Below are 71877 nucleotides of genomic sequence, written 5' to 3'. Positions count from 1 at the left end.
GGAGCCTGATGTGAGGTTCCCATCCCAGGACCCTGAGATCATGACCTGAGCTGAAATCAGGGGTCAGATGCTTAACCGGCTGAGCCATCCAGGTGTGCCTCGACCTCCTCATTTATAAGAAAGAAAATAGAGGCTAAAAGAAGTGAGGGACTTGCCTGAGGCCGCAAAGCCAGCCAGTGGTCAAGTTGGGAGGAGACGCTGGTGCCCCTCCCCTGCTACACACTGTCTCTGATGGGCCGCGAAGGGAGCCAGGCCTTGCAGGCAGAAGAGGCAGAAATCCCAGGGGATGGGGACCTGCTTCGGCCTCCCTTTCCCTTCCCCGGGAGGGGACTTTCTCCACTAAGCACCTATATTAACCTCAAGAATGAAATCGAACTATTAAGGTCTCAAAACAAGCCCCAGAATTACCTCAGCCCAAAAATTAAACAAACGTCTTTAAAAGTCTTGCTGCTTTGGCAAATACGTGGAAATTTCCTTGCAGAGCAAGAGACTGAGCAGGACCAGGTCTCGCTGTTTGAAGGCGGTCGCTGCTTGGATGGCCTCTCGGCAGCCCCGCAGCTCGGCAGCACTGCAGATGCTTTTGGGAGCAGTCTGGTTTTAAAATAGCTTAAAGATGAATGGACAGTGTTTCTTCAGAACCTGGACTCTCGGTGCCCTTTACCTCGGCAAGTGAGAGTTAGCAGAGCCCAAGGAGCACACGGCCTTCTCGGGTTTTCTTTGTGCCCCCGAGGGAGTCCTGTGTGCGCCCTGTGCCGGAGCAGCTGAATTCTGACTTGTTCTCTCCCTGTTCTCACTTCCTGAGCCCTTTGCTGGCTCCCTGCCCGGCCCTGTGTGAAGGGCCAAGGCCTCCAATTCTCTCTGGCACTGGTGTCGGGCCAGACACGTAGGTGGCTTTTCCATGGCGCTGCTCAAAAACTTGCTCTCCTGGTTCGTGTGTGTGTGTGTGTGTGTGTGTGTGTGTGTGTGTGTGTTTTCATGCCTACACCCTAGAAACATTCCAAACAGAGGTGCCAAAAATCACAAGGCCCATTCTGGAACTGGTGAGTCCAGTGTATTCCTAACCGTCTGAAAGGACTCAGATCCAGCTGCGTTTCCCACACGGGTTGTGCGGACGGCTCTGTGTCGGTGGTGGGGTGGGCGCCCTATTTAACAGCGCTTACCAAGTGTGTGAACACTCTCTACTTTCCCCACTCTGTCCTCGCCTCTCAAATGACAGTGCTCTTCCTGCAGGTCATAAAGAAGGAGACTGGATTCTGGAGAGACTTTGGATTTGGGATGACCTGTCAGTACCGGTCAGACTTCATCAACATAGGTGAGTCGCCCGGCTGGCGGCAAGTCCGCGCCTCTGCTGCCACCCAGAGGCCGTCAGCGGCCCAGGAGGGAGCGGGGCAGGTTCCCGGAGTCGCGTGGCAAAGGTGGTGCCGTTTCCTAAGAATAGGCCGATCCTCTTGTCATGGACTCGGAGGCTGGACCGGGCCGAGGCTTGGGAGTGTGGACGCACGAGCCCCTCTGATCTCCAGCAGACCCTCTCGGTCACCCCAGTGCGGCACACAATCTGAGGGCAAGGCAGGGGCAGGAAGGCAGCTGTGAAGCAAGTCCTCCCCCACCCTGCCGGTGCCCCCTTCCAACCTAGCTCTGGCTCTGGTCCCCCTCATGCAGAACATTCTGGGCCTCCACAGTAGCGGGAGCCACTGAAGAAAAAGAAGGACAACATGGGGAATTTGGGAAAATCACATACCGGAAAAGATTCAAATTTCTCTCTGCAGAACCTTTGAAAATTCCACTTACTACTTCAAGCTCTGACGGAGTGTGTAGTCAACACACACACACACGGGTTCTCAGAGCACCGAGAGGAAAGGTCCACAGGTTGCAGCTGAAGAGACCAAAGGGCAAAGGGACCGCACAGCGAGTGAGGGATGCGGGATGAGAACAGGGCATTTCCTGTCCCCCTTGGAAATACCACCCCACTTCCCACAGTGGCACCTGCTGATGGGCCTCAAAACAGAACAGAATTATGGATCATACATGACCAGGGCAGGGATGAACGAGCCAAAAACTGATCGTGGGCTCGGGCTCAGAGTGGACCCTGGCTTTGGGTCAGGGCAGCGCTGCCCTCACAGAGCACGGAGACTTCCGTCTCCCTGCCCCCATCTTTCTCTCTAAAGCAGGTTTCCATTTCAGGAAACTCTGTGTTTCCTTGCTCTATGTATGAGAAAAGATTATTTTGTGGTGTATGTTTATCAAATTTGAATTTATAATAAATTGGATTTTCCTAAAGATGGGGCATGGCTGCAGTTGAAACATGTGGGAATGGTAGGCTGGCGAGGGTGCCCTTCCTCCGTGAGCCAGTGATGTGACCTCAGAACCGCTCATTCTTTGCTATCTTGTATTTATTTGTAGGCATCTTTTGCACTTTCTACTTAATAATTTATAACAATAGCAATGATAACAAATCAGTTACAGCTAAGCAAACACCGCCCCTTACAGGACTCTCATTTGGTTAGGACATCTAGTTCATTTCGGGATAAAGAAACAACAACTCAAGAGAGGTGAAGTGGCTGAAACAAGACTCAGATTCCAGACCCCTGACTCAATATCATACACCTGCCCAACTTGGGGGGCAGGTCCCACAGATCACTTGCATCCTGAGCCCAGCCATGGGCAGGCTGCAGTTTTCCCCATGCATGAGCTCCCCTTCTGGGCTCAGGGACGGCCTTGCTCAGAGCAGCGCAGCTTGCGGGCTACACGGTGGCTTTGATGACAGGTGTTGAGGACGACATCACTGTCTCTCGTAGGAGTTAAATCAATCTCCTAGGTGAGAAAGGAACATGACAAAAAGGGGCAAGTCTTCTCTGCTTCTGTTTGGCTCATGGTGGGCTTTAGGTTAAGAAAAAACGTGGGCATCTCAGTTTACAAAGGTGAGCCTTCAGGGGACCATTACTCACTCTGAAGGAGTCCACTATGAAGTGAAGCCAGATTTTCTGAGCAGAACCTCAACACGGCGAGGCCAGTCTCTTAAACATGACTCAAGTCACCAGCCTGGGGTGGACACACAGCTTTCGGGACCATTTCAGTCCATGAAAGGCAGACTGTTTTGTGGGATGTAATTTTTTTCATGCTGAGAGCCTGTTACTCTCTCAGGCGGCAAGCCTCTGCTTCACTCTGTTTGAATGACAGGAGGCCACATTCAAACAGAAACAAGAGTTTACATCCAAAGGTTTCCAGTAGGAAAGTCGGGCGGCTGCAGTTTTCCTTGCGGGTCTCAGGCCATTCCTTGGCATTGCTGCTAGCTCCTGAAAGCAGGCAGGTGCTGGGAACGAACGCTCTTTGCAGTCCTGTGATCTCGGGGGCTGGTGCTGGCTGTCACTGCCGTGAAGTCCTCCGTTCAGGATGTCTGAATCCTCTTTCCCGGAGGGACACTCTCCTCATTCGCAGGGGCAGTGAAACGTCTCCCCTAAGTGCTTCTTTTCTCCATGCAAAGTGCTGTGCTGGTGCAGACTGGGAAAGCAAATCTAGATCGGGTGGGGGCCGCGTGGCTTGGTTCAGCGGTGTGTTCTGTCCCGACAGGTGGCTTTGACTTGGACATCAAAGGCTGGGGCGGAGAGGACGTGCACCTCTATCGCAAGTATCTGCACAGCAACCTCATCGTGGTGCGGACACCTGTGCGGGGGCTCTTCCACCTCTGGCACGAGAAGCACTGCGTGGACGAGCTGGCCCCCGAGCAGTACAAGATGTGCATGCAGTCCAAGGCCATGAACGAGGCTTCCCACGGGCAGCTGGGGATGCTGGTCTTCAGGCACGAGATAGAGGCTCACCTTCGCAAACAGAAACAGAAGACGAGCAGCAAAAAAACATGAACTCCCAGGGATAGATCTGGCGAGCCGTTTTAGTTTTTTCCCTTTTGTGATTACTGAACACGTGACGGTGACAAGGAAAAGATTTCCCTAAAGGGCAAAAGAAAAAAAAAAAGAATTTGACTGATTAGTAAAAGAGAGGAGGGGAGAGAGCCTCTGATTTCTCTCTGCCTATTTGGCTGGACGCAACAGGAATTAAAACCCCCCACTTTGCCTGCAAAATTAGCCCGAATGCATCCCGCGCAGCGTCTGACAAAGGCAGACTGATTGTGAGGTTATAAGCCCAATGGCGTGGACGTTTTGATTGTGTTTACAGCAAAGTGAGAGCTTTTGTGCTCACTGAAATAGTCACAAATGAAGATCAGTTTTATAAAAAAGTTCTTTGGAGTGAGAGGCAGGCACATGTCTCCCCATATGAATGATTACGTGGGGAGGGCGCTAGTGCCCGGGAATGCTCGTGAGAGTCCGAGACACACTCGTGGCGATTCTTGTGAGTATATTAAGCAAAACCAAATGGACTCAAAAGGAAAAAAAAGAAACTGTTGTGTCATTTCCATCTAAGATTAACCAAAAATAATCTGCTCATCTTTTTTATTATAGTTTTAACCATCCCCACTTCTTAATTTTATTTAAAAATGCACTTTTTTTGCTTATGAGTTATATTCTGCTTATTTAATTACCAATTTGCAAGCCTTACTAAGAGAGCACAAGTTAGCATACATTTTTATATCTTTTAAGAAAATACTTGTAGATGTATTATGAGAACTTTTAGTTCAGATTGAGCCCCATATCCAAGGACATGCCAATTGCTGATCCCGTCAGACACTGAATGTCAGACCTTTGGTCACCTGGAAGTCATGGTGTGGGGCTACTGATATATCAGACTTTATCCGAAGAGTATTTCCCACGAGGAGCAACTGAACACTGGAGGGAAAGAAAGATACACTTTTTACCTTAACAGAAAAGGAAACTCATTCAGACTGGTAATATCTTGATTTATTCAAAAGTCAGAGAAAACATTTTCTCCTCAGGAGAACCGGGGACCACTTTCTTACCTGTTTAAATAAACCAAAGTATACTGTGTGAACCAAACTATCTTTTTTCAAAGCAGGGTGCTCTTCCTGGCTGCTGGCTTTTATGAAAAGAAACGCAGAAAACGTATCTTGTGAAAGATCACTCCATCTGCCAGGGTCAAGTGGGATGGAAGATTTTGCTACACGTCCCCCCACCCCAGTCTAGGGGAAAGTAACTTAACTATTTTTTAAATGAAACAGTTCTACTTAGTCGCCAAGATGCTTCTGAAAATTGCATTTTATTACAGTTTCCAACTATGTAAAAAAAATACAATTAACATTGAGCAGTTTCTACATTCGTGTGAAAATTATTTATTAGCCAGCACCAGATGCATGAGCTAATTATCTGTGAGTCCTTGCCTTCTGTGTGCCCAGTCAACTCATTGTTTAAAGGCTTCAAGAACATTCGAGCTGTTGGTGTGTAAAAAAAAAAAAAGCATTGTATTGATTTGTACTAGTAGTTCATAAAATTTAATTAAAACACAGGACATGAATGGAAAGGTGGCATTGGACAGCTAATAAAATGTGATTTGTGGATATGATTTCTTCTTGGAGCAAGAATGCCATGTCTTTAGTTTAGGGAAAACTTTGCTTTATGTGCAGAGAGCAGGGTTCCTGCTACAGAAATTTTGGGCTAGACCGTTCTTTGTTGTGTGTGGGGGGAGGGGCTGTCCTGTGCGCTAGGCTATTTAGCAGCACCTCTGGCCTTCACCCACTGGGTCCCTGAGTATCTCTCACCCAGGTGGACAACCAAACGTCTCCAGTCATTGCCAAATGTCCCCTGGAGGGAGGGCACAAAACCACCCCCCTGCTTGAGGACCACTGGTCTAGAAGGAGAGAACCACAAGGAGCAACCTGGCTGCTAATACATTTTACTTGTCCTATTTAGTTAGAAGAAATTGAGAAATGATTTCTAAGGTCCCTTTCTAACTGGGTTTCATCTTTTCATACCCAAGGGTTGATACTAGAGATTCAGGGCACGTCTGGCCTCTCTTGCCAGTGGTTCTGATGGGACTGACCCACACCCTCCTGCCCGTATTTCCCCTGGGTCAGAGGACGCACTTCCAGGGAGACTGGCGGCAGGGAGCGAGTGTTGTGACCGTGGAGTTAGGCAGCTCTAAGCATCCTGCAGACCGTAGGCTCCGGCTGGCTGCGTTCTGTGTTTCTAACCAGCCCTTCGTGCTTCCTTCAGCAGCATATCCCAGACGCCTGAGGCAGTGAGGAAGACTTGAGTTTCAGCAGTTGGTTAAGAATTGCTGAGGGTTGGGGCGCCTGGGTGGCACAGTCGTTAAGCGTCTGCCTTTGGCTCAGGGCGTGATCCCAGTGTTCTGGGATCGAGCCCCACATCAGGCTCCTCTGCTGGAAGCCTGCTTCTTCCTCTCCCTCTCCGACTCCCCCTGCTTGTGTTCCCTCTCTCGCTGGCTGTCTCTCTCTGTCAAATAAATAAATAAAATCTTAAAAAAAAAAAAAAAAGAATTGCTGAGGGTTGCGGAAGAGGAAAGGAAACAGCGTAAGATGAAACTATTTCTCTCTTTTTAGAACTTAGGTAAAGCAGTTTTATCAAGAAGGAGCACTCTTCAAGCATATGTAAGAGGGGATCTGTCTTCATTTGGGCTGCTGGCCCCCAAATCTCTAGACTGGGTGGCTTAACAGCAAGGGGATGGTTCAGGTCAGGGAGGCTGAGGATGCCAGGATCAAGGTGTGGGCGGATCCAGTGTCTGGTGAGGACCCATCTCACCGTGTCCTCACAGGGCTGAGACCAGAGGGCTAGCTCTCTTCCTGTCTCAAAAGGACACTAATCCCATCATGGAGGCTCCCACCTTATGACCTAATTACCTCCCAAAGGCCTCACTTCCAAATACCATCACATGAGGGCTTCCACATCTGAATTTTGTGGGGGCACATTCAGTCCGTAGCAGGACCTGTCCTACCGTATATACAGAAGAAGGGTTGGTGCAGACCCCACTGAAACATTAAAATGAGGGGCTTGGAATTTAACCTCAGACAGCAAAGGAAAGCAGCAATGAACTCTGGCTTGAAGGACCCAGTCACACGATGTCTTCTAAAGGAAGGATACTGCCAAGGAAGCACTGAGTCTTGGGCTTGTCTGAGGTCCCTTCCCACTCTCTGCATCCCCCCTCTGTTCTTACGGTATAGAAGTCACCTAGTACGGAGCCCAGCCATCTCCCTGGAGCTGTGGTCTCTGATACAGACCTGGGTCTTCTCTGAGCTGTGGGGAGCTGACGCAGCCTGGGAGAGCTGCTCTTTTGCTCTTCTTCCCCCCCCCCCACTCGGTAATGGCAGGAGAGTAGCTTGAAGTCGACCAAGATGGGACCATGGAAATGGGCAATTGGCTGAGGCTACCTACCAGGAGTCCCCCTCCCCTCCCCTCCCCCATGCCCCATGCCAGCTGGTTGTTAACTATGGACCAGCGCACCAGTGCCTCCAAGTGACACACCTGTTCTCCCTTTCATCTACTTTATAGCACCTCTTTTGTAGTCCTCAGTGTGGCCAACTGGCTTCTCTCCACACAACAATCATGAGAGAATGGGGCCTAGGAATTTGCAACAGGTAAACAGAACTCCACACAGCCCTACTTTGAAGATTTTGTCTGACTCAAGTAGGCATCGTACACAATTCTGAAAAGTAAGAAAATGGCTTCCCAGAACCTAATCCTAATACATTTTGCTGCAGGCTAAATCTTCTAATGTCATCTAATCATCTCTAATCTTACCAGTGGTCAGTGTGGTAGGGTAGTTCATAGCAAGGCTTCCCCAGCCTGAGTGCCTGGGCTCAAATTCTAGCTCTTTCACTGGCAACCTATGTGATCTTAAGCCAGGCACTCGGCATCTCTGTATCCCCATTTCCTCATTCAGGGCGATGAATGCAATCGCATCTACCATGTCCTAGGGATGGAGTTTTGGACTGTTGGTGAGGTCTGGAGCCTACAGCCAAGCCATCTTTGGTGCAAAAAAGGCGGTTTTATTAAAGCACGGGAACAGGACCCATGGGCAGAAAGAGCTGCTGCCCCGGGATTGTGAGGGGCAAATGATTATATACTTTGGGGTTGGGGAAAGTAAAGATTAGAGAAATTCCAATAAAACCCAATGACGTACTGTATGTTGGCTAATTGAATTTAAATCAAATAAAATTTAAAAAAAAAGAAGGCTCACAGGATACCAAAGGACTTGCTGTTGTCAAGCTAAGGTGGTCCGTCCCTCTAGCAAGCCATTCACGTTAAGACAGCTGGGAGTTTCCTGGAGGAATGTTATACTCCACCTGCCCTGTTTGTCATGGGCTGCAGGTCATAAGGACATTTAATTTAGTTGTTTCCCCGCAACATCAGGAGCTTGCAGTAGGTATTCACACCCAGCTGTTACTATTCAACACCAGGTCCGCATTCACAGCTGTCTGTGATGTTTCCCAGCACACCCAGCACCTCTTGGGCCAATATGGCTTGCACATTAGAGATCATGAACCCATCACATGGGCATGGCTGTCCTTCATTTCTGTCATTCTGAAAACGAGTTGTCTACCTGAAGAAGGGTAACTAGGAATGTAAAAAGAATGGATAATTTCTTCCTTAAATTCCACGCTCAGTAATTTGGTGTCGATGACCGCCCAGGCAGCTGAGGAGCATTAGAGATTTCTGAGGTAGGTGCAGAGCCAGGCACCTTCTGTATAGAACGCCACCCCGCTAGAGCAGATACCCTTTTCCAGGTGCAGAAACTGTGAGGAGCTCACTCAGAGGCCCGGGACAGAAAGTGGCTGGCTTCAGGCTCACCCATTATCACCCCATCCTACTGCCAGCTCCAGAAGGCTTGAAGGTCAGGGGGCGGGGGTAGGGAAGGGGGCTCTGGCCTCTGGCAAGTTCGGAGTCTGTTCTCCTGTGCCTCAGTTTCCCACCGTTGCTCTGTTCTTCAGCCCACCCGAGAATCCCCTGACGGTGAATGAGAACAACACAGTGATCCAGGAACACGGAATGCACAGAGCTGCCCTCCTCCAGCTGCTCTGTGTTTCCCTGAGGGCTGAGGCTCTGAAGCCTGGGAAGCAGCCCTCCAGCGCTCTGTATGCCCCCTGTATGCCCAAGGCCTTGGACTTAAAGGCTGCGCTGAATGGGAAGGGGGAGCAGGTGGGAATACTCACCTTTTGAAAAAGATTTGACATTGTTTCTGACACTTGCTGATCAGAGAGAATGCCCTTGGGCGGTCCCTTAAAGAGTGGGTGTGTTTTACTCCCAACACCCATCAAATCACTGGCCGCTTTGTGTGACCCATATTCTGATTAGCTTTATATTTGAATTCAAAGCTGCTTCTTCTGCAGGACCGCTCTTTCAGAGGAGGGCACAGGTCACAGCCTGGGGAGAGAAGCAGCCACTGCCTCTAGGCTGTCTCTGCCTGTCACCCATCCAGTCTCAGGGAGGACCAGGCCATCCTCAGCCGACCTCTGCCCAAGACACCAAATGTCTTTTGGTGGCTGGATGTGCAGACAGCCCGCCCGCTACTGGCGGTGCCAGGCGGGCCACTTGGTGAATGGGGCTTACTGCTCATCAACCTGAGAGGATTTCAGCTCGCTACTCCGTCCTCCTCAGCTGTTGATCCCCCAGTTTCTAACCCCACTCCTGCTCCCAGCACCGCCCCTAACCCCAGTGTTGAAAGAACTGCCACGGTCATCATCACCTGGCCTGCTAGGATGTGCAAGCCCATTTGAAATGGATAAGAAAAATAAATACATAAAAATGGAAAACAAACAGCAAAACCCTCAAATTACATTCAAAGAAAGGCTGAAGGGAGAATGTATTTAACTACTTGTTCTTTCTTCCAGTCATTAGCCTCAAAGAGAGCCATGTAACAGGCACACTTCCAGTGTGTGGGGCTGTGGGCAGCAGCAGAGAGTCGTGTGTTCGGGAAGCACTGTCTGGAGCTCCATCACACCACCGAGAGCACCTGCAAGAGGTCAGGTAAAGCCAGCCCCATGTGGTTTGGTTGTTGAGGCAGGTGTGGTGGAGGGTTACCGGGATCCTGACTCAGCTGGAAGGACGACTTTATGAAGGTACATCCTTTCAGCTGAAGGGAAATAAAATCTGATTTAGACCGACCGGGGTGGCAGGGGCTTGCCTCCCCGCCCCTGGCAGTCTGGGTTAGCACTGGCACTGCCCGACCTATTTGGGAGACAAAGCAGAGTTAATCCCAGAGGTCTCTGGGTTTGTAGTAAATCTTCTGGCCAAAAAGGCAGGTGAATACTTGAGGGTTTGTAATCAGGAATTCCTGAACAACTGAATCAATTTGTCAATGACCAATCTGGGGTAAAGACTGGTCACTGCTAACTTCGGGGTTGTCAAAATTCGACATTAAGAGAATGCCCTCTGCCATTTCTAATCCAGACTAAGGTGGCCATGTCTCTGCAAGCCATTTCAACCGGCTAATATATTCTGTGATTCCCTATTGTATCCCTTACTCTAAAAGATTCCCTTTCCCCCTGAAAATTCATCCCAGAAACTCTAGCAAACGGGCCACTGGTATACACGGCCCATGGGTTATATAAACTGAGTTCATAGCAGAGGAGCATGTGTGCATGAATCCTGGCTTTGTTGGACCCAAGAGGCTTTACATATTTCTTTTCTAAGCTCAGAATCCAATGGGTGACTTGAGTCACTCCTGTTTGAGAGCTGAAGCTCAGACAGGCTTAGTATTGTTTTTCTTTTAAGATTCCACACAGCTAGGGGGCGCCTGAGTGGCTCAGTCAGTTAAACTTCTGCCTTTGGCTCAGGTCATAATCCCAGGGTCCTGGGATTGAGCCCTTTGTCGGGAACCTTGCTCAGCAGGGAGTCTGCTTCTCCCTCTCCCTCTGACTTGTGCTCGCTCTCTCTCCCTAATATGAACAAATAATCTTAAAAAAAAAAAAAAGCCCACACAGCTGGTTAGTGATATAGCCAGGACTGAAGCCTAAACCTGCTAGACTTTCTACTACACTGAGCTCACTCACGACCGAACAATGTGTTTTTGCCACACAATAAAAAGAGCACTTTTGTCCTGTAAGGCTGCTGAGCATTTTCAATCTGGGGCAGAAGTAGGAAGCACGAGGATCCGGCAGAGGGACAGAAGCAAGCATAGCAAGTACACTGGAAATAGAAGGCTCGCGTCCACAGTGGAGGCAGTGAGCGCAAAATGAACACTGCAGAATGTCGAGTCTGTGATGCGGAAGGGAAGGAGAGGAGAAGCTGTTGGAAAATACAGCAGAAAAGGAGGGAGAGAGGAAAATGATGAGGAGATTACAGAAATGGAAAGCAGATGGGAGACATGCAAGGAAGATTTGTGGCCAGTCCTAAGGAGGGAAAGCGCAAGTCGAACAGATGTCTTCTTTAAAGACGTAACTGTAGAAACTTGCCTTCAGAAAGACCTATGGGATGCAGTCTGCACGTATTTACCATGTTCTCGGCAAGAAGGAAAGCCCAGAGGCCCCGTGAGACACATCCACGCACCCCTGGAGGTCATCTTTGTGTCTCCTGTGGGTCAAATGGCAGGCGTCCCAAGGAGGCTGTGTGTGAGGCCCGTCGCACGTGCTTGAACTCCGGGCCTCTGCAGGAAGTGGCCACTGCAGAACTTTTGGCCACGAATTCTTACCTTTTTTTAATCTAAAAGCATATTTGTGCCACATTAGCACATGCCATTCGTTTACACTTAAAAGGACTGTTAATTCCAAGGTGTGGCTCAGACAGGCAATTTTTGATAGAAATGCCCCTAAGATATTTTAAGTGACCTATCCATGCCCCATTTTCACTTTTTCTCCTTTTTCTTCTTAACTCTTCCTGTGTTTTTCCTCTTCTTGGTATAAGGTTTGAGCCCACTAGCACTTCTTGGCGTTGCTTAGCTGTGCTGGTGCCACTGACGGACAAAGTGACTTCCACGTGCATCCTCCTATAGCAGGGGAGGGGAGGAGACCAGAGCCAGGTGACCTGATGGGGCGTTAATGATCGTGAGGGTCTGGCAGTAGGGCTTGGCAGCCACAGAGGCTGGGATGACTGTAAGAGATTCTAGAATCTTACTGAGGGAGTTGAGAAAGAAAGGAATTGATGTGGGCACAGTCCTAAAGAGGTAGGCAGAGAGGAGTGCCTGGGGCTGGAACCCGGACAGTAACAGCAGGGAACACCCTAGACCAAGAAACCCTACGCAGGCCCGGGGGCTGGGCTTGTTGAGGCAACAGAAGAGGGGCGCAGGACCAGGGTTTGAACGTCCTTGCCTTAGGCCATAACTAGGGTCAGACATAGGGAGACTGTATCTAATAGCTGGGCTAGGATGAGAATTCAGGCTTCCTCAACCCCACTTGGTTTTAATCACTTTCTGAATTCTGTACCATTCTCTCTCCCTAAGAATTTCAAGTATCACTGCTGGCCATGATATCATCAAGCAATGGACAGTTTATTCCTGTGATTATTAATAACCAACAGGATAAAAAGTACAGAACTCAGATCCGCTCCCCCTTGTACTATTAGGTTAGTTCGGTCAGGTCATTTCCCATTTACTAAGTCATCCCACAGTAGGATGTTAGTGTCATTATATCTGGATATGACTATACTTATTTCCTCCAAAATAATTTTAGGCAGAGGCTGATGCTGGAATCATATGTCTTCATAATGATTAGTGACGACAGGGCACTTTTCTATTCATTTCAGAACTTTTAAGATTTCAGAACTAGATGAAATTAATAAAAATAAGCTAGTAAAAGCACCTTCTTTTAATTAAAATAGAACTACTATATGACCCAGCACTTCTACTGGGTATTTATCCAAAGAAAACAGAAAGACCCATTCGAAAAGATACATGTACCCCCTAGGTTCCTTGTAGCATTACTGACAGTAGCCAAGATAATGGAAGCACCCTTGGTGTCCAACAGTACATGAATGATAAAAAGAGGTGGTGTATATACACAATGGAATATTACTTGGCCATAACAAAGAATGAGATCTTGCCATTTCAACACAGATGGACCTTGATGGTGTTATGCTAAGAGAAATACATCAGAGACAGACAAATACCCTATGGTTTCACTTATATGTGCAATCTAAACAACAAACAAAACCAAGCCAAACTCCTAGATACAGAGCACAGACTGGTGGTTGCCAGAGGGAAGGAAGGCTGGGGTGGGGGGAAGTGGGAGGGAAGTCAAAGTGGGTGGGCAAAGAAGGGAGTCAACAGGTACGGGCTTCCAGTTATAAAATAAATAAGTCATGGGTATGTACAGCATGGTGACGATAGTGGGTAATGTTAGAGCGCATATTTAGAAGTTGCTAAAAGAGTAAATCTTAAAAGTTATCACAAGAAAAAAATTTCATAACTTTGTAAGGTGATGGATGGTAATTAGACTTACAGTGGTGATCATTTCACAGTCAAACATTTCAAATGTCAAATCGTTATGTTGTACACCTGAAACTAATTTAATGTTAAATGTCAAGTACACCTCAATTAAAAAATACCTTTTTTTTAAATTAGAAGTGAAAACTGAAGTTCAGAGAGCTACTGGTGGGAAGATATGGGTCCTGTGCGGTCTTTGCAATTCTAAAATGTGATGGCTGTTGAATCACAGAAATGACAGCTCAAGACAAGTCCTCTTGGACAAATGTCTCATTGACGGCTGTCTCTCAGACTATAGAGACACGCGGGACATTTCAGGTTAACACTTCACAATGATCTGTGTTTAAAAACTTTCTCATGAAAGCGCACACACGCACCCATACACACTCCCACATATACACACGTACCCCACCCTCTTCTCTGGTTACATTTTACACTGTCAGTGAGTGTTTTACACAACCAACAACCTCATGAACAAACTGCCACAACGTCTGCTTCCTTTGAAAAACTGCTGACGCTGGGCCTAGGCCTGGAGTGCAAGGAAACCTCCATCCTCCCAGAAGACGACTCGGCTCAGAGCATCCTGGACGCGGGGCAGAGCCCAGCCCCCTCGCTGGGCCCGCCGAGAGCTGCTTGCAGGTGGGGCGTGCGGACGCAGCGGGGCATAAGATTCCTGATGGAGCAAACTGCACCCCAGAGCGGAGCAGAGCCGGCTGGGCGCTTACTGTCCTCTCCCCTCTTCTTTCCTTAGCAGGAGGGCAGGCAGTAGAGCCACAGATGGTACGTGATGCCCATCAGCTTCTGTAATGACGTGAACTTCTGTGTGAGTTTCCAAGGGCTGCTCTAAGAAATTACCGTAAACTCAGTGGCTTAAGACAACAGAAATTTATTCTCTTATAAATCTGGAGGCTCGAAGTCTGAAACCAAGTGTCAGCAAGGCCACATTCCCCTCTAAGGCTCCAGGGAGGGTCCTGGCTTGTGGGGGCGGCCAGCACTCCTTGGCATTCCCTGGCTTGCAGCCGCATCACCAGTCTGTGCCTCTGTGGTCCCATGGCCGCCTCCCCTCTGCAGGTCTCTGTTCCCCAATCCCTCTCTCCCTATAAGGCTGCCAGTCCTTGGGTGGAGGGTCCATCACATCGGCAAAGACCCTCTTCCCAACTAAGGTCACATTCACAGGTACCAGGGTTTGGGACTTCCACCTATCTTCCTGGGGACACCATCCCACCCAGGACAAGTAGTCCTGCAACAGTGCACCCTCTGTGCTGGTCTGTCAGCACTAACACACAGCACCTCGCGTGTGCGCCAGAGTGGACAGGGCGAGCACTGTCCTGTTGTCCAGAACGAGGAAACGCCCACTCCCTACAGTCTGCAGTATTTCCTGCCGCGTTAAGCCTCTCCTCCTACGGTTTTAACTCCTCAATTTACATTCCCAACTTTGGTTTTTCCATGTCTTTTCCTTACTGCCTCCAACATGCATAATAAATGAAGTGTGTTTGCAGGGTTGTTTCAGCCACCAGTGAAGCCTTTTCTGCCAGCTCCCCGAAGCCAACACGGAACTTAATATAAACACAGTCCTGAGACATTTTCAAATGATGCAAAGAGGGACCGCAAAGGTCATAAGATAGTTCCCAGCAGCTACTGGTTTTTGAAGTACGCCTTAATTCCGAAAAGGTTTCAATTTCTTCTTTGTTCATTTTATATACATCATTAAGGTTGTATCCTTCATGTTAGGTAGTTGCTGAAATTGGGGATCATCTCCCTTTACGTTCGGAGTGAATAAACTCCAGCATTTGTGCAGAAGAGAGATTTCCATGGGGCTCCCAGGGCACTTCCCGGTGATCAGTGTTGGCTCTGCTGCAGGCTAACTTTGGCTTCACAAAGGTCTAGTTCAGCAGCGTTGACCCAGAGGAAAGGCCGGCTGGAGGGTGCGGGATGACACGACGGAGGCTGTCACTTGAAGAGCTCCAGGTAGTCGGGCGGCTCGTCCTGCTGACTGCAGGGGTACAGAAGGAGCTCTTTCCCCAGGGAAGTTATGGGTACCTCCTGTGAATCAGAAGGCAGAGATCAGACTGGGCTGTAGGTGGGCAGGTTGTTAGGACAATAGAGATAAGAAGGCCGTGCCCTTCCCTGCCTCCTCAGAGTACATAACTTCTTGTTTGCCCTTGATTTACATGAAGCTTTATTGGTTTATGACAGTCTTAAAAGAGATTTTTCTCATCTGCAATTTACCATGTACTCCTTTTCCCTTCTGGACTTGACTTCTCACTGAGTGTGGTCTCAGATGTGATCAGTGTGTGCACAGACATTTAGCATCTCCTACATTCTCTGCCCAGCGCGTTCTCCCTGAGTATGAGGAGGAACTAGGTTCAGTGATAAAGGAAATGCAATTAAGAATCCTGATTATCCGGAAGAATTAGCAAAGACTAATCCCCCTGTTACTCATCTCAACCTTTTTCCTTGTAATTGCCTTCCATTGCTAGAGCTGCTGCAGGACAACAAGGCACAGAGCCCACGCGGTCTGCAGACCGGTTCACCTTGTGGTAGTCCACCAGCGCCGCCAGGGTGGCGTGCCGCAGCCGGTCCACGCCCAGGAAGCTGTAGGAGTCTGCCGAGGCGTCTATGAGGAAATGCTTACAGCCGTGCTCGGAGACGTAGGACAGGGCATAGCCTTTGATCCTTTCACTGACGCGGATCAGAAAACTGCCCGGCTCGCATGTGCTCAGAAGCTCATTTGCTCTCCTTAACGTAAGAATCCCTGTGGGAAAGAAAAGCAGGTGTCTCAGCCCAATCATTTCCAGAACTGTCTTCCGTTACTATAGCTGTGTGGATAAAGTTTAGTAAAAAGGAAGAGCAATTCAAGTCCATTTTGGACTTAAGAATATAGTACAGTATCATTCATCTTCTGGTATTTGGCAACTGGGCAAGCAGGGTAGGTGACAGCAGCCAACGGATAATAGAAAAGAGAGTGTCAGTGTTCAACCTTCAGAATACGTGGCCACCTGTGCACCCGGTTATAACACCACAGGTGTTAGGCAGCTCTGAGTCTGGTAGGACCCTTCACAGGCGTCCTGGAAGCATTCGAGCTGGAAGGGGACTGGAAGGGGACTGGAAGGTATCCTCCTCGGCTTCTTGATGAGGACTCTGTGGCCTGGAGCGTGATCCTGCCTGGTCTTAAACAGTGGTTCTCCCCCAGGACAACGTCTGGAAATGTCTGAGAGACATTTTGGTTGTCGGGGGAAGAGGATGCTATGGGCGTCCAGTGCACAGAGGCCGGGGACACTGCTAAACCCCCTACAGAGCACAGGACAGCTTCGCACTACAAAGGATCGTCCAACCCAAATATCAATAGTGCTGTGCTGAGTAGCCTGGTCTCGGAGTCCGCAAGTTAGTAATAGAACCAGGAGGGACCCAGGTCTACAAGTCTTTCTACCGTAGTTACTCCTAAAGGATGCTGCAGTGGCATTTAAAGGAGTAGAAGTATATACACATATGTATATATGGATACACATATGCTCATATATTATATCTTCATATATGTCTGCCTTCATATATATTCAAAATAAAACTCTTCATTTATATGAAGTTTTATATGTATATATACATTAGAGGCCTCATGAATTCACACTAATTCAGACCAGCTTTTCTCCCAACTAGTCCAAACTCGTGAGGTTTGACTCCTATCCCCGATTTCCCTTCTTATTCCTACGGTAGTCCATCAGACGAATCGGTGGTGTTGTGAGACATGCAGAGAGCGCACGGACACAACATGGAGAGAAGGTGGAGTCATTCACCACATCAGCAGGCTCGGATTCGGGAGGACGAGCGGCATTCTCCCCGTGATCCCGTTCACCTCGGTAGACAGAAGCTCTTACTTCTCCTGTTCCACAGTTAGCTCCATATTGATACTCTGTACCTTACCATCAGGGAAACCCCCCCAAAAACCCTCCTGGTGAAAAGGCAATGGATGGGTGATTATAGCCCTTTAGTCGTGCTGTTAGTAAAGTTAATCCAGAATAGAACCCTGATTACCCAGATTATGACATCAAATAAAAGCATTGCTACTTTCTAGGGTGCCCGGGTGGTGTAGTGGGTTGAGCTTGATTCTTGATTTCAGCTCAGGTTGTGGTCTCAGGGTCATGAGATTGAGCCCCGCATTGGGCCTCGTGCTAAGTGTGGAGTCTGCTTAAGATTCTCTCTCCCTCTCCCTCTGCCCCTCCCCCCTGCTGTCGCACCTGCTCTCTCTCTCTCTCTCTCTCTCTCAAATAAATACATCTTTTTTAAAAAAGCCATCTCTATTTTATTTTTTGTAAGTAGACCTTTAATAAAGAGGGGAATAAAAAGTCACCAGTTCTCTCCTAGCCAAGACCAACCAACCAGCCCTTCTGCCTTCTCTTCTCCCATGTACTTTTCGGGAGGCCCCAGGGCTGCACCTCAAAGTCACAGTGTTCAACCCCTGTGAGGCTCAACCCCAGTGAAACACCAGGATTAGAACTGGGGGTGTTGAAACGGCTTGGCAGATCCCCCCACTCCCAGATAGGAGCTATCCCTGGAAGAGTCCTGGCCTCTCTTCTGAGATCTCCAGCTCGACTGCACCGAGGCCCAGCAAGGTTACCGATGACTGTGCATTATTTGCATCACCTCCAGTTACCCTCCTGCCCTTTCTTTGATGCGACGTGGGCCAATGGAAACTGCAGGCACCGCCGACACTGAGTGAGCCTCCTGGGTCAGCTGCTGCACTGTCCACTTCAGGTGCTCAAGGGGTGCCCATATAAGCTGCAACAGGTACGGACTGCTGCTTCCGTTGGTCTGTTCTACCTTTCTAAACACACCCAAGCCTCTTGACAAATTACAGATGACAACCATAATCTGAAACAAGGCAACAGGTAACCAGCCTACCCCAGGACTAAACATGACTGAAGTTTCAAGACTCGGCATTTGATTGTCCATGAAACCAGGGATATTTTTCACTGAACATTGAAAACTCCCCTTGGAGGTGAGTGAAGGAGAAGCAAGCACTCTGGAAAAAAGATTTCTCTCTTCTTCCAGACTTACTGACAGGCTAACTCTGAAATTCCAAGTTACTTCAACAGATGGGGTAGATGTTATAATTTATAACATTGGCATGTTATCCAGATGGATTTAGGTTCCTAAAATGAAAGCTATTCTGGAAAATTATAACCGAACCTGGATTAAGTTAGGTTAAGTTCCTCCTAAAATCAGGTCAGATAGTAGCTCTAAATCAAACTTCCCAAGAGCCTCTCAAACCGTATTATTGCCCACGACATGCAGGTCTTGGCGCTGTGTAACCTCCAGAGACACCAGAACACAATGAAATGATTTTGTGGCAATCATAAGTCATAACGGAGACTCAAACACAGTGGTTCTGACGGCTGGTTCAGAAGTGAAGTGTGTGGAGACCACACTTTGTTCTTTCTGCTTCACCACAGCATTATCGTTCCTGAAGAGCATCCTCTTTTGGCTCATCTGATGATACTGGTCCATGTACTATTTGTCACGATTCCATTGAAGGTGGAGAGGCTTGGCTATGATTGCTGCCAAGCAGAGAGCTTTGTCTGCCTGCAAAGAGCGTTCTTGACCACAAAGCCAAAATCCAGGGTGAGATATTAATCGCTGTGGACTCGGGCAATCTCCTTACCCTGGTGCATGACTCTAAGAATTCTGAAGCAGTGGTCTTTATCCGGCTCCCTAAAGGCAGTGATGCCTCCAGGCAGCCTTCCTCTGACCAGCTCCCTCCACATGTATTATAAGAACCAAGCCTATGTGAGTTCACAGGAGGATTTCTGTTCTAGCGACGAGGAGTAAATAAAAAGCTTTCTTTTACTTCATCAATTTTTGAAATGAGCCAGATCTTCCCCCAGCACTGCTCTATTTTAAGCTGCATCCAGGCGGGGGGTGCCAGAACAACTACAGTCTAGAAGAAAGCAGATGTCACTGCGTAAGCAAGGTCTTACTGGATAGCTTCTGCCTCTTGAAGAGCCGGGGGCAGAGCTGGCTACAACCCCTGAGAGCCTCAACACCCAGCCTGGAGGTTCACAACAGCAGGAGTTGGGGGGGAGCAGAGAGGAACGTCCCACTCCTTTCTATGTATGATGCCAGGGCACGCTCTAGGACAGTGCTATTCAACAGAATTTTCTGTGGCAATGGAAATGCCTGGGCTGGCCATGTGGAAGCCATTAGCCACAAGTGGCTACTGAGTACCTGAAATGTAGCTAGTGTGACTCAACCTTTCATTTTATTTGATTTTAATTAATTTTGGTGTAAAGAGTCACATATAACTAGTGGCTACCATATTGGACAGCACAGCTTTAAACCCACTGGAGTGAAGGGAAAGCCCCATGACAGGCCCAGGAGGACTATTTTTTGCACAAAAGAGGGTGAATAGACCCTAAGAGACTTGAAATAACTCAGAAACCCTAGCATCGCCCTCGGAAATCCAAGTGGCAGCAGCCACCCTACAGAAGGAGGACAGGTCAGTGGGATGCCCTTCTCCTCGACTTCCTTCTGGAAAATACCTACTCGTTCTCCAAGATGCAACTCAATAGCATGAAGTTTTTTGACTTCTCCCTGAGCAGTAAGTCAAGGTTCCTCTATACCTGCTGAGCACATTCCCACCTCCACCTGAGACTCACCCGGTCTATCCGGGGTCTCCCCTGGCTCCCCCCCCCCATCCTGGCATGTACCATCCACAGCTCTATCAGAGCACTTACAGCACATTCGACTCTGTCTCTCCCTGCCCCATATCCTTGTGATCTCCTAGAAGGCAACTACCACACCTTATTTATTTTCACACTCTCAGCACCTGTCATTTACAAGATGCCCAGAAAGGTCTGATGAGTAATTCTGTCTTATAATCAGGTCAGAAATTTTCTTCTCTGGGACACTTCCATGCAGCCATTGCCTCTAGTCTGAGCATTATTATGTATAAGGACCAGGGGTGCATTCTGGGTTTCTCTGAAGCACCACTAACTTTGTTTATATGTGTACATCTGTATGACCTACGTCCGGAATCTGGAAAATACGTGTTTAAAAACCAAATGAAAGGTAACCAAGTAATAGTAGTATATAAAGTTCTTAATGTTTGCCTGGCACTCCTCAAATGGTGCATTACTTCATTTAATCCTCAAAGCAGCCTGACAGACAGGTACCGTTCCTACCCTCAAATCTCCGATGAGCAACACCTGCATCACAGAGAGTTCATAATGTGCTTCAGGTCACTTAGGTAGGCAGGAGAAGCACTGGTCTTGAACCCAGGCAATCTGACCCCAGAGTCCAGGCTCTCACCCGCTCAACCAGAATACTACCCCTGTGCTAGCATTTTGCACTGCTTAACGTGCCTCCACTTACTATTTCATTTAATTCCCAAACAATTCAAAATAAATAGAACTGGTATTATTACCATTTCCACACAGATGGGAAAACTGAAGAATAGGTATATGCCCAAGGCTATAGGATTAGTTAGTGATGGTTTCAGGTCTCTTGTCTCTCACTCAAGTATTTTGCTTTTTAACCCCCTGGGCTCATGAAATTTTCCTGAAATTGTCTGAAAATAAACTATGAGCATTTATTTCACAAAGAGGTGTTCATTTCTAACGTGGGCAACATACAGCGGGGGTGGGGGTGGGTGGTGTGGTGCTGGGGGATAGAGAGAATCCCGAAGCAGATTCCCAGTTGAGCCTGGAGCCTGATGTAGGGCTTGATCCCAGGACCCCGAAATCATGACCTGAGGCTGAGATCATGACCTGAGCCAAAATCAAGAGTTGGACGCTCAACTGACTGTGCCACCCAGGTGCTCCTGACCAGGCAACATAGAGCAGATGTCTCTTTCAGTGATGACTTAAGTAGAGTCACCTGGATGTAGAATCAATGCATCAATGACCTCTGCCACCACCCCTAAGCTCAGGATGCCTGTTGCCAGAGATGGAAAAGCCCCAGAGCACGGCAGCCTTCAACATTTCCCTGGACTACACCTCAGATCTGCTGAGAGCTGCCTGGGGGCTGCCCTTCCAGAGCTCTGCCAAGAAGCTCTCATTCCTTCTTTTGTCATCTGTCCTATATTCTCTGCTTCTTGGGCTGCCCGGAATACCCTGCAGGGAGGAGACAACGCTAAGAAAACTTTCATGAAGGAACTCACCTCCGCTGTTAAGGTGACCTCAAAGTCCCACACTACAAAGTGACTAGATCAGGGGTGAATAAAAGAAAACACGGAGTTTTAGAAGAACTTCTTCCCAAGTAGCAACCCTGCTAAATGCAAAGTGCACACATTATCCATAGGAGGTCTTAAACTTGGACACGAGCTCTGTATTTTCCCACTACTTCCTTCATTATGCTTTCCTTAACCCCGTCAATATTTAAAGGAAGTATTTTCGGAGAGGCTCTGGGACCCGCGCTAGACCCTCTATCTAGAGGGAGATACACTGTGATGCCAAGCTCTCACCCTTCAGGTCTCAGGCCCCTTGGGATGAGGAAAAATAGAGCTCTCAAAATATTATTCATACTGTTTCCTTAATAATTCAAGAATTAAAATTACATCACTTGTTCTTTCTTCATTGCCGTAATGGCTAATGCTTATTAGGGCTTCCTGTGTGTCACATTCAGCTCTAAGTACCTCACATATTATTAACTCATGAATCTTTCGAATGATTCTGTGAGGCAGGTAAAATCACTGTCGGCATTATACAGAGAGACAGACGTTCAGACGTCACGTGACTTGCCTAAGGCCATACAGCTGGTTGGTGGGGGCTGGGATTTGGCCCCAGAAAAGTGCTCTTAACCACTACACTCTGCTGCCTTCTTTCCCAGCATACAGAAAGAGNNTCCAAATTTTATAATCAGACCATGTGATGACAAAGAAAACTCTGGCAATGAAAGCACAGATTAAAAGTACTTCTGTAGTGGCGCCTGGTGGCTTAGTCGTTAAACGTCTGCCTTTGTCTCAGGGCATGATCCCAGAGTTCTGGGATCGAGCCCCGCGTCAGGCTCCTCCACGGGAAGCCTGCTTCTTCCTCTCCCACTCCCCCTGCTTGTGTTCCCTCTCTCGCTGGCTGTCTCTCTCTCTGTCGAATAAATAAATTTAAAAAAAAATCTAAAAAAATAAAATAAAATAAAATCATAGTTGGGAATATATTTAAAAAATAAAAAAATAAAAATAAATAAAAGTACTTCTGTAAATACCGGAATCCTCCTTTCCATAAAAAATCTGAAGTCGAACCCCCAAAGCAAGTCACTCTCTTTTGCCCCTCACCCACCCAGTCCCCCCTTTCCTTGCCTGCAAGGTCCTTTTAGGTCGCTCCAAGAACACAGTGTAAACTACAAGACCGGAGCCCTGGGCATCGGTAATGGCAAGCATGGGGCTCCAGGGCACATGCAGGCCATGACACTCAGTGACTGGCAGCATTAGGGGAAGACTCAAGTGCATCATTTGAAAAACTCAAGTAAGCAAGGCCTTTGGGGTTAATGGACTATTCCCAACATTAATGGAAATACATACTAACATTTTTGCAGCTAGTTTGCTGCACTGGGTAATTTATAAGAAAAGTCAGGTTCTTCCAAAAAACCACATAATAATGCATAGTATGTGCTGCAGAAAAGCTAGCTCTTTTCAAGACTGAATAAATGTACATAGCTTTACCTTCTTTATGTTTCCTCTTCAGTTACTTTGGAAATCTGAATGAATACTGGGCAGTCAGATAGGAGAACTATGGAGAATAATTCAAAGCGCTCTGATGTTTAATGTAGATGAAGCCTTCATGCTAAAATGCAGGTGAAGTCCCAGGGCTCCGTGCGAAAGCTATGCCGGTCCCTCTCCAGGGTAGGACAGTGACTGCCGGGGTAGGCACCTGCCATTGTCCTTCCCTGCCACACACAAACATGACATATTCTTGCTGCTGGCCGCAGCCTAGCCCACTCCACGAAGTGTTTGAATCATATATGTGAGCAAGGCAGGATGTGCTTAGTAAAGACAGAAGCTTGAAAGTCTCTCTGTGGGGGGCGGGGGTAGAAATCTGATGGCCCCACAATGAACAAATCACCACTCCTCAGCAAAATAGTTGAAGGACAGATTATCACTTATGAGTGCCAGTTCCCAGGTTCATTAAGATTTTAGCCTGACCGAAACCTTGGGCAGGCTCCGGGAGGCTTTGTCTGTGCCATCCCTCCCATTGTGTGCAGTCAGCCTCGGGGACTGCGCAGCAGGGGGTGTGGGCTGGCACGTGCCCGGGGAGTGGGACGCAGGACTCCATACGGATGCTCGGCTCCAGAGAACCAAAGTCCCGGAGAGCAGCTGCCTCCACAGAACCGGATAGGACTTGCTCTCCCAGCAGAAGGAAACTTTGGAGGCATGTGTCAAAAATGGAAGCAATCAAAATAGCTGCAGTGTGAACTGTACCGAAATCCCACAGATGTGAAAGGGATTTGCTTTTTAAGTAGCTTAAAATATAAAATATTGGGACTAAAAGCATTGAGAGGCAGGTTCAATTATAAACCATGACAGCAAAAGACATCCACAACAGATCAGGATGGAAACATTTCCCCAGCAGGCTAATTATATCCATATTTGAATAAGGAAGCATGCATTACATTTCAGAGGCGTAATGATCAGCTATTGGTGCATAACGCAAATATGTGAATTCTCCAACAACAGAAGCAATTAGAAAATTCCTAAATCAGAAATTTGTTTATACACTTATTGCTAGCTTCCCCTCCCCTTCCTACTTCCAGTCCCCGCTGAATTCTAAGCTCCTGAACACTGCTGCATATTAACAGGAGACAGGGTATGCTAATGGAGAGAGTGAAGAAATGAGTCTGTAGGTTTCTGAACAGACTTCAAACTTCAGTTTTATTCATTTGTTGGCCCTCTGCTTGAAGAAGTATAAAAAAACATGTGAGTATAGTTAATTAGATATCTACACACTTTGGATACTCATAACCAGGAATCAGAAAAAGTAAAATGACTTTGCAGGACATTAAATTTAGCCAGGAGGGCTCCCAACACGAATCTCCAACTTTACAAACATTCCAGACCGTAACGTGTGTCTTACAGACTGCTCTAATGCGGTGACCAGATGCGAGAAGGAAACGAGTACACACAAGGACTGTATTTCAGGGTCATGGCAGTCCGACAGGATGAGAGGAGGGTGATAGAGAGAGAAGAAAACAATCCTTCCTAAGGAAACAAAACCAAACAGACTTAATTACAGTATTCAGAAGATTTTAAATCTAGAAAATAGAAGATATTATTTTAGCATGTCTAGGACTCATTCCCATCTCTCTGTGCCTTCCCTCCCGACCCTGTGCTCAACCTCGACTGGCAATGTTCTGCTCAACTTTTCTAAACAACTTTATTCCCTGTCTGGGCAGTTGTCCTTTTGTCCTTCCAAATTCCTGTTGCTTTCTGGGTGACCTCCTGGGTTCTGGGATTTTTAAGGACAGATCCTAAGTAAATACTTGTTAAAATAGCATAGGACAGTTTTAGCAATAATTAAGATCTATTTTATTGAAGTGCTGCATAATCCTCATATATGATGCTATTATGGCAATATTTTGTGGCAGGATTAGGATTATAATGAAGAGAAAGGCAGAGAGAGCAGGAATGGTGAATTTACTTTTAAGCTGTTCAGTTCTGGTGAGCCATAGTAACAGAAACACTATGTGCCAGGCACTGTTCTAAGTATGTTACATATATCAGATGATACACTTAAAAAAAAAAAACGACAGTGTAGATATTATTAACCCCACTTGAAAGAGGAGAACGACATAACTCAAACCTAGGTTTTCTGGTCTTGGAGTCTTGCGCTAAGCTTACACTATATAGTTAACCCTCAACACAGGTTTGAACTGCATGGGTGCACTTGTATGTGGATTTTTTTTTTGATACAGTACTGTAAATGTATTTTCTCTTTCTTATGATTTTCTTAATAATGTTTTCTTTACTTTATTATAAGAATATTATCATACATATAACATAAAAAATATGTGTTAATTAACTGTTTATGTTATTAGTAAGTCTTGTGGTCGACAGTAGGCAGTTCGTAGTTAAGTTTCTGGGAAGTCCAAATTTATTTGTGGATTTTCAACTGTGCAAAGGGTTGGCACCCCAACTCCCACATTGTTCAAGGGTCAGCTGCACTATCTTTCTATGCAAAGAGCTAAGAAAACTCTGCGCCTCTTGGACTTTACATTTTTTAAAAATCAGCTTGAGATATAATTTATATACGATAAAATTCACCAATTTTAAGTGCAAATGATCGATTTTGACAAATGTATGAAGTTAGGTAACCACTACCACAAAATATATAGATTCCATTTCTATTACTCCCTTGTGGCCTTGGGGCATTGTATTGAAGATTTGAGTGCTACATATCTGCTTCTTGAAATTCTACCTGGGAGGGAGCAAAATAGTGTCTGGACAAAAATGTGCTTTTTCCTTATTCTCATAGGTGGGGGTGGGGCAAAACTTATGCTGAATGAAGGTTCCTTGACAGTTTTACTTCACCACTGACCGTGAGATTTCGTGAACTCATTCATGTATTGGAGAAACAAATCTCTGTGGTATTACTGTTCACTGATTTAAATGTCCGACTTATAAAAAAAGCAATGACATGGGCGTTCCCACTTGTATTAGTGGTCAGATATGCTGTGACTTGAAATTAAGTAGATCTGGCTCTGAATATTGCCACTACTTGTAGAAGCCTGAAAAGAACTTAACATCTTAGTTCCTAGGTTCTTACTCTATAAAGTGGGAATAAAAGTTACTTCCCTTAAAGTGCTCAATGTAATACCTGGCACATATTAGACCCTCAAAAAATTACAGCTCCAGCAGAATATAATATGTATATTGTAACATACTGCACAACAGGTAAAACGAATGAGCCAGTCTACATTTATAAACAAAGAAAAATCTAGATAATGTAATGTTGGGAAAAAACTCAAGTCGCAGAAAAATGCCTATAACGTGATACCATGTAAATGTTAAACACAATATTGCATGTTTTATAGAAGCATATATATTTGTCTTATATATTTTTAATATATTTTATAAAAATGCAGGCACATATACATATATAATGAGTATAGAAATATGGATGAAAAGGATAACTTCAAAAGAGTGGTTCACCCGTGGGAAAGAAGTAAATAGAGTCAATAAGGGAGTAAAAGAGAGGGCCTTAATTCTGTCAGGCTTTATTTCTTAATAAGAAAAACAGATATGAGGTAAATATGGCTTCTAACATTCACTGTATCCTAGAAAGTAGAGATAACATTTGTCACATCATTAGTGTTACTTACAGTTTCCTTTGTACTCTGTTCAAAATATTTCCTAATCAAAACAAAATTGTTTTTTAAACGAGGGAAGGGAAGAACACCCTGCATGATGTGGGTAGTTGAAGGCCTTAAAAGAACAAAAACTGACCTTCCCTGAGCAAGAAGGGATTCTGCCAGTGTTCAGCCTTTGGACTCGTGCTGCCAGTCTTCCCTGAGTCTCCAGCCTGCTAGCCTACCCAGATTTGGGGCCCATCAAGCCACCAGTCATGTGAGCCAGCTCCCTACGATGCTGGCCAGAGAAGGATCTTCAGGAAGAACAACTGCAGACGCCCTAGGAAAGGGGCGAGTGTGGTGTGTCGGGGACAGGAAGGAAATGCGTGGTGGAAAGCAGAGATCAAGGCAGGGTTCTGGGAGGAGCGGGGTTTGAGATGGAACTGGAGCAACGATCCGATTGAGCTGGACCAAAAAGTCCAGCGAAAGTTGCGCCCCCATGGCCTCTGTGAGAAAAGCTTGCTGAGAGAGGAGCAGAAGTGGGGAGACTGCATAACTAGATGTGCTTGAGATCATCGGAAGAGGCTCACAAAGTGGACTTCAGTACTGCATTTGCGGATCTCTCCTGCACTTGGGATTTTCCTCGCTCTCACCTGTGGGAGATCAGAGGCAATACCCACTTGACTGCCTACTGAACTGGCACCCACAGCTAAATGTTTGCCTCATCATGACCCCAGGTGGCAAAGGAAACCTGAGACAAAGATGTGGGGTCTCTGTGCTGGTGCTTCCTGGGGTCTTGTCCTTGGTCTTCTTACCATTCTTCTCAACTCACTCCTGGAGAATGTCGTCCCCTCCCATGCTTTTCATAGTGTGCTGATGACTCCGCTCTATTATCTCTAGCACTGATCCATTAATCCAATTACCAAATGGGTATTTTCACAGGACTGCCCCAAAGACATTCCAAACTCATCATATCCCAAATAAATTCATTATCTCCTCTCTTTTTTAATCCTGGTAATCTCCTGATCCTCTCGTGTTCCTTCTCCCACCTTCCACCCGGCTCCACAAACGAAGGATCCAGTGGTCTTCATTTCCCTTGTCCTCTCCTACCCACTTCCATTCCGTCTAAAGCTAATGAAAAGAAAAGGGTGAAAGTACAAACTTCCGTGGGGAAAAATTAGCTGACCAAAACAGTAATATAATAAAGGCAGCCCCCAGTGTTCATAGCAGCAATGTCCACAGTAGCTAAATCGTGGAAGGAGCCGAGATGCCCTTCAACAGATGACTGGATTAAGAAGTTGTGGTCCATATATACAATGGAATATTACTCAGCTATCAGAAAGAGCGAGTTCTCAACATTTGCTGCAACATGGACGGGACTAGAGGAGATAATGCTAAGCGAAATAAGTCAAGCAGAGAAAGACAATTATCATATGGTTTCTCTCATCTATGGAACATAAGCACTAGGATGATCGGTAGGGGAAGAAAGGGATAAAGAAAGGGGGGTAATCAGAAGAGGGAATGAAGCATGAGAGACTATGGACTCTGAGAAACAAACTGAGGGCCTCAGAGGGGAGGGGGTGGGGGAATGGGATAGACTGGTGATGGGTAGTAAGGAGGGCACGTATTGCATGGTGCACTGGGTGTTATACACAACTAATGAATCATCGAACTTTACATCGGAAACCGGGGATGTACTGTATGGTGACTAACATAATAAAAAAACATTTAAAAAAAAGAAAGGCAGCTTATGGAGTGTGTGATAACAGAAGGAAGATGGTAAACCAATACAGAAGCGCTACCAGCCCATTATTTCAAACAGGGCTTGTGATCAATAATTATATTTCAAAAATATAAGATATGATCTATCCTCTCTTTATCATAGAAACACATGAAATTTTGTCTTCTTAAAACAGAAGAAAATGACTTACACTGAGTACATGGCTGTGTACTATTTCATTATATTGCATCATATTAGTTATTTTGTTTATGACTATGATAAATGTTTATATAAGTGAAAAAATAGGGGTGCCTGGGTGGCACAGCGGTTAAGCGTCTGCCTCCGGCTCAGGGCGTGATCCCGGCGTTCTGGGATCGAGCCCCACTTCAGGCTCCTCCGCTATGAGCCTGCTTCTTCCTCTCCCACTCTCCCTGCTTGTGTTCCCTCTCTCGCTGGCTGTCTCTATCTGTGTCGAATAAATAAACAAAATCTTTAAAAAAAAAAAAAAAGAAAGAAAATATATGAATGACAATAGCAACTAATAAGTTATTATATGTAAAACTCAAGAACTTGTTTTTTTTAACCAAAGCTCCAACTGGATTTTTAGTCTAACTTTATCTTCCTAGCTTTTAGCAACTGTTTCAAATGGAATTGCCTGTTAAAGTACCAGGATTTTTAAACATCAACCAACATTTTCAATTTCTCATTTCCTGTTATTAAAATGAACTACCACCCTTGTAATCAGGGATGACAACATCTTCTGCCCAATGACACATAAACTATAAAGTACTGATTTCATCAGTGCTTATTTTAAAAAGGAAAAAAAAAAGGCAACATGAAACATTCATCTTTTGACACTGACGTCACTCTTCCTTCCAATGTCTTCTGAACCAAATGGAAAGGAAGAGGCTTATGACCCAGTCCTAAGAGGGAAAGGAGCTCCTCAGGGAATGGACAATTACTAAAGCCTGAATCACCAAAGAATCCGTATTTTCAAGGGAAGCTAGACAGTTGCATAATTATTTGATGTGAAAGCAACCCTTTAACAGAAGGCCTACTACAAATAATTTTTTTCTTTTTAGAAGTTTGCCATGTTATTTGTGTGTTACATGATACTAATTAAAAGAGAGAAGGTTTCGGGATGCCTGGGTGGCTCAGTAGGTTAAGAATCTGTCTTCAGCTCGGGTCATGATCCCGGGGTCCTGGGATCGAGCCCCACATCAAGCCCTGCACTGGGCCTCGAATTGGGCTCCCTGCTCAGCAGGGAGTCTGCTTCTCCCTCTGCCCCTACCCTCCTGCTCATGCTCTCTCTCACTCTCTCACACCCTCTCTCTAATAAATAAAATCTTTAAAAAAAATTTTAAAAGAAGCCTTCAACATGATTCAAACCAAGATACCCTTTAGGACAAGTGTGCTCAGTGAGAGAACCTTATTTTTGTTTTAAAGCAAAAGAAGGGGGAATGAAACATGAGAGACTATGGACTCTGAGAAACAAACAGTGCTTCAGAGGGGAGGGGGTGGGGGAATAGGATAGGCTGGTGATGGGTATTAAGGAGGGCATGTATTGCATGGTGCACTGGGTGTTATACGCAACTAATGAATCATCGAACTTTACATCAGAAACCAGGGATGTACTGTATGGTGACTAACATAATATAATAAAAAATATTATTATTAAAAAATAAAAAATAAAGCACTTTTGTTGTACACAGAGCCATTTAATCCAATTCAACCACCGACCCTAAAAAAGCCAACTGAAGCAAGAAACCACTTCTTTTCCTGAAGTCCAAGAAACTGAGAGGACAGTAAACTGTGTGCTGGCTAGACAGGGGGCTTGAATTAATCAAGTTTCTAGGGTCAAATTAAGAAATGGTTTATTAGGTAAGATCTGCTCAGGTTCTAACAAACCCACCTGGCGGCCTCAACTACTTAATGCAAACACAGATCAAAGTAACAGAATTTTCAGGTTAAAGATCATGAAGTTCAACTCCTTCATTTAATAGGTGAGGAAAATGAGGCTCAGCTAACTTGACGTGTTAACAAGAAAGATGATTCGCTCAGTCACTCAACCGTTAATGGAGAGCTGACCTTTTGACTGCGAAGCCAGTGCCCTGCCCACCACGCCCAAGGGCACATCCGCCTCTCCCGGCTCAATCACCGTCAGGTGCCCTAGTGTAGGTGAACAGGAGGCACTGCTCCCTCCACCCACCCAGCGGTGCTCTATCTGTGGTGACAAATTAACCGTGCGGAGACCACACCTGCTCACTGTTTCCAAAATCCATCAGGAGCTTGCAACTCACCGAGGAACCTTTGAGAAAACTGCTTTCTGAAAATAATTTCAAAGGCTCTTCTTGGGCAGCACAAATGAAAGGAAGCCTTCATTCTTTCTGCCCTCCTGGTGGATCAACAGATTAACGCGGCTTCATCTGCCGTAGATGCGGTTCCCCGAGGGCACCCGTGCACTCACCGTGGAACCAGGGAGCTATGGTGTCTGACGTTCTCTGGTAGCCTGCTCGCAGTGGCAGCTGCTCCTCTTTAAACCACTGAATGATGTCCTCCTGGGCAAAGCCGGATGCCGTCCTCGTCACTCCCTGCTTTCTGTGATTTAGAAAACAGTTTTTCAAGTTAGACTTAACTAACTTGAAAACAATGCCTTCAAAAACCAGATATACCCTGAATATCTAAGTCATGTATAAAGGGAGACAGGACAATATATATTTGAAGATCTAAATACGTGGGCTGAGCTAATGGGAAGGGTCCACCTAACTAACTCCTCAAGGGCTAGTCAAAAAAATAGGAAGGAACATAAATCTGTCACTTGTCCTTCCAGTCCTATAGGGCTAGTCATGGGTAGGAGCTACTGCTGTGTTAATACACAGATTTTAATTCATTTTTAATATGAATAAAAGCTCCATTAGCTTCCAATTAAAATTTGAGAAAATAAGCATTAAAAAGTGAAATATACCTCCAACACTATTTTCCTTGGGAGCATGTTCTTGCAAACAAAAGAAATGCAATAAAATAAATTTCTTTCCTAACATTTTCAGAATTAAACTTTCTCTTCTTTCTGTTTCCAACCTCCCTGACTTGCTTTCTTCTCTCCTGCACTTTGAAGAGGTTTGGTTCTGCTAAAGACAGTCTCCGAAATATAAAGTCAAAGAAAGAAGAGTGTTTGATGATTGGTAAGAAAAAGCTACAAGCGGCAGAACCATTTTGAACTATATTCAGTCGCAGAACTAAAGTTCTGGAATGTTAAGTCAATTTCCATTACAAAAAGTAACACTGCAATGTAATAAACATATTTCTAAGTCTCACACAACAGCCCACTAATTTTGAGCAAAACTCAATGTAAAAACGATGATGGGTTTGAATGAACTGCTGGGATGCCTGTCATGTAAATTGACTTATGGCTCTTTCTGCGTTTTATGGTAACACGTGTCCCCACGAGTTCCATGTGACATGTACGTCAGACGTACATATATGCATGTACATATTCACATGCATACATACAGAGCATTTTCGAGAAGATAGCCTACAATATTTGACTTTTTGGGGAAACAGATCCTGCACACACATGAGATTACATGACAAGTGCTCTTACTAGCTGTCAAATCAGGTTCTTTTTCTTTGGGAAGTCTTTGGAGGTTAAGCAAAAACTCTAAGGACAGCCAATCTCTGTCTTTTCTTGGGCTGGCTCCTAGCTGACCTTGGTCATCACTGTTGTCCCAGCCCAAAAACCACCCTGCCTGGCCGCCTCACAAGAAGCATTTCATGCAAGTGTATTAAGTTGGAAAAACTGAGCTCACTGAGCACAGCTCAAAACAAGAATTGCCCTTATTAAAGGCCACCTTCACTGCTGTCAATCATATACACTGTGCACTAAAAATACTGTGGGCTGGGCATATTACAAGTCACAGCCACACCCTTGGAAGAGCCTGGAGAACAGGGGCAGTTCAAAAACAGCCCTGCTGGGGATCTGGGGCCCATGCACAGACCAGCTCGGGCACCGGAGAGGATCCCGTGCAAGAGCTCACACCTTTGTGACCTGGTCACAAAACTGTGAGGATACCTGTTTCTCATTACTCTTCTTAGGTTTTTGTTCATAAGAAAAAAATCATTCCCCAAACTGTCACTTTGTAGAACTTGATCTTTTAGTTCTGGTCCCTACATCCCAAAACGGAACCTTTCAGTTGAGTAAGTAGAAATAATTATAGTAAAGGAAAAGGTCCACCTTCCTGTTTCCTCTGAGGTCATAATCCCCATTAGGAAAAGCCTTGAAGATCACTACTGACTCCAAGCAAAGAGAGATTTGTTTGCTTTTTATTTCTCTATACTTGTATCAGAGAAGTATTTTTGGTTTTCATTTCAGAAGGCAAGGCTTTAGATAACTCTGTTTTGTTCAATCATTATTTGATTCTTCTGGTATGTTTTAAATAATGTCTTTCTACATATTAGAATATGCAAAAATCATATAATATCCAGGAGAAAATAATTTTATAATCAGTTAACTAACATAAGGGAAAGGGGGTTTCTGCTATGATATCATTGTGTTTTTCTTCAGGGATTTTACAAAACAAACTGTTCTACCTAATTTCCTGTAGCCTAGGAGGCAAAGGCACCAACATGACCAGAAAAGTGTTCATTCAAAAAAGGAACAGTTCCAAATTCTTAACCTATGAACTTGGCTCTGTATCGCAGAATGAGTATTACCATCAAATCTTTAATCCTGAGCAATGAAAACATAACTTTATGATGCCATGAAAGTCAGCAAGCCCTTAGGTTCCTACTTTGATATTGTTTCCTACTAAGAACGATACTGAGCACTGATGAAACCCCCATTGTTTCTGCTTCTACCCTCACTGGCTGGCCTCCTGCCACTAGGTGGGGGTGGGGGTGGGGGTGCGCTAGTGGTGCAGGATGGCACTGAACTCAATGTATATCCTCTCTAAGTTACTGGGTATCTTAATTATAAGAAACTGTGGATATTTTACAGATGAGAAGAGAATGAATCCAGACCAGGTATCTCGGGAAGAAAGGCTTAGAGGTGAGGCTGAATTTCATTACACAGGCAGCCAGCTGGTCCTCCACTCCCCATGGCCCATCATGCAATTTGTCTTTAATCAGCCAGTTTCAACCATCTGTGTGGCTTCTTACCCAAGAGGATTCCGAGGGTATCCCGCCGGGCTTAGGAAGTGAGGCTTGGGTGGAAGGGGGGGTCTTTTTGGTTTCTGTGGAACACCTGGGGGACTTCGCGGTTCCTCATCGCTTCCTCCTTTTTCAGCTGCTAGGGATAACCTCTTGTAGTCTTCCCGCGCTTGCTTCGCCAAAGAGCGTCTCTTCTCATCCGCTGCTTTGGATTTTCGCACTAGAACAACAAGGGGGTTTGAGAAAGGCCTTGGTCAGCCCACAGAGATGGTGAGAAGAATCAGCTGGTGAAGAGAGCAGTTTCTCAGGAGATGCTGTCATCTGCTGATAATACTGAACAATCACTATCAACACCCAGGACGCACATAGTTCAGGCCTGCACATTCACAATGACCCAGCATTCACTGCAGAATTCCTGTCTTTCTAAGGGGGGTTTAGGACTTCCTAAGAGGGAGGAGGAGGGGGATGGGAGGAGACAGAAATGGAGAACCACATGTTTGAGAATTTCCTGCATTTGGCAAGACTAAGTGAGGAGTCACAGCCTGAGCACGAATTCCAACTGGCCAGGAGCCTTTGAATAAGAAGAGCTGACATCACATCCCTCACATCCCTCACACACTCAGCTCAGGACATCACTAGCAAAACTCAGGCTGTCAGGAACTCATCAGCACGGCGGCTTGTGGCTGTGGACAGGGTGTGAGATCAGTGAGGCTCGCCACAGGTCACACTCAGAGCCCCCAGAGAGCTGAACCAAATGTGAACCGGCCTGCCGGACCAAAAAAATACAATGATTCTCACCACAATCAGAGAATGTGCTGGGACACATAAAAAGCACCCCAAGGCCACCTTTTAATGTTGCTTTGTAAAATAGAGGGTTTATTGTTTTGTTTTGTTTTTGTTTTTGTTTTAGCAACACAGTAGTAAAGGGCAGGATGCTAAAACTAATTTTCATTGACTGTGTTTGCACTTCAGGTGTTCTTGGGAAAGCCCTGTTATATTTGACTTCAAAGAGATGCCAAAAACGGTCCATTACACTAGAATTTCACTGCATGGAAGTGACTGGACCTTGCGAATATTTTCATTTCGCCCAACTGTCATGTTAATGGCGTTCATTGTCATGGAACTGAAGACCGGACTCTCCACATCCTGCAAACATTGTCACTTCCGTTCTCCTGTTCTCTCCCTCAAGTGGCCTCCAGCGATGACCTGGCTGGTAAACCTCCTCGAGTCAGCTGGAAACTCTGATCATGTCTCAAACCAGCGTTCTCCCCTATTTTCCCCTAGCGTCCCTGAGCACGCTCTGCTCTGCCCTAGCCTGCGCTGACCTCTTCCTGAGGGGTTTATCGCTGGCAGTGCTAACTCAAAAAGGAGTCAGGGTCAGGTCATAGATATGGGAGGGATGCTGATATAACCAATCGGTTACACCTGGGTTCTTCTATTACAAAGTTAAGGTGAGTTCACTGTTGAAAATTTAGAAAAGTATAGAATAACGAGAAGAAGAATTCAAAATAAATCTCAAATCCTATCTGTCTGAAAAAAAATTAATGTTAACATGTTAATAACCTTCCAGTTCTTTTACTTCATATACTAAGGCATTTTTAAATAGGGATATTTTCATACAATTTTATATTTTTTCTTCTTCAAGTGGAAAAAAAGATATAAACATATCCCAAGGTCATTAAACCCTCTTCCACAACATGTTTTTTCAGAGCTATATACCATTCCGTCAAATAGCTGCATCACAACCGTGATGGTACAAAGATGAATGGAGAACCTTTCTACTATTCCAGAAGTAACTCGTAAGCCTTTGTGTAACAACTTAGTAATAATTCTCTCAACAGCCATTTTAAATGCTTCTTAGATTGACCATTCGTTAAGAGAAGGGATTGGCCTGGAGAGACTAAGGTGTTATGGAGGCCTCTGGGTACTCACGAGACGCCTGCCAGTCTGAATCTTCTTTCCAGCTTTTATAAATCTGCATGGTTTTCTCCTCATCTATTTGTTTTAGTTCTTCATCTTGTGTTTTCTTTACAGGTTCTTTCTTCTGTTTTAAAAAAGGAAAAAAAAAAACAGAAACAAACACTAGTGAGTAATTCTGGCAGTCTTCTGAGAGGAAGAAGAGGGTGCAGAAGGAGGTGGGGTGGGAGGAGTCGGGGCATGGAGGGGCCAGTTTCTATGTAACACCCTCTGGCCCCCTGGCAATTTGTTGTTCTGGGAAAAACTTGGAGTCAGCGATGCCTGAAGCTGACTCTACACGACCCAGCTGTGCAACCACATGGCCCGTTACCAAACCTCTCTTAACCGTTCCCAACCCACATGGCCTAAGTAGAATTAGAAAACTGAAACTAGTTCATAGGGTTATAGTGAGGGTTAAATAATATTTAAAGTGTCTCCCATAGTCTGTAACACATAGTGAGACTCAATAAAGGGGCGCCTGGGTGGCACAGAGGTTAAGCGTCTGCCTTCAGCTCAGGGCGTGATCCCGGCGTTGTGGGATCGAGCCCCACATCAGGCTCCTCTGCTATGAGCCTGCTTCTTCCTCTCCCACTCCCCCTGCTTGTGTTCCCTCTCTCGCTGGCTGTCTCTATCTGTGTTAAATAAATAAATAAAATCTTTAAAAAAAAAAAGACTCAATAAATATCCACTTTCCTCAAACATAGCACTTATCTGTTTTAAATTGAATTCCCTCGAGTAGAGTATAAACACCGCCTCACGGCACCAGCGTACACACGGCAGTATCTTACATTTCTAGAGCAATCTCAGCTGTATCTCCATGTGCCCTCAAACCAGTGTGTCTAAAAATGGTACTAGGACTACCTGGGTGGCTCAGTTGGTTAAGGGTCTTCCTTCAGCTCAGGTCATGATCTCAGGGTCCTGGGATCAAGCTCCACATTGGGCTCCACACTCAGCGGGGAGTCTGCTTCTCTGTCTCCCTCTGCCCTTCTCCCCACTCATGCTTCTGCTCTCTCTCTCTAATAAATAAAATCTTTAAAAAATTACTTAAAAATGTGGTACTTACACATGATTTTAGGTAACCCAAAAAGGAATTTTTTTAAAAATTTTTTATAAAGCATCCTCTTCGAGAAAATATAAAATAAAAAACATAAGCCTTCCTTAAAAAGGGAATTTGCTTTTTTTTTAAATTGTAAAATATACATAACATAAAAATTACCATTTTAACCTTTTTTAAAATGGTGGAAGAATACACACACATAAAAACCGTGTTAGTCATTTTGCAGTGAATAGCTCTGTGGCATTATGTACACTGAAGGGAACTAGTTTTTAACTAAAGAAAAACTAACACACCAAATTACTTAGACCTAAAAATACTTTATTTGGGTATGGCCTTCTGAGTGCTTATTAGAAAACTGAATTTAGCACTTGATGAACTAAATAAAAGCTTTAGTCACCTAAATAATGAAGCAAGCTGAGAGGGTCAGAAAAGACTGACCATGCTTTGCTTCGCATCTCAGAATTGACAGGTCTTTTTTTTCTTCTGAGTTTTCCTATAGAAAGATAAAGACATCCTTTCTGTTAAATTATTTCACCCCAGCTAAAATATAAACCTTGATGTTGTGAAACTTGTTTTTGATCACCGTGGGAAGTCATAAATCACAGTTAATGTAGGAGGTGATCATTCACATATTGTCTTTCATTTCAGATGTAAATAAACTTTTGTGTATTTATTATTTTCATTTTTCCCCTTACTTTCTTTTCCTGCCTAGAGCTAAGCTCCCTTGGTTTCCTAATATTATAAAACCCAAAAAACAGCTTTTGGTGTTTTAAATGACTATTAAAATTTGCTATCACCTTACTGAAGCCATTTATAAACCTGAAATACATAAAAAGTACTGCTAGCAATTTCTAAGCTTAAACAGAAAAAAACTTAAAAGTGGAGCTTTGTTCATCATCCACATGCATATTTTAAAATGATTTAAAATGATTAGAAAAGAGCTATAACATTAAACCATGATAGCATGGATATTGCTGCTTAGGAAAAGGAAAAAGTTTACAAAGTGAGTCTACTTAAGGAGAAATATTCAGTAACTAATAATTCAGGGGGTACGTGGTTGATGACAATCAAATGTTGGGGAGTGCTATAGCTAGTAAATCATACTCCTTTTTAACCAGCAGTGTCATTATGTATGGGGCACAGAGGGAAAGGAGACAAATTAATGGGTTTCACAGAGTAACGGATGAGATGAGCCCTGACCACTCTACTTATTCAAAGCGGCTAGAAAACTTAAGGACTTGGCCTGAGTTTCTCTAAGAATTCCTGCAGAAAATTTACTTTTAGCAAAATCTTTACAGGTTGGTCTTTACTTCCTCTACTTAGGAAACCAAACCATCACTTCATTTTTAGGAGTGTTTGCAAGAAGCATGTAGGTCCAGGATGGGGATGGTGAGCCAAGCATGGGAGAGTCAGGTAGAGGCTGAGGGGTGAAGGGGCAGCAGGGCTGAGGCTGGACACTGGTCCAAACACCCACAGGCTGAGGTTTAGACATGGGGATGGGCAGTTTGATGTCAAAACATCTTATTTACCCCAAAGATACAGACATAGTTATTTACCTAAAGATACAGATATAGTGAAGAGAAGGGACATATGCACCCCAGTGTTCATAGCAACATTGTCCACAATAGTCAAACTGTGGAAGGAGCCGAGATGCCCTTCAACAGATGAATGGATAAAGAAGATGTGGTCCATATATACAATGGAATATTACTCAGCCATCAGAAAGAATGAATACCCAACATTTGCATCAACATGAATGGAACTGGAGGAGATAATGCTAAGTGAAATAAGTCAAGCAGAGAAAGACAATTATCATATGGTTTCACTCATTTGTGGAACATAAGGAATAGCAGGGAGATCGTTAGGAGATGGAAGGGAAAAATGAAGGGGGGGTAAACAGAGGGGGAAATGAACCACGAGAGACTATGGACTCTGGGAAACAAACTGAGGGTTTTGGGAGGGGGGATGGCTAGCCCCTTGATGGGTAGTAAGGAGCGCATGTATTGCATGGAGCACCGGGTGTTATACGCAAACAATGAATCATGGAACACTACATCAAAAACTAATGATGTATTATATGGTGACTAACATATCATAAAAAAAAAAACAACCCAAAAAACAAAACAAAACAAAAAACCCCAAAAAACCATCTCCCACAGGAAGCCTCTCATCCCAGCCTGTTAATGGAAATACTTCCCACCGGTTTCCTCATTAGACCCTCTCCATTGCCTCCAAAGTCAGAAAGCTGTTTTATTATCTCTGTTCTACAGAGAAGCTGGGTAAGTGATCTATCTGCTTATTCATTCTCTTGAGTTCCCATACAATTTCTTAAGTCAGAGAAGGAATGCATTGGCCCATGGCTCTGGGCGTTCTCATGAGATGTGTGAAGACTATGAAAATCTTGCTGTCTCACATCTAGAAACGCTTGAGAACCAACTAGTCTACCCCCCCCCTTATTTTGGAGATGAGAAAGCTCAGGCTGTCTCTTTTCCATCTAGACTCACTGGCTAGATGATCTCATCTTTCATCATGGGTGACATAACACCAAGATAAAAGATTCCTTACAAGGGTCTACATGATTTCTCAGCCCTAATCTCCCTTCTCATTCACTGACCTCTCTGCCATTCCTTGACCATGTCAAGTGAACTCTTGCCTTTGTGCCTTCATACTTGGTGTTGCCTCTGCCTGGGACATGTCCCAGTTATCCACATGGCTCCCTCCCTCATTACTTCAGGTCTCTACTCCAATAGCCCCTTCTCAGAGTAACCTTCCCTGACCACCTCTATAAAAAGCCAATCTCCACCCTCCCAGCATTCCTCAGCTCCCGTATCCTGCATTATTTTTCTCCACAGAAGTTATGACCATCTGACTTCATAGATGTGTTTGTTGTCTGTCTCCCTCATCCAGAATATACGCTTCCTGAGGGCAGGGGTTTTATCTGTTTTGTTCACTATGCTTCCAGTGCCTGTAACAGTGACTAGCACATAAGAGAAACTCAACAGATGTTGGTTGAATAAATACACAGATCCTTTGTTTTTCTATCCTTTAAAATGAAGCAGGGCAATCCGGGCAGTGTTACTGAAATTTTCCTTTAGATGCTCTATTGCTGCTGTTTTAGATAGGTACATATTGTATCAGCAGGATGCACACCGGGACTACACCGCAAAAATTCATCATGGTTTCTCAAAGTCTCCATGCGAGCTATCCCAGTTCACGCATGTCCCTGTAGACCAGGCAGGGAATCGACTGAACCGTCCACTGGAACACAGACCTCCATCATGGCCGCATCTCAGGTCTGTGGTCACTCAGAACCTTCTCTTTACAACTTCATATCTTACATTACTTTTTCAAATTTTCTGCAGGTCAAATCCTACTACGGTTTCCAACTGCCCATCTATGCTCCATTTATTGTGAGGAATGTACAATGTGATACAATCTAGCACGATGGAGGCAACAGGCTCTGCCTGTAGGGAGAATCACATCTGGATGGATGTGTGAGAGATTTGAGTGCCCAAAGGAGCTCCCGGCACAGTGGGCATGGATGGCACAAGAGGCTGCTCATTGAACAGGGTCATGCTCACAGAAACAAGGAATGCATAAGGAACTTAGTCAGAATTCACAGTTTCTGCCTAGTTAAATGCTTCATTTATCGCTTCCTGAAATTGGTCTTCCCTCAGTGTTTGCTGCAGCCCGGGATATTGTCTCTGTGTTAGATCTTCCATGAGGAGTTTAGCAGATAGGTCTGGCATCTGTTCTTTCCATGATATTCAAGACTTTTCCAACTCCAGGTAAAAACGAATAGCTCTGTTCGCAAGCTTTTAAAGACAGATTTCACATTCTGCTGCTTTCATTTCTGCATGAGACTAATATTACCAATTTGTGAAACATTAGTGGAAATGGCTATGCATTTAGCCCCCTGAAGACAGAATGTAAGTTTTTACCTGGTGAAATCCATATGCCTTCATACGATTGATAGAATCTGCCAACATTTGTTGAATATTTCTTGAGGAATTGGAGAGTGACTAAAAATTAAACGAAACACGTTTTTATACCATTTAGAGCTACAATGCAATTTCAGCAGATAATCTGTTCATGCTTCCCCTGTTTCAATGTCCCCTAACGTGCCCCATCCCCATAGGTTGGTGCACCAAAGTTTCCCACCAGCACCTGATTTCCTAAGCCAATAATGACTGAGGCAGCAGGTATGCGATGCTGCCATCTCCCCACTCAATAGGGCTTGGAAATGAATTATTGCTCAAGATCCTGGAGCTGGCGGTTTGCGCAGGACAAGTGGGTTTCTGTATTTTGTTCCTGGCCCCTGAATGACTTCTAGACATCACCATTATTCCTTAATTTAAATTCTCTTCTTCTCTTAATCCCTGCTCTACCTCATCCCCTGTTTTAGGTTAGACCAGAGAAACGCTTAGTCTCTGCCATTTATATATATGCATTATATTTATATGCTTTGCTCCCTATCTAGGTAGGACCAGAGGCATGACTAGAATATCAGTTCGGTGCCTGGGAGCTCTGCCCACTTTCCCAGCCTGATTGCACTCCCTCCCCACCTCTCCCACCTGTTACCCAGCCCAGCCTCTGGATTTCTGCTGCTCCAGACGGATCTCCCAGGAGGCAACTCCTGCCAGTGGGGTTCCCAGATCCGTTGCCTGAATTCCCTGGTGTCACTGCTGTCTGCCACATGCCAACCGCTCAGACACTGTGACTGAGCTGGCATATCACACTGAGCGCCTCTTAGCAGGTCAGTTACACAGGCCCCTGTCACCCTGTCCCTGGCCTGAGCGCAGAGTCGGGGCCAAGTCCCAGCATGGAAAGCCACATGCCCTATACAGCTTAATAGAGCCACCTGCAGCCCATATTACCAGGATTTATGTGCCTTGTGCCTGAGGATTCACTCCTCAATTTTGATGTTGATCAGAAACTGTCAGTAAATTTTCAGAAAAATGTTGGTACCACAATTTAGTGTGGAGCACAGAGGATACTTTAGGGTCATTACTATGCCATGTACTAAACCAGTGTGTCTACCTCAAATTTGCCCCCTTTTTCACAGTAGGTACACCGCATTTCCCAGCTGCCCTAGCAGTTACGTATGCCCGTGGGAATAAGTTATCTGAACTATAATGCAGGTGATAACTGGTATTTGCCACTTCTATTCTAGCCCTTAAAACCTCCTTCACACATGCCTCTAAGCCACTTCCCCTTTCCTTTGAGCTGAAATTGTGGAGCAGTCATGCTACTCAGGAGAGTAGCTAGACAGGAGAGCCCTCAAAAGACTGAGTCCCTAATTGACTGTGTGGACCTGGGCCCTCCTGAACCAGAACCCATCTTGGATGTTATAAGAGAGAAAGATGAACTTCTGTTGTGTTTTGACCATTACATTTTGGGTCTATTTGTTACAAAAGTTTCGTCTATCTTAGTTCATAAAAATGGCCGTGACAACTGCTTCAAGCCCTCTGCTGGGATTTTTTATAATCATGGGGACTGCTAGTAATGCTAATTCCACTGGTGGCTACTAGTCATGGAAGGCTCATTACGACCAGGCACTGTGACTTAATAAGTATTATTTTTATTTCTCACAACATCTCTGATGGGTGGGCATCAGCAGAAGAAACTGAATGGCAGAGGAGCTGTGTATCTTGCTGGCATCACACAGCTGACTTGTTCCAGAGTTTATACTTTTTCCACTATGTCAACACTGTAATGATAGGAAATGAGCTGTAGATCAAAAGTTTCTTTATGCTTATTACTTGGCAAAAAATGAATCCTATAGGTTTCACAATTACTACCTTCCATATTCTGTCTTGTTTTTTATTTTAATATTATAAAAGGATACAGAACCGCTTTGCATCCAAAACAGTACCAGTTCTCCTTATCTATAAACAGGTTAGAACTGTTCCAACAGGTTTTGTGTATGTCTGTTCAAAAGTCCAATGCAATTTTGAAGGGCTTGGACTTGCAGTCTCTGAATGAATGTCCACCATAAGGAACGTGATCTTTAAAAACGGGCTCACTCTCCCTTTCCTCAATGATGTAAGATCTGTGGGGCATCATTTTGCAAGAAGGATCAGTTTCTTCTATGCTGAAAATTAGGCGGCAGGTAACCACCCTCCCTTGCCTCCTCAAGCAGGGTAGATAAGGTTCCAGGTTCATAGCTACCCACCCAGCCTCTCCACTGGTTTGTCACGGGCCCTGGACCAATATAGCCGGCAGAGCTTTGGACCAAGGATTTGTCAGCGGCACCTCCACCATACGTAGCCTTTAGTTCTCTCAAACAAACTCTCCGTTGTTTCCTGAATTAGCATCAGGCTAACAGGCATCTGATATGTCTCTTCTAACATATATTTTACTTTGTCAAACATCTCCCCCTGTCACTTGCCAATTACTGTCATGGACATAATACTTTAAGCATACTGTGTGAGTTATTCTTTGTCCCTTAGAATTATTTGTTCAACTGAGTGATTCATCTTATGTACACATACAACATTGTTTTCTCAACACTTGCTCTTTTTTTTATTATCTTAATTTTTTTCTATCATCTATCTATCACCAAGGGCAAACTACCTCAAGATGCCCCACTTTGGCATGAAGATTATTTTTGAGTTAAAAGCAATCAAAACATAGCATATTCAGGAAAAGGTCTTTACCTCCCCACCTCAATTGCCTAAAAGAATTTAGATAAAGCACCTGCTCCAGGAAGAGAACTTTATCGCTATAGATAACTACATTATACTATGAACTAGGTATGGCAGAGAGGGAAGAACCTAGCAAAGCCTGTTTGATCAAAGTCCTCTATGTCCCATTCTTCCTGAGTGGCCCAGCAAACATTTGTTCACCAAACACTTACTCCTTTTCATCCTCCTGTGAATTGCATTCCTTCCCTTTAAGCCCCAGACCCTTAGCCTCTTTCTCCTTAGTTCAGGATGATGTATATACCTCATTTTGCTTGACTGTCTTTGGCATTTCCATGTCTGTGTGGGTGCCCATACATATGAAATTAAATTCGATTTTCTCCTGTTAATCTATCCCATGTCAATTTGATTCTTAGTCTGGCCAGAAGGACCTGGGTGGACAGGGGAAATTCTTCCTCCCTGACACCAGCATTTCAACATTCTCACTGATTTTGCGCTTATCAGAAATGATGAGGTTATTCATATTTTCTTAAGATAATTCAAAACTAAGCACAGACACACGAACCAGACAATGAAATGGATGTGATGCTGGGGACTGAAGGGACGAGTGTGACCATCAGCACCATCTGCTGGAGCTGGTCAGAGTTGCCTGCCTTTCTCTGTCCCAAGGTTTAGGTTCTGTTTTCAGTACGCCAAAGCTCAAAGTTGGTTCTTGAGTAGAAGAGTCTGAGCATAAATAATTCCGACTAGTTGAACAACCACCCAGTTAACAACTACACAGTACTTCTACTGAATGCTTCTGTATGTCTAAAATATATTGTAAACTCCAAAACTATTCACATATACTAAGAATCACATTGATAAAAATTCTAATTTTCAAGGTGAACCAAGATTTGCAATCACTCCAAAGTGCTAAAATAAAATAAAGATTGATTACAAATCTTGTATGGAGCCGGTTCATTCGGATACACATTCTACAAATCCATGGGATACAAGTTCAATGTAATAGACTAAAGAGAGTATGATCCAAAAGAGATGTCCTTTATTAAAAAACAAAACCAGACTACCAGCTTGAAAGTGATGATTACTGACGCCAACGCCAGACGGAGACAATCTTAGGACTACTGTGGCCACTCTGAGCATTCTCAGAGTGAAGATGAAGAGGCTTCTTGGAGACGGTACCGTGTCCCCTCTGAAGCTTGCACAGGATGCCGTGTTCCCGGGAATATACTCTTTAGCTATTCCTATTTGTAACACAAGAAAGAGAGGAATACTACCCCCACCTGCATAATTTTTGCTTTCAAAGCACTTTCAAGTCCAATATATCATTTGACCTTCAGTACTTTCCCTTTACCAAAGAGGTAAGCTGACCTGTTAATAGGCAGGAAAGCAGAGACTGAAACCCATGCCCTCTGCATGTCTACAGCTTGCTCTTTGTGTGCAGTGTCCCAGAGAGAACATATGTTTGTTCTCATGCATGCAAGCCTCTGCAGCCACCTCCCGTTTGCTCCATTAAAGACACTTCTGCAGCTGCTGAAACTCTACGGGCAGAGCTGAAGCAATCTCACCTGCTTATATCCTTTATTTAAAAATAAAAACCGCCACTGAATATTTATGCAAAATCTCCACAAAATAAAGTGAAAACTTGAAAGCCAGTGACATCAGAAGCTAGTGGACTTCCTGCAGACACCGAGTCAGAATGGTCCCCTCTAGTCAGTGCAGGCCCAATTAGATCTGGGAGTGGAGCCCATTTGTACTGAGCAAAGGGTGGTATGAATGTGTATATATATGTATATTTTAATTACCATTAAATTCAAAAGCATGGCAGTTCAAATCTATATAAGCAATTGGATTATCAAAAGATGCTGTAGCAATATCAGTATTGCATGGTTACAGATTATGTTTCCCCCAGAGACTGTGTGTCCCATGAGGATTACAGGCTACTTACATTCACTTTTAAAATGTGATTTGAAAAATAGTTCATTCTGACTTTTAATTTAATATTCACTCTGTCTAAAAGTACGGTTATGCAATGTATTAATTCCAAATAAACCAGAAAGCTCCAATAAACAGAACATTTTTAGCATTCAATTTTTATGGTGAAGATGAAAATGATGAATTAACAGGCTAAATCCAAGAGTTTACTTTTGAAAACAAACTACTAGGCTAAGTATTTAGCCATCTTGTTCTTACACCTCTTAAATCCATGGTGTTCCTCAATGGACAACAGGTTAGAATCATAGCCTCCATGAAGGCAAAAGACCGTGTCTGCCTAATTCACTGATACGTGGGGCCTCAGCAAACAGAACAGTGACTGGCACTTAGTAAAGGCCTCAATAAGTATTTGGTGCATGACTGAACTCACCATAAATTCCAAAACACTTTCTCAATCATTAAAAAATATTCAGTCTAGTTTTAATATTAATGAAGAGAGACAATTAAGATTCTCTGAAAATTGATGGCCTGTAACGCACCTGGTTTGCTAGCCAGGTTACTGGAATAATCAGATCATCCCCTTTCCAGCCACTTTAAATAAAACTTGCCAATGATGACGATAATATTAAGCATTTGAGCATGCTGGGATTTAGCTTTTTCTTTCTAAAATAATAAGAGAGGCAGAATAATGAAACTGCCTTGAGAAAGTTACAAAGGAGAATAATACGGAGTGGAGATAACTTCCAAAGGCCAACTAGACGAACAAGATGAAAACAGGACAGTTTTACTAGTGAAAATATGGTACATGTCCCTATGGAATGATTTTTCTGAAACATGAATTAGGACAACAGAGACCCTAGGGAGTCTTTTCCCTACTTTGCTAACACTGCTCCTAGTAAATTCTGCGCACAGGGACTACTGGATAGCCTGACTTTGAAGTGCAACAGACTCTAGTATGGTGTGTAGTTTTATGGCATATCTTTAAATAACACATTGTCTGAGCTTATTCTGCATTTATTAGAGCATCGAACTGTCACACTGGATGAGCACCTGCCCACTTCCATTGCACCTTCCCCTCTACAACCCTCAGAGCACTATGCAAACAGTAGAACTGGGCAGGGACGTGCTCAGAAAACGCAATAATGCGGTACACGTAAAGGCTGGTAGGGCAAAGCATTTCAGATATGAGAGAGTTCCAAAGGCCACCCTCACCATCTCACCAGGGACACACCTGATATATGTTCCATGAAAGAGGAAAAGAAGACTAGCAAGGGAAATAAAGTAATTATTAAATATAAAGTATAAGGATAACGTAATAAAGGATTGTTAAGAGATTAGACAGAGTTTTAAAAGCATGATGGCTATGGGAAGTCTTGACACAACGGAATATAGGAACCTAACTATAACTGGTAGAAAATAATATTTATATCAAACATAATACTGTACAAAACACCTCAGTATATTTTGCTTCATTTGGTTTGTTCTCACATCCAAACCAGTGATATGTAGCTGTTATAACCGCCATTGTTTAGGTAAGGAAACGGAGCCCCAGACACGTTAAATGAGTAAGTGGTCAGCAGCACCTCGTATCTCCAGACTCAGGATTCCATAACTTCTTCCTGGCACATTACGTCTAGTGAGTTGTAGAAGTGAGTTACTGTAAATGTCACGCAAAATAAAGTTGTGTTACCAACTTCGTAATGTGCAATTCTCAAGACTAAAAATGGTTTTCTCTTTTGTCATTTACCTTATATTAAGCATTTTATACAACATACTGCTTTTAAAAACACATCAGCTTAAATGGTATCTAAGGCCCAAGGATTTTGTAATTCTATCTTCTATAAAATTTTATTCCACAGACTACCATGAAATTCTATTACAGTTACATGGAAACTACTTGGGTAATTGTGTAGCTTTCCGTTTATGGCTCTACTTTTGAATTAATAAAATGAGCACAACAAATCCCTTGTCCGTTTTTGTCTAGCATACCCAACACTGCATCTCTCACAAAAACAATACTGAAATGCTTCCTGCAGGTACACTACAAGGGAATATACATCAAGGCAAACAGTTACTGTTTGGGGATTATCCCTCTTTTTTCTTCACATCTGTTGAAAAGAAAGCTATAGGCCCAAAATGGTGTCATCTAGGGTGAGGCTCCAAGTCAGTAAACCAAAACTTAATACCAAACCGAACTGCAGTTTCAACCCCCCAGAAATTGACCTTTCAGCAGTCAACATGGGAATTTCCTGGTCAGCACTAGGAATTTTACTGACAGACCCCTTCCGTTCCCTTAGGAGGGCGACCTTGCCTAAAACAATGGATTCTTTGCTAACAATTTCCTTTTCTCCACTCCCTCTCTACTTTTCCTTTTCTGTAGCTCTTTGGAGCTCCCCTCTACTTGCCAGACAGATGCTGCCCAATTTATGAACCGATTAATAAGCCAGTTAGATCTTTAAAGTTTGCACAATTTAATTTTTGTTATTTAACACATCCAATTCAATCCTCAGAATTCTAGCCTGCATTTCAGGAATACATTTTCCCATTCTGTTTACATTCAGGTTCCTTGTTATAAATGTGAACCCAACTCCCTTCAGGGCTTGACGAAATAGCTGTGTGCAGATAAGAGCCAGGCAAGGCCAACGTGGTTCCACCACGCCCAGGCACAAGGGCATCTACTCCGGGTGGTGTGCACTCTCCACCCTGCCCACTCACCAAGCTTTAGTACTCATCTCCAAGGAACTGTGATCGAATACTACTTTACTAACACACTAATTTACAGTCTTTACCAAAGCACAAGCCACATATAACCAAAACTTTGGTTGCTCTACAAGTAGCACCTGGAGAAGAACAAGGGCCCAAAATACCAACTCTTTTCTATCCATTGAAAGAAGTGGTCCTGATCTCAGTATCTTGCTTCCGAATCTCTCCTTTATAAAGGCAAACAACCAAAATCCAGTTTTAGACAACTGCTGGTTTCTGCATAGAGAGCAAGAGTAACTTTTTGGTTCAGAAAGGAAAACCTCAGTGGAAGTCCTTCCTCGTGTCTGAAAATAGTTTTACAGGGTGCTCCTTCACTGCTGTCTACCGATGGGAACACAAAGCCGTGAGTTAGAATAACACTTTAAAACATAACTGAATACTACCGTGGTTTCAATGTCAAGGTTACAATCAAAATGTACAGTTCAGTAGCATGTTTTTGTTATCATTCTGTTATAGCAAAATGACAGACTTAAAAACATACCAGAGCCTTGGGACAGTGCACGCATGCACGTGTGCAAAGTAGGGGTACAGACACAAGAGCTGTCACCTCTAACTCTCGTTCTTTAAAGATATGAAGAGGAGGACTCTTGCTCAAGGCGTCTTAAGCCATGAGCCTCAAGGTTTTTTGGGTTTTTTGTTTGTTTGTTTGTTTTAGGAATGCTTTGAATCCCCGATGTTTGTGATCTAATTTTTTTAATCTTCTGTTTTGCAGTATGGTCCACTCTGAAGGCCATTCGTACAAAAATAACAAGTGATTCTCTGGAGATAAAATCTACACGTGAGCAGATCTAGTTTTATTCAAGGTCCCCTTTGGGGCAAGGACAGTCAATCTATTGATTAATGAGTTCCCAGCCTACAAATTACATATAACCAGAGAAACACAAAGGGTTTTATCTTTGAATTAGTATACTCTCCCAGTCTCCCAACCACACTGAGAACTGTTCTGTTCTCTCCCCAAATTCTCTGGCACAAGAGTAGGGAAAACACGACAGCATCTAGCGGACTGTCCACATCCAGGGTCCTAACATCTCCACTTAGCCGCGGGGGATACCCAAACCTACCCAAACTTACCCAAACTTCCCAGGAGGGGGTGCCTCACAGAGTGCATCATCTAGCATTTTCTCCGGCTCCTATTAACTCCCCACCCCCCAACATTTGCCTTTGCCTGGGAATGGCGTTTGCTTCCCAACCTGCATGTCTCAGAACCTGGCTGGGTACCAGCAGTGACAGGCACCCGGGAACACTAAGTATTCAACCGTGACCCACTGAGAACCACAACCCTCTCACTAAATATTAAGCAGAGCATCATTTCTGAGTTTTCCAAGCACCATCACCACTGCCAAAAAGAAGGACGGGGCAGGTATTTTGTAGAAGGCAATAGCTTTTCAGAATAAGAACCAGACACTCAGCTCTAATCTAGGCATTACTTCAGCCTCCTCCTCAGACTGCACAAACCACGGAGCCTCCCAGGCCTCCAACTCCTCATCTGAAAAACGAAAAGGACCAAGGCTGGGCTCATGATAAAAACAGCATCTTACAACTGAAGAACGTCAGGGAATAATTCTTGCTGCTTCCATCAGATGACACTGGGCAAGCACCCTCATGTTTATATATTTTCTCAGCTGCCTTTGTAAAGAAACAGTGTTGCTAATTTAATCCCTATTTTATAGAAGGAATTGATTCCTTACAGGACACTGGCTGGAGTCCCAGAGCTGCCTGGGAGGACTGAGGCCTCCGTGTCCAGACCAGAAGTCTTGCCCTGTGTCAGTGGCACGTGTCACAGTGTCTGGTACTTCATCAGGCAGTCTTACCTTTGGCTATCTATTTGTTAAAATGAAAATTTTAAATCAACATAAGTATATTCTTTAAAAATTTTTTTCATTACAGATTATCTTGAATGTGAAGAAAACTGTTCTGAGACTGGACCCCAAGTTTTCTAAACCCTGAAGTGGGGATCTAACAACTCTTTTCAAAACCCCCAGATTTGCTTCTCATCGCTCGAAGGGTGAAACAGAAATTCTTCAGCCTTAGACTTGGGGCAAATCTTTCATTATTCTACAAGAGATCTCCTTGGATGAATTCATCTGCTAATGAAGATACAAAAGAAATCATTATTATATTGATATAAAATAATCCAAAAGCAAACCTATAGTTGGGCTGTTTAGTGTTCTGGTTCTGTTAGGAGTTAGTTGGACAGTTAGGTAGTTAGGGCCAGGGACCCTAACAAGAAGATATGGAGTCAGGACAGCTGACACGGAACAGCACTAACATCCTGTTTTACAGCATAGACAGGACCATATTAACATTCTGCTTTGCAGCCTTTGCAGAAGTGATTTTTGCAAAATGTCCTAAAATAAAAGAATTAATCCCAAAGCATCTGTCACCATCCTGGGCAAGGGGCAGTTAAGAGCTAAGGCCCCAGATGTCAGCAAAAAAGACCATCCACACGTAGACATTAACCTAATAGGTAGACAGATACGTGACCGAAGTCCTGACTGGCACGACTCAGCACACCCTGACTGCTGAAGATAGTTCTGCAGAAGAGCTCGTAAAACCCCCTACACTTAAACTTAGAAACTCCAAGGGCAGCCCTCTTGGGTCCCCTCCCTCTCTGGGACCTTTATGCTCTTGCTCAATAAACTTTGCTTTGCTGCCCATCATTCCTTGGTCTACCTCTTCATTCCTCAAAGAGCCCAAAGGGACAAAAACTGCGGGCACTAAAGGCAGAAAATCCTGCAACAGTTCCACAGAGGGAAGAGTCCAACTCTCTGCATTTTGTACATGTGAGAAGATTAGCTCTTTCCCAGGTGGGCCAAGAAATACAGTTTTGAGTCTGGGGTGGAAGGCTGTGGAGAAAAGCTCAGAATAGGATTGCCAATTGGGAAAGACAATGCAGACTTTATTTCCAGCAATGAGATTGACTTCACCTCAGCTTGCACTACTGGCCTTGAACCTCACATCTTTGCCTAAATTCTGCTTGAATATGAAAGTCCAGACCTCATGGTGAGGCTTATCCATGGAAACCATATGGAAACCATATGGAAACAGCTGTAGTGATGTGAAAAATATTCAACTACGTTTGCCTTAACCCTTTCGTAAGATAATCGGAGCAGAGCCGAAAAACACTGGCAGCACAAATGCAGAAATACAGTCTACTCTGATGCCTCAGGACAGATACAGGGCTCACCATTAACCAGAAGAACTACTTCCCATAACTAAGTGACTCTACACAAGAGCTTCTATACTGCGGAATGCACATCAATATTTGGGTTGAATTTAACTTTCCCCTACTGCCCATAGCCCTTCGGAGAGTTTAGATCAGACCAGTAAGGGATGCTTTCAGATTCAGGTCTGGAGTTCTCTGGTGATGATCTGTCACGTGGAAATTTATTACGAATCTAACAAGGCCATTTTACTTTAGTAAATCTACAGTTGGTTTTCTGTAAATATTGTTCGTAATTCTGGAAGACCGATTGCTCTTTAAACCTGTCCACGGTTATTCAGGTAAGCTTCGTAATCACTAACGTCAATAAAAACGGCTTGCCAATTTTTCTTTTTATAATAAATTTTAGGCCATGTGTAGACAATGAAAGTTTAAAAACATGACAATATCCTTCTAGATATCATAGTTAAAATAAATTATGGATGAAATGTGGACCTCTTTACTGTGCAAGCCTGAATTGCATTTTTTTAAAAGATTTTATTTATTTATGTGACAGAGAGACAGCCAGCGAGAGAGGGAACACAGCAGGGGAGTGGGAGAGGAAGAAGCAGGCTCCCAGCTGAGGAGCCCGATGTGGGACTTGATCCTGGAACGCTGGAATCACGCCCTGAGCCGAAGGCAGACGCTTAACGACTGCGCTACCCAGGCGTGAATTGCATTTTGGAAACATACTGGATGACTCCCAAAGCTCTAGTCTTGGTTTCTCACCAGAGTTCTTGTCTAAAGATACAGATCTGGGGAACGTGATGAATTCTGTTTTAAATATACCAGGGCTGTGATGAGAATGAAAGTAGATAAACAAGGAGAGCTTTCTAACTGATTTTTGGGCAAGCCACTTATCTCTTTGAGCATTAGTCTCCATCTGTACAAAAGAAATACTTGCATTGTCTATTTCACAGGAGTATTATGAAATGAAATAACTATATAAGAGAAAGTTTTGCAAACTCTAACTCAAATTGTATATACTTTATTATTATGTATAAAATCAATTTATATCTACTGCTACCACCTCAAGTGGCATGCAGAATCCTTGGTATCTCTAAACTAGACTCTGCTCCTTTATCTCCTCCAGATGTTCCTGTTTATGTGGATAGCACCCTCATTATCCCAGGCATCTAAGCTTAGAAACTGGGGTTGTGCTAGAAAGCTTGCCCCTTCACCCACTCTGATCCGCGAACAATCAGTTCAAATTTAAAAATTTCAAAAAATAAATCTGACCAGGTCAAACCCTTGCTCAAAAATCTTTGACAATAACCAACTGTTCTTGAAAAAAGGGGGCCAAAACACAAAGTTGTCCCCAAGACCCTGTCCTGTCTGGCCTTGCCCACCCTACCCTCTCAACTCAATCGTATGCTCTCCTCTGTCCCTTCCGCACTCCAGCCACGCAGCCTTCTTTGAGTTCTCCAAAGCCCCCTGTTCTTCTAGCTACACAGCCTTTGTCCATGCTGCCCTTTGCTGGAACCGCCAGCCCCAGCTATCCTGTCATCATCTCCAGCTCCATGTCCTCTGCAAAGCCACCCTGCACTTCCTGCCATTGCTCAAGTTCTGTAAAGGGGGTGCATAGAAATACATCCTGTTCTTGAGGTCACTTATTATCTTTTGAAATGATGGGTTATATGAAGTCTCTCTTTGCTTTCTCAACTATAAAGTTCATTCAGCTGTTCATTCCTTCAACTTACTCTAAAGTTCAGCAATGAGTCTGTTCTTACTCCTGCATTATAATCTCAATGCCCAGCACATAATGGGTACTTTTTAAATGAATGAGTAAATCAGTCAATCTTGAGATCTTCTCCTCTCACTGTGTTTGTGTGTGTGTATAAAATATAATCCGTATAATATTTATGATATAGTAAAACAATAATAGCCATGATATTTAACTTCTACTCTAATCTTTTGTCCTGCTTTGAAAAAAAATTTTTTTCTAGGAAAGTACTGTAATTCAAGCACAAAGATAAGCATTTTATACTCAGTGCTTTGGAAGGAGGTTTTTGTTTTTGCTGTTGTTGTGCTTCATTTCAGGGGTGCTGGAAAAGGAGTCTGCTGTTTGGAGGGAGTTTGGTATTAAATGTGGAATGCAAAGAAGCCCTGGGAGAGACTGAATGTTTCACTGTACATGTGAGGAAAGGACCCAGCTCTGACCCTGGGATATAAACCAATTTTTACAATTTTGTACCCCTAAATATTTTGAGCCTCATATTTGCAGCCCTTTATAAAGCTTCTTTGCATTCCTCGTATTAACAAGACAACCAAAGGCAATAGTTAAGGAATGGCCTAGGGGTCCTGCAGACCTCTGAATCCTGGTTCAGTCTTCTGTCAACTATAAGACCTTGGACAGATTGACTAACCATATCTAACCTCAGTTTCCTTACCTGTAAAATGGACAAATAAAGAAACAGTCCCTAGGTCATAAAATCATTGTGAGAATGAAATGAGACATCATAAGCCCGTGAAGTAGGGAAGACAGAGGACTGTGCCCTGTGTGACAGCCTCAAATAGGTCAAGAGCACACAAAACTAGTGTCACAAAGCTGCGGACCTGAACGGAAGTCTAACAATTGCAAATCCCCTGTTAATTCTCAGTTTAATTAAATTCCTGGCAGAAGAAGGTACTTCATAATATAGTTTTATTGTTCTTTCAAACTATAATCTAAGCAGCAAATGATGTCTGAGCTCTTTAAACCAACTGAAACATGAGAGAATTCATACCAATTCTGATTATAAAATTCTATTGTGTTGAGGAAATAATGGTCCCCACAGTCACAGGCAGAATCTATGAAGCCAAAGAGGCACGGAGGTGTAGTCCTCAACACGACAGGGAAGACCGCAGAGAACATAACCTACACCACAAATGCACCAGCGTTCTAGGGCGGGGTCAGTCAGCTACAGCCTGGGTGCCGAAGTTGGCCCTGTCTCGGTAAGTAAGGTTTTACTGCACCAGAGCCACACCTGGCCATTCGTGTACAGTTGTGACAGCGTGAGGTCCACAAAGCCTCAAGTATTTATCATCTGGCCCTTCACAAAAAAACAGTTGCCAACCTCTCTTACAGAAGACATATAACAGGGAAAAATAAACCCTGAACATATTTTAAATGCCAAACTTTATTCCTCGAGTTCTTTCTTCACACCTGCAGTCCCATGAACAAGGGGTATTTTACCCTTTGTTTGTGAAGGAGCAGGTGAGCCAAATTCCCCAAAATGAAACGAACATCAGGGCCTTCAAGTTGGGAGGGATTTTTCACAGAAAAGTTCACGACTTTGAGGTTCGACTACATTCACCTCGGTGGTCCCAATATCTTTAACTCCCCTGGTTATGAAACTCTGCATGTTTATACATATGCAAGACTCACTGGAATTTTCTCTTCTTCAAGGAGTGGTGCCGGTCTAGAGCGCTTCCCCAGTCCCTCCTCTTCTGCTGCTTTCTTATAGATATTCCGAGTCTCCTGGGTATCTGGTGCTTGCAGATCATAATATTGTGATTTCGTTTTCAAGCTATTGGCAAATTCTTCGGACTGAGTTTTTCTGAAGAGAAACAAATGTGGAATTATCAAGCAACATTCTCCAACATGGATAGCTTTTCCAAAGCAGATGCCTGCATTCAAATTATGTGAAAAACAGTAACAGATACCGTTTACTGAGTGCTTACACTATGCTAAGCCCTTTGCTGTATTTAAAGACATTAATTTGGGGCCCCTGGGGGGCTCAGTTGGTTAAATGTCTGACTCCTGATTTCAACTCCAGTTGTGAGATTGAGCCCAGCGTTAGTCTCCCTGCTCAGTGAGGAGTCTGCTTATCCCTCCCCCTCCCCCCACTTGTGCTCTCTCACTCTCTCAAATAAATAAATAAAATCTTAACTAAAGAAAAGACATTAACTTAATTCTCATAACAACCCTATAAGGAAGGGCTTGTTGTCCTTGCTTAATTGCAAGAGACTCAAAATAATTATTTATCCAAGGCCACATCGTGGCAAGCCAGGATCGGGACTCCGGTCTGCCCAACTCCTGTCCAGAAGCTAAACTATGACGAGCCGCACACAACTCCTTTATCTCTGTGTGCCCATTTATAGTTTTAGTTACAGGAGTTGGTGGGCAGCATCAGCAGCCTTTGGGACCTGAACCGAGGTCCATATGTCTGTTTCTATCTCATCAGCTCAGATAGGGCTGTCAATACTCAAGGGATAGCAGGCTTCCCAGAAGTCACCCTGGGCCCCCAGCAGAGGGGATCCATCATCTGCCTCACTGCTACCAGCCTGGTTACCTTCCTGCATCTCCAGTTGATCGTGTCACTTCCTATTCAGACATCTCTACTGTCCACAAAACAAGGTCCAAAGTTCTAACTCTGGGTTTCAAGGCACTTTAGAGTATGACCCCCTGTCTCCTGCTACTTGCCCAGGTATACTCCAAACATTCAGAAGAAGTCATTGTCACCCAAAGAACCAGACATATTCAAAACTAGGGGTCTTGATTATGCCCTCTGCCTGCAATTTCTTTCCTGACATTTTGTAGCTGGAAGGCTCTACTTATCTTTCAAGGTTCAATTCAGATTTCACACCTCTTCTGTGGACTGGAATAATGGCTCAGTTAATGCTCTGTTTATAACTTAGTTGCAGCACATATCACAGCCCGTATCAGCTGAAGTTAGTTGTGTACCTGCCTGTTTCTCCTCCTACTGGAAGCTTCTTGCTCATCTTTGAATTCCCACCACCTAGCACAGTGTAAGCACCTAGAGGGCCTGCTTCTCAGCTGCCCACCTCTAAGTAACCTTGTCTGAAGGCCTGAAGCTTGAACAGTCACTGCATTTCTCACTTGTATTCCCAATGCTCAGTCATGTCAGGCTTCGGTGCTCTGGCGTGATTCTGGTGAAGCCAGTGATCGCAGGGGAAACCACATTCAGATCGAAACTCAGATGACAATCGATGAAGTGAAACGGCTGATTTGATTGCATTGTGGGAAGGAAGGGAACCACCAAAAGTGTAAAGAAACTTGCCGGAGACATGTATAGTGACTTTTGTGGCTCTCAGATCCCACCCCACTCTCCCTTCAGATACTCTGAAGAAGGGGCAAATCTGCACCATTTTATAATTTGGCCAGCCCCTCACGGGTCTGCAGACTCATACCTGAGCTCTTCCGCTGCCCGCTCTGCTTTCAGCTGGGCTCTCTCGGCAATAATTTCATCACAGAGCACATCGTAGGGTTTATCTAGATGGTGCTCACCCATCACCCAGACCCAGACTTCCTTATCAGCTCCCAGTTTCCAATGAACAGATTTGCTGTTCTCTGCAAGCAAAACAAAATTTGGATTGTACAAATATCTTTAGTCGTGGGTTATGATGTTTGCCATCATTAAAGTATTTAGGGTCTGCAGGAAAAAAATATTAGATGAGACAAAGCACTTCCAATCTCCTTAGGAAGAAGCAGCAGTCCCAGGGAGCAATGGAGGGTGGCCACAGTGGGTGGCGTCTGCAGCAATGTTTGTTTTAAAATATGAATACGAGGGCTCCTGGGTGGCTCAGTCGGTTGAGTGTCTGCCTTCAGCTCCAGTCTGATCCCGGGGTCCTGGGATCGAGCCCCTCTCCTTGTTGAGCTCCCTGCTCAGCAGGGAGTCTGCTTCTCCCTCTCCCTCTGTCCCTCCTCCTCCATCATGCACTCTCTCACTCTCTCACTATGCTCTCTCTCTCTCAAAAAAATAAATAAAATCTTTTAAAAATATATGAATATGGTTTTTGAATGCGTCCACTTTGTAACTAAAGAAGGCAAGATGGGGAAAAGCATGCAGTTTGTGCTAACATCAGATGTTAGAACTTCTAAGGTCTGAGAATCTTCTGGAATCCCAGAAGTACACAGCTGCTCCAGGGTTTGGTATTTCCATTTTAGAACTGCACTGGCTTTAGTTTAAATCCTAGCCCTGTCACTTACTAGCTGTGTGATTTGGACAAATTATTTAATCTCTCTAAGCCTCAAATTCCTCATCTGCAAAATGGGAATACGACCATCTACAACACAGGACTGCTGTAGGGGAGCAGGCTACACCAGCTATTTCCCCAGTGCCTGCCGCAGAATAGGAGTTCATGAGAGGTTAAATGCTACTGTCCGCCCTATTGTTTACTTCTATGGCTGCTTGGAGATTCACACCAGCTTGTGAGAAGATAATACTACTGGTAGTGTGATACTTGGTGAAGCTACTTAAATGACCCTTGTTTACAACTGGTCACAGGGGTTGTATTACATTCTAGCTCCTGGACTCCTGAGACGCGGCACACAGGTCATGCTCCCTGAACCCCGGGGGTATGTGGAACACACCCAGGAGAGGCCAAGAGGTGCAGTCCCTAAATCTAAAAGCCCCCAGGCAGACCTACCAAGGGTCATTATGGTCCATGTTGTGGTCAAGATCCCTGGGTCCTAAGGACGCTAAACTGGCCAGTGGTGTTGAGTGTGGGCAAGAGGGCACCTGATGGAACAGAGGTGCTTAGAGGTTAGAAACCCACACTGGGACCGTGTCCTGTCTTCTTAGGTTAAGTAGAAGGTTTCCAATTAAAGCATCTTCTATCCAGTGAATTGTTGACCTACTTCCTACTGTTGCCTCAGGATACATTAAAAAAGCAGGCTGCTCAAACTCAGCTGTGTTCTTTATCTTCCCACTTTTCACCCTTCTTGGGGCAATGAAGACTTTCTACAGCGTAATAAAATTCTAAATAGGATACTGGGGCAGGGAGGGAGGGGAGACAGAATCTTCACTCTAAGAGGAGTTAAATGTATCATCCAGAAGGCAGCTGACCTGGCACTGTTTTCACAAGTGGAGGAACAGCGAAAGTGGCACCAGGTATGAAGGGAAGATCAATCCCAAGTGTGCCCTCGTGGGGATGGGCCCTGGCCAGCTCTGGCTCTGTGTGAGGAGATGCCAAATGGTTCATTAACTTTAGAAAGCTGTCACACCTCATAAAACTGCCTTTATTACGCTCTCTCAGGGCAACTAATAATATTTTTTACTATGTCCATCTCTCAATCTTCACCTAAGTAACACTCTACCAATATTTTTGACAGTAGGAGAAAGACGCCCTGAGAGGAGAGTGGTAGAGGGCCAGGGGAGACAGGGAGGGAGGACCCGGGGATTCCTGAAGTTTTGCTCAGCACAGCAGGACACATTCTCCAGAGAGCGCCACAGGCTGCAGGCTGGGGCATCACTCCTGGGGGAAGAAGGTGCTGCCCTGAAGGGTGAGGTGGGGGAGAAATCCCAGAATCACCTGTGAACAGAGGAGGGTGCTTAGAAACCACAAGCAGAGAAGACCACCAAAGGAGAGGGCTAGAGCCTTGACGTTCTAGAAGCAGGGGAGTGGTGAGAGTATGGTGAGGGCAAGGAAATTATGGTTTGGGGCAAGAAAAAAGAGAACTGTCAGATTCAGCCAGATACCAAAAGCAGGGCTCTTGACAGAATGGCACTGACAATAATCTCTGTGCTGAGGGCTCCTCACCTTGGGAGCTCTTCAATGTCACCTGAGAACATAGAGATTGGAGGGCCTTCAAGGGCTTCCCCACGACTCCCTAAAACCTTAGTGGAGGCTGCTGGAGAAGTTATTCTAGTAAAATGAGTGTTAGCTCCAATACCCTCAGTTTTACACCAAGATGGGGGAAGACTACTCAGGCCTCTGTTTAGTTCATTCTACAAAAACTTACTGAGTTTCTAACTCTGAGCAAGATGCGGATGAGCTAAATGCTGCAGGGGATACAGGATAAAACAGATGTGGCCGTTTTCCTGCAACTCACCTAGAGTTTGCGAGAGAAAGAGCAGGCATTAGGTTACTCACATAATGAACTTTATTCCCCATCTACTATGTACCAGGCAGCGAGGTACATGTGTGTAAGCACTTATGAACAGGACAGACCAGCCCCTGCCCTCGGGGAACTTACATTCTAGCTGGAGACAGAAATTGAACACTGAATTAATTATGAAAGTAAAACAACTTGGGGGAGGGGTGTGAAAGGGTGCTAGGGGAATATTTAAGAAGAAGAACCGATCAGTTTGAAGGACCAGGGGAACACGCATTATAACCACAATAGATTTTAAGTCCAGTGAGGAATCTCAGGATGGAGAAATCGCTTTGGAAGGACACAGAAGAAAAGAGAAGTTCTTTGTATTGAGTTTTGGAGGATGGACCTGGAGTTTAGACAGAGAGTAGGGCGTAAGTTTGGTGACCTACACAAAGACAGTGTGCTCGAAGATCAGAGAAGGAAATCAGTGAAGGGCTATAAGGAATCAGGGCCTCAGTGACAGCTGAAAAGAGCTTCAGGTGTCACCTGGCCATGGGCTAAGGATCATGCAGGGGACAGAGGGCCACATGGCACAAGTCCCAGACACCTGGCTAAACGATTTAAACTTAGGCCCTGCACTGCATAAAGCCAGAAAGTGCTGTTAAAATCCCAGTGTTTCTACCAACTCTTTATGTGACCATGTATATGATACCTTACCTCTCTGAGCCTGAGCTCCCTCTCTGATAAAACACAGGTAGTAAGTCGGACCTCACGGGTCTGTCACATGGTAAATGCTCAAAAATATTAGTTCCATGTTCTTGATTAAATGACCAACGAAGAGTCCATGACTGTGTCTGTGCAGATGGTGCCAGGGTCAGAGAAGTGACTTAGGAAGTACCATGGCACATTCGCGTGTGGGGTGGATCAGGGAAGTAGGAGGGGGCTGTCCAGTGTCTGAGTGGGGACAGAATGGGGGAGAGATGAGGGGTGAGAGACCACGAGTGAGGCACACGGGGCCCAAATGAGGGAAAGGTCAGTAAGATTCAGGTGGCTGAAAAGGAAGGACTCAAAGATGAGAGAGGAGATGGCAGGGTAATAAGCAGAAACAGTGACATCAAGAAAATAAATTTGTTTGAGCTGTTTTAGAAATAAAGAATAAATTATTTTTAATTTTACTAACAATCTACATGGAGAGCTTCAGTAGATATCTGAACTATGGCATTGGAGTTCAGAAATGCTGTCGAGGGGCGCCTGGGACTGTTGGGCGGCTGCCTTCGGCTCAGGGCGTGATCCTGGCGTTCCGGGATCGAGCCTCACATCGGGCTCCTCCGCTGGGAACCTGCCTCTGCCTCTTCCTCTCCCACTCCCCTTGCTTGTGTTCCCTCTCTCGCTGGCTGTCTCTCTGTCACATAAATAAATAAAATCTTTAAAAAAAAAAGAAGAAATGCTGTTGAGACTGACTGTGAATTTGGGAATTACTTTATAGCTGTCATCACTGAAGCCACTGGTGTAGAAGAATTGCAAAGGGAATGAAGACTAGTGAGAACCTGGGGAAAGCATGTGCTCCACTCGGGAGGCAAAAGGGAAGAAAGAGAACATTCTGATTAAAACAGCAAAAAAAAAAAAAAAAAAGGATTTCTGACTCCTAAACGCAACATAATATAGGAGCCTGGGGAGAATGCGCTGCCATGCAGCCAAGAGAGATGGTGCTCCATGCCCTGCAGACACAGAAAGGGGGTGGAGACCCTTGAGGAGGGTCTCAGGAGTCTCTGACCTCGGAGAGTACTTTTAGGGAGACAGGCGGGGGACAGGCTACAGAAGCAGGACAGAAAGGATGATAAAAGGTGGAGGTTGTAAGCATGTGCTCTGGGGAAGTTTATTCGTAAGCAAGTAAAAGAGGATTCAGTCATTTGTTCAACAAATATTTACTGAGCATCCGCTATGTTCCGGGCACTATACTACAGGCCTGTGAGACAGAAAGAGCAGCTTAGGAGTCTGGATGGTTGAAAGACTTCTTTAAATAGAAGAAACAGGGACAAATTTTACACTTGGGGTTTTGGGAGGGGAGAGCGAAAGGATGCCAGGGACCAGGCCTGGGGAATGATGGCAGGAGGAGTATGCAGAGAACAGGTAAGGAAGAAAATATTGACAAGAAGAGGAGAAAAGCCTCTGTCTGCTAAGAGCTGAAAGCTGACAGACATACACCCACATTTCTGTCCCCAGTGTGCTTCCTTAAGGTAAAGTATACATTTAAGAGATCCTCATGGGGCAGGGACTGCACCTAGAATAAGGTGCTATCCACACATTCTGGATTTTTTGTCTACTTCACCTTGAAATTATATGTACTCTCTAATCAGAGGACAGTGAGAGAGGGACCTTTTCATAGCACTTCCATTAAATTGTAAGGTTTGCTCCCAGTCCTTGAATCACGTTTGCATACTGCAGCGTTCTTCATGTTTGCTAGCTTAGGGATTCTTGAGAACTTCTAAAACCAACTTTTCTAGAATAGTGGGTCCGTGGTGCTTCGTACTACACCACAAAGAACCGCTGTGCAGACTCTTATCGCCACCTCATTCACCATAAACGATCTCTAACTAGGCGATGCTGTGAACTATCACATAAAAATGGGGCGACACTTGGCATGGGGATGGCCAGGCTTATCCCAGTCTTACATTAGTGTGTGACACTGCTCGTATCATCATTGTGTCTGACTTCTCCCCACACGGTGGGCCCAGCAGCGGTGTAGGAGGGAGAGACTGCAAGTGTCAGTATGGGTCATCTTGGGTGCAGGCCAATACAACTCCCAGGGCTTCCCCCCAAACTAAGACTGTGATTCAAAGGGTCAGCAACTGGTCTCCACTCCAACTAGATCCAACTCAGAAAGACAACCATAGTAACAGGCGAGAATGAGAAATGAAGATGTATATACCATGTCCCTACAAAGAGAAGACCAAAAACTGAACAGAAGCCAGAACATCAACACCAGGGGCCTCCTAACAAATTCACATATTGGGAGTATCATCAGGACTGACAGCAGCACCTACCAATACCCAGGCTGTTAAAATATGATATACTTCCCTAAACTCCCAACCTCTCAAGTATCTCCCACCACTCTGGCCTCTCCTCTAGGGATCCCCACCCCCACATCCAGAAACCAAAAGATCCAGGCGCGTGGGCCCCTCCAGGAGTCACGTACCATAGCCATGTCCCTTCTGACTGATGCCCATGCCACGTCTGCCATTAAATATTTAGAGTACCACCCAAGGCTATTACTAACCCCATCTTATAATGAGGAAGTTGAGGTTCAGGGAGGGTATTTAACTTGCCCAAGATCACAGAGTTAGTGAAATTGGAACCAGAATTCAAAACCAGTCCACGAGACTGCAAAACATGTGTTTAAGGCAGCCTTGTAATGCATCGTCCAAACTGAAACACTTCTGAGAGCACAAGGGAAACCCACCAAAAGGGATGCCAGGACAATGAATGTAGACAGGGCTCAGACGGGCCAGCTCGGGCGTGGGGACACCATCACATTCCCTCTGGGCCCTGAAAAGCAGGACAGGCCAGGAGAAGGCGAGACCCAGCCCCATGAGCTTGCAAGCCCCATAGGACTTCCTGAAATTACTTACAACTGCTGCTTTCCCCATCGTTTGCTAGGTTTGTTACTCTGGGTACTAAAGTCCATCTTTAAAATTTTAAATAATTGTTATGCTTATTTTAGAGACAAAAGGACAGAAAGGAAGCCGGAAAACCTGTATGGTGCTTGGGCCCAGGAAAGTAGGTGGTGCTATAGACAGATGAGAACTTGAGTCAGGAGAGGAGACCAGCTTAATCCAGGGACTCAGGAAGGTAAATGGGAAGAGGAGATCAGTAATTACCCACATGCGGGTGCTCCCCACAGAAGAAGATAAGCCCAGCTAAACTATCAAGCTCAGAGTTAGGAGGACAGGAGACAGGGCCAGAACCAGTGGTTCAGAACAGACCTGGAATAGATCTGTACCTGGGCTCAAATTCTGACTCTACCAGTGACCATACAAATGACTTTCTCTTTGTTTCCTTATTTGTAACAAGAAAGGTGACAACATGTACCATCCCAGATTCTTGTGAGGTTTAAATGAAATAGCATAAATATAATGCTTATATCTGGCACATCCTAACAGACCAGCACCTTGGTAAGGGAAAAGCTCTAGGCAATGGAACAGATGAAGTAAAATCTATAGGGTTCAGTGGCTAGCTGTGTGGCTCCTAGGTTTCTGGCTGCAGTGACAAGGGAAAATGCAGTGCCACTGATTATAACAGAGAATGAGAGGCAGGGTCAGGCCTGGGGGTGGTGAGGAGGATTGAGGTGACATTGATGAGCTTATGGGTGATCTGAGTGGGAATACTCGTTAGGGAATGGACACTGAGACCGAAGCAGGTGAGAGGCCTGGCTTGGCAGTATGGGTTTGAGCGTCGCTGGCATATAGGTGGTGTTTAACCCTAAAAGGTAGAAGCGGGGGCCTCTGGGGTGGCTCAGTTGGTTGGGTGTCTGCCTCTTGATTTTGGCTCAGGTCATGATCTCAGGGTTGTGGTCGTAGGATTGTGTCTGGCTCCACACAGAGCATAGAGCTTGTTTGGGATTCTCTCTTACCCCTCCCTCTGCCCATTGCAACCCCCCACCCCTGCCACCTGCCACCACTCATGCTCTCTCTCTCTAAAAAAAAAAAAAAAAAAAAAGGTAGAAATGGTGCCCCAGGGAGATAATACAGAGACCTTAACCTGGGATCTGTGAAACTGAGAGTTTGTGAACAAGATTTAGGGAGACTGTTAACATTGTAAAACTATACACAAAATGTTGTCTGTGTGCACTTTCCCGATCCAAGCTCTCACTAAATTTTCAAAGGAGTCTATGAGCCTCTCAACCCCACCTCCAGGTTACAAACCACCAGTGCAGAGTGAGGCACCCTGGGGGAACACGGGCATTCGGGGGTAAGGCAGGGATTAAAAAGAGATCATTACGGAGAGAGCAGGAGACCCATGACATCAAGAGAGAGACTCAGAGAGGCAACTCCAGAGTCCAATGAGGCTGAGGAATCGACTAGATCAGAACTGAATCTATCAGTGGAGGTCACTGCAGTGGCTTCAAGAGTGAGGGAGGGGAGGGAGGGCCACTGCAGGTGGCACAAACCAGTGGGTTATGGTCATTTCATGGAAAAGGAAGGCTCTGCATAAGGGACCTTGTTTGCCTGGTAGCAATGAGAATGCGGCAAATGAAGTTTCACGATCCAAGTCCATTTCAAGGGCACACACAGTCCCTCCTGCACCACACACAGCAACCAGATCCCAGTCTACTGCTTAGCTTTCTGTCCGCCTGGAGGCCCAATGAAACAAGTGCTGGACACTCCTCTACTGAGTGAAGGCCTCTCCTGTCTGTGTTACCAGAAAGAAATCACACAGAACAAAGGCAGGGCCCTGACGCAGGCATACGTCTTAGAGGTGTGCAAGGCGCCTGCAGACAAGAGTAACGCCTTAAGCTCCAGGTGGGCTGGACAGGCAGCATATTCATTAACAGCATCCACTCTGGGAGAGTCAGGCTCAGGGTCGATTGCAGGTCTTACCAGTTGCTGCCCTGGGCAAGCTAGTTCATGTCCCAGCCTCGCTTTCCCCCATCTGTAAAATGTGAACAGTAGTTCAGCTTCAGGCTTGGCTGTGATTATTTAATGAGATCGTATATTTAAGCCCCGAGCTCAGGTCTGATGCACCGACAGCTTGGTGGTACTACCTGGAGAGTCCAGAGCAGCACTGCCCAAGCGTCAGCTACAGCCGCAATTATACACGTTCTAGTAGCCCCATCACGACAGCGAAAGAAATAGATGAAATTAACGTTAATAAATTTTATTTTGCCCACGTTATCCAAAAGATTATCATGTCAATATGTAATGACTATAAAATTGTTAATGTGGTATTTTACATTATTCTTCCTATCAAGTCTTTGAAATCTGGTAATTTACCCTTCTAACACACCTCAGTCCAGACTATTCTCATTTCACCAGCTCAGCAGCCACACGTGGCTAGGGGCTACCATCCTGGTCAACCCAGCTCCAGACCTCCAGTTATATGTCCCCCCGCAGGCAGAGGAGGAACATAATTCTCTCCCTCTCTAGAAATCACATTTTCCCATTACATTTTGAAATGATTTTCCGATCTATTACTAAGTTAAATTCATATTTCTAATTGCTTTTCAGCCCTTTCTACTCTAGCCGTAAGACTGCTAAAAGGTTCCTGGTATACACAATATGCAAACATTTTAGTGATGCTCTTTGAAAACTCACCACGGTGGACCATATAGAGAAGAAAATGACCAGATGACAATGAAAGAACTGCCAAGCGATGAGCTAAAATGGCGCGAAGGAATGAGGGGAAGGGAGGGCATAAGATATATTTAAAGAGCCAAGAAAAGGACAATCTCCAAAGCTGCAGCCTGGCTAAGAACTGCTAAGAAAAAGCAGCACTAAAGTAATCCGGGTACAAGCTGGGCAGGGGTGGGGGTGGAGAGGCTGGGAGCACAGCCCGAAAGGAGCAGAAGCACACAGTAGGTCCGCAGCACAGATACAGCCCTGGGGAGCACCAGCCATAACACTGCCTTATACTATCTATGACTTTATCTTCAAAGGCAGAACAAGATGAAAGATGGAGAAGTGCTGTATTTTAGGGAAAGTTGGGAACGAATCAAACCTTCTCTTTTTCTGTAGTCATAAGAGAGAACTAATTTAGCGTAAAATGTATTTTTCCAAGTGTTAATAAACTTTTGGCATGAAATACTGATAGAATGTTCACTGCATATATTAACATACTTTTTAAATGATCATTTAATAAAATAATATAGATTTTCTAAGAGACAGATTCACACTCTGCAAAAAAAAGAATATAAGCAAAGAAATAAAATTACTGTCTTAAGTAGTCACAAGGAGACCACTTCAGCAAACACGAGAACCCCAAGGTCTTACAAAGTATCTGGGCCACTGGCATTGGGGCAAGAACCCTTCCGCTCTCACTAGTCCCAAAGTTACCCAACACATCAGTGTGCTCTCTTCACAGTGAACAATGGCTCCCAGAGAGGTCCAGCTCTCTCTGATAAACTCTGGCTCAAGAATGCAGGGAGATGTATAAGCCAGTTAAGAAAGATAAAAGGGCCATGCTTCAGTTTGGACATGTTACTTACAGAAGGAAAAATTTTATTTCGGGTCGTATAGAGTACTGTGAAATCCAATAAATCTGGGTACCTACTGGTGGTGTGACTTTGCATATATTGCTTAACTTCTCCGATTCTAAACTTTCTCCACCTATAAAACAGATAATACCAACTTTGCCGAAGTTTTGTGAAGATGAGACATACTGTATACAACAGTGCTTTGCATAGTGTCTGACAAAACACGTATTTAATAGCTGTTATTGATAATAAATGAGCTATTCATATTTTACTTCCATATCATTATAAAGGTTAGTTGAAAAGGTTTTAAATAAAGGCAGTATAAGGTAAAGGTCACTAAACTGACTTCCTTCTTGAGTCTGTATATACTAGCATGCAAGTGAGATTCATTTTCTCCATCTCTGAAACCCTGAGTGGTTTTATCACATTTTATTTTTCCTGGCTTAATGAAAAATGAGGAGAAATTTGTCTTGAATGCCTCTGTGAGTGACCTTGAAAACTGCTTTTTTTTTTTTTTTTTAACGACATAGGTATTCATCCATGACAGAGTTTGTGCTGGGGGAGGGTGAAGAGCAGAGGCGGTTAATGTCCTCTTTTCTACGTCTGTGTGTGTACATGCTTTAAGTCTCGATGTACAAGAATTCCTCCCTCATGGTCTCAAAAGGATCTCTCAAGCCACCAGGGATTCCCTGGGTCAGGAAGAAGTACAGCTGAAAATTTAACTCACATTAAAAAATGTGTGGTATGGAGGCGCCTGGCTGGCTCAGTCGGCTGACCGTGTGACTCTTGATGTCGGGGGTCATAAGTTTGAGCCCCATGTTGGGCATAGAGATTACTTTAAAAAAATGTGTAGTATGACTTTTTCGCCCCCAACAGCAGTATTTGCATTTTAAGAGGGAGTTTCCCTAAAAAAAGATAACGCAAAGAAAAACCTCTTAAAGTCTAAGAAATGTAAACATAGTTACTACAGAAATGCTGATACAATGCCTTTGCATGCTGGTAGTAGGATATAGGCCCCAGTGACAGTAAGTGGGAGAGAAGCCCTTTCTCAGGGCCCCTCAGATCAAACAGTACAGGTGACTTTTCACTTCAGCTTAAGTCAGTCTGGTTTTAAGTAAGAGATGTGCTTACGGCGACACAAGTTCCTGGTAAATGCTATGCATGTGTGGGTCCGTGCACGTAAGTGTAAGCTTCAAGCGGATAAGTTGTGCTATTAGAATCTCAACATTTCGGGTCCCTCTACCAAACTGGAACTTGCACCTGACTTGCTTCTGACTAGTGCGAACTGTTAACACAAGCCGGGAGCCACGGTACTAACACATTCACGGAAGAGACACGTGTAAGTTTACCTTTCTTTGGCCTGGATGTCACTGGCAACGACTCCTTTTTTTCCATTGCTGCTTCTCTTTCTTTCCATCGGCGGATCTGTTCCTCCCTCATCTTAAAGAACAGGATCTGTTTCTGTTCTTCGCTGAGCTCTGCCAGGAGATCGGGATCTATGTACATCTCTGACAGTATCTGTTTCAGCATCTTCGCAGGCCTGGAGTCTCTTACACCTGTGGCAAAAGTTCTTGCAAATGGCTTCCAGGTGTGCCTCCCCTGGGCCGGCACCTGCACGCCCCCACAGACCTTCCCAGAGACTCGCGGCAATCCTAGTGACTGGGGCGATAATTCAGCGCACTGGCTCTTGGTTCCTGGCACCAAAGACGCCGTCCACAATGCTGTTTGTGAACCTGCGAAGAGCAACAGGCAAAAAGCGGGCAGCGTTAAAATGTGTAGACGCCAGGCAGGGGCAGGCTCATGAATTAAGCTTGGAGGAAATACAGTATCGTTTTTCATTCCAGGTGAAAGGAGAAGAAAAGCTGAGGCACGCTTGTTAAGAGTTTGTGTAACCCCTATCCCGTAATTTCCAGATACTTTATCAACAAAACAAAACAAACCCTAACTTTTTACAGGTCAATCTCAGGGAAACAAAAAAAATTAACAGAGGTTTGGCCTTCTCCCAACTAAGCAAACATATTATTACCTCAGAGCCTAACCACCAACTGTATGGCTGAGAAAAGAATAAAACAAAAAAGAGGCACAGGAAGAAATTAAAAGGTTCTCTCCAAACAACTTATTTCAAAAGAAAATACTGTTTTTGAGATTTCACAGAATTACCCACCCCAAAGCAAACCAAAATGGGGCCATCCTCAAGGAAGGAAAAAGAAACAGAAATTAGACCACAATGCAGTTTTCCCATTTCTCTTTAAAAGTGGCACTAAATAAGACAATTACATACTTTGTCTTCACAGAAGGACAAGGCAATTTCCAGACGACCTACCAGAACCATGAAAACAGTGTCGCTGTCGGAGAAAACATTCATGGACACTCTGGAAGGTCACTGGGTTTTAAATATCCCTGTTCCATAGATCTAATTTACTAAAATCTAAATTTACAGACCACCAAAACTGGGGGAATAAAGAGGTAACTAGGTTTGTTACAAAGGATCCCTGCCTTACAAAAGAGTTTCTTAGAGGGCTCCTTCAAGACAAAACCACAGACTCATGCACTCACAAGCGGGTTCACAGGGGTTGGGGGAGGGGGACAATTCCATGGGGGTTTCATCTAATTTACACATTTCTGTTTGGTTGATTTTTTAAAGACTTTTGATGTTTTTTCAGTATAACAGGATACACAAAAAAGCTTACTTACTGTGACTTTTCAGGACTACCTATGTTTAAGAAGTTGACTAGTAATTTGGTGTTCACAATGCCTCAAATAATCTCACCATCTAGTCATGCCTCTCAAATACCTTGTTTCGCCAAACTAACTGCAAACACTCATAAACTTCAGACTACCACTTAGTCATACCAGGGCTGCTCTTAGTTCCTTCACTTTGTCATTCCCATGGGCCCGACTGTAAAGCTCCCTGAGAGTCCCCTGCCGCTTCCCCTCTTCTTCTTCCCTACAAAGCTGTTCCTTCCTTTAGCCAAGCATGTTTAACAGTTGGGGTACCCCAGAATGTTTGCATACACAGCACATAGTTAGATTCACCAGCCATTGTGTAGCTGGGACCTTTACTGAGGCTACAACTGTTCTTGCTAACTATAATCTCCCGCAGCATTCAAACCACTGGAACTCAAATGGAACACAATATTAAGAGAAAATTTTTAGGGGTGCCTGGGTGGCTCTTTTGGTTAAGTGTCATACTCTTGATTTTTGCTCCGGTCATAAATTCAGGGTCGTGAGATCGAGCCCAGAGTGGAGCTCTGCACCGAGGATGGAACCTGCTTAAGAGTCTCTCTCCCCCTTTGTCCCTCCCTCCAATCTAAAAAAAAAATTAAAAGAAAAAAAGAGAAAAGTTTTAAAAACAATTAAAAGCAGTGTTTGACTCTAACTCGGTCAGTCATGTTCCTCCCAGGCTTCCTTCCTACCTTTGTGTTTTGCTTTGAAAGACGACCTTCAAAGGCTGTACCAGCCCAAGAACTGATGTCCTGTAATGCTTTTTTGACTCTTGGGTTCCAACAAACTTCTGGAGGGACAGAGCAAACTGAATCCACACTAAAGGAGCGTTCGCCAGAGGCTGAGCTCTGTCTCCACAGGAACCACAGGAAGGATCTGGTTCCTCAGCACACTTGATTCCGGTGCTCTGAGATGAAGTGGTAAAAAACCAAAGTGAATGACTCCTTGATGTTCCAGTAAATGTCCTTATGTTGGCACATTCCATGACTCCAATGATTGACTTTCGCAGAAATAAAACATGGTAGAAAAGGGGGAACTCAGTGAAGGGTTTGTGCTGTTCCTCATTTTGAGTGGGGTGAATCTTAGCAACAGTGCCTAAAAACTGAAACCCTGAAACCCTGAAAATGCCAAATTCACATTGTTCCCCTTTTCTCCACCCCAGAGTACTCCTGACAGTAAGTGCTTACACACACTGGGCCAGCCACTACCTTAAGCACCTTGCGTGTTTTAACTCATTTAATGTTCACAATTACCCTTGGGATTCAGTCCCTCCCTAGCCCCGTTTCACAGGTGAAGAAGATGGAAAGTGAAGTCGGCTCTACTGTACTCTACTCGTAGAGTTTGGTTGTAAGCCCAGAATCAGCACACCGTCAGGATATGAGGTACCACGTGTGAAGTTTCAGAATGAAGACCAGAAAATTTTTTGCAGCAACATAAATGCTGACTTGAAGGTGCATGACCTGCTGCCTCTGAGGGGCGGAAGCCTCACCCAGGTAACTGTAGATAAGCTGAGGGGAGGCCAGATATTGAAAAAACCTCCCCCCAGGAAGGGCAGCAGGGAACTGTCATGGTGGCCCAGTGTGGATGTTGTTTGCCTACTTTATTCACCAGGCACGTAGTGCTCTCAGTTTCCCCTCTCACAGCCGCTGGGAGTAGCACAAATGGCTCTCACAGGAGTGAAGAGTTCCATGGTACCTCTGTGATGAGATACGCAAGCTCTTTCACAGTTTTAATTTGGGTTTGTTTTGCCTTTTCTAGCAAACATGGATTTTTAGCATTAAAGTTAACTACCGGATCTTGAAGGAAAGACATGGGCTTCCCTGTGTCCTCACAGAATACTTGGGGGCTCAGCTGGCAACTACCCCAAGGTCAGGCGGCTAAATAATAAGCATGCCATTCTAAGGCTGTTGATTCCCAGCTGGTGTGAATTAACTCCTTCCTCCCTCACCCTCTCAGATGGAAAACTCCAACGGCACAGGGTGCTCACAGAACACCCAGCAAGGACCCCAGCGTGGGCTTCTCAAGAGCTGTACGACTTTCAGCTGTCATTTCACTACTCTGTTTCCTCATCCATGAAATAAGGGCCTGCACTATACATCTCTGTAATTTGAAGTTGCAGAGACAAGTGGAGCCAGGGTAGAGGAAATAGGAATGAGGAAACTAATCAGGGTTTTTCCCACTTTCACTCCCTGACAAAACCACCACTGACATTGATTCAAACTTCGAATGACTTTCCCCATCTAACAAACCGAGTGCAGGAAACTTCCAGTTATTCAAGATCCAGTTAAAAAAAAAAAAAAAAAAGCTAAGCTAACTCAGTTTTCTTCTCGTATAGCACCTTACTTAAAAAAGAGAAATGACAAGCAACAAGCCCACATCTGCTATTTTCTTCAAAAATAAATTTCTAAAGAGTGAAAGCATCAGTTGTTTTCTAGGATACCACAGATTTGGCCTGACTCTCACATCTTCCATAGCCCTGTTCAACAAAATAAAAATTGTGCTTTTAATGACTCTGAGACCTTAGGGGGGGAAAGCCAGAGATAAAGCATAAATCATAGCAATAATGTAATATGGACAGTAAGATTTTAATGTTTAGAATATAGTTTGGGGGCACCTGGGTGGCTCAGTTGGTTAAGCATCCCACTCTTGGTTTGGCTCAGGTCACGATCTCAGGGTGGTGGGACTGAGCCCTGCCTCTGGCTGGGCACTGACACTGCTTGTCCCTCTCCCTCTGCTCCTCCCCCCATGCACTCTCTCTCTCCCAAATAAATAAATAAAAATCTTTTTTAAAAAAATGAATATAGTTTGACTTCTACTTCTTTTAAAATGGCCAGCTATTTTCAGACTTTCAGTTATCTTGTTCAACTTTACCTAATAAAGTTTATCTGCAAAAGAGCTATTTTGGAGGATAAAATGAACTACCAGAGGCGACAGCAATTTGGTTAGTTTTGTACATATATACCATTCTTCAGAAATTCGAAATTACTGTACATACGGATTTATCTAGAAGATTCCACTCATGTGCCACATCTATGCCCACATATGCCTTTCAGTTATTTATTCACTTTAAAAAGCTCCAAGTCGTTTCTATTGAGCAGGCAATCAAAAGCCTTTTAGAGGGGTGCCTGGCTGGTTCTGTTGGTAGAGCACGCAACTCTTGATCTTCCTGTCCTGAGTTCGAGACGGCCCAGGGGTAGAGTTTACTTTAAAAAACAAAACAAAACAAAAACCTT

At 44.6% G+C, this 71877-nt stretch overlaps 2 protein-coding genes across 7 annotated transcripts in view; one reads left to right on the top strand and one right to left on the bottom strand.

The window, feature by feature from the left end:
• The window catches only part of CSGALNACT1 (chondroitin sulfate N-acetylgalactosaminyltransferase 1), a 326516-nt gene extending 321052 nt beyond the window's left edge, over positions 1-5464 (top strand). For all 5 annotated transcript variants that reach the window (XM_040643187.1, XM_040643186.1, XM_040643188.1 and 2 more), the window contains 2 exons: positions 1231-1312; positions 3568-5464. In XM_040643187.1, coding sequence (XP_040499121.1) covers positions 1231-1312; positions 3568-3857 — 372 coding nt within the window. In that variant the 3' untranslated portion in view covers positions 3858-5464. The remainder of the gene's footprint in view (positions 1-1230; positions 1313-3567) is intronic.
• Positions 5465-14414: 8950 nt separating this feature from the next.
• On the bottom strand, positions 14415-67671 carry SH2D4A (SH2 domain containing 4A). 2 transcript variants are annotated; one of them, XM_008706264.2, is made up of 9 exons: positions 67270-67671; positions 56103-56262; positions 54337-54508; positions 40367-40447; positions 35345-35456; positions 33422-33632; positions 30735-30865; positions 15813-16033; positions 14415-15321 (listed from the first exon to the last, which is right to left on the bottom strand). In XM_008706264.2, the coding sequence occupies exons 1-9, from the start codon at positions 67448-67450 to the stop codon at positions 15229-15231; spliced, it is 1362 nt and encodes a 453-aa protein (XP_008704486.1). In that variant the 5' UTR covers positions 67451-67671; the 3' UTR covers positions 14415-15228. The 2 variants fall into 2 exon arrangements, with proteins under 2 accessions (XP_008704486.1, XP_040499125.1); XM_040643191.1 differs by lacking the exon at positions 40367-40447.
• Positions 67672-71877: the final 4206 nt, after the last annotated feature.

This window comes from Ursus maritimus, unplaced genomic scaffold (genome assembly GCF_017311325.1).
Source record: "Ursus maritimus isolate PB19 unplaced genomic scaffold, ASM1731132v1 scaffold_28, whole genome shotgun sequence".
Lineage (NCBI taxonomy): Eukaryota > Metazoa > Chordata > Mammalia > Carnivora > Ursidae > Ursus > Ursus maritimus.
This window is presented reverse-complemented; position numbering and strand designations above follow the sequence as displayed.

Coding starts and splice junctions, on each gene's coding strand:
- SH2D4A (XM_008706264.2), bottom strand. CDS start 67,450: ATGCTGAAACAGATACTGTCAGAGATGTACATAGATCCCGATCTCCTG. Junction 35,457..40,366: donor AGGCATATGGATTTCACCAG/GTAAAAACTTAC, acceptor TTTTTAAAACAG/AAGAAAGAACCTGTAAAGAA. Junction 15,322..15,812: donor CGCTGGTGGACTACCACAAG/GTGAACCGGTCT, acceptor TCTGATTCACAG/GAGGTACCCATAACTTCCCT.